We start from the raw sequence: 68447 nt of genomic DNA, 5'->3' as shown, positions 1-68447 counted from the left end.
AAACGCCGTGGCTCTCGATCAGTCCCAGAGTCATCTAGTGACGAGGACTGTGGAGAACCCGTGTCAGTTAAAAAGAAGGCTAAAAAATTAATTGGTAAGGCAGTTCTAAATGACTTTGCTGATTCTAGCAAGCAGCCAAGGGCATCGGCTGGTATCAACATGGCGCCTACTCCTTCTCCCACTCCTTCTCCTTCTTCTTCTTCTCCGTCGGCCATTAACGGAGCAACATCACTTCCACCCACTCCCTCGGTGGGACCGGAAGTCACTGCCCCAGCAGCTGATTTATCTCAGGACCTGTCAGCTTCCATTAAGGTGGCTGTAAATTCGAACACAGCTCCAGTTAAGGTGGCTCCTTTAAAGACTAGAGCTGGAAAGGGCAAAGATGGAGAAGAAGAGGAGGAGACTGATCCTGGTGAGGGGCCCTCTGCTCTAAAAGATCCTGCTCAGGAGGAAGAGAAGGTTTGTTTTAAAGATCTAGCTAACCTAGTGAGATCAAAGCAGGATAGAGATGAAGCTAGGAAAGCAGCTGGCAAAGGTGGTTCTCAGCTTAAAGAGATCCTTAGGAGAATGACAGCAGGATTATACGGGCAAAGAATTCAGGGAGATGAAGATGAAGATGATATTACAGACTGTTCGTCACCACGGGAAGAATTGCGAAATGTCCGTAAAGATTTCACCAGGGCAGATAAGGAGCCAGTTCTAGCTTGGCTTAGTAGGTGTTATGATACAGGTGCTTCAGCTCTAACAGTTGGAGACAAGTCAGCAGCTCAGTTAGGAACTCTCTCAAGGGACAATGGAATAGATAGACATCTAGGCGAAGCTCTCGGTAAGGTTAATCTGTGGATACGCCTTTTAATAGCGGTTGCCCTGAGGTACCCTTCCCGAGATGATCTTCCATGGAATCCTAAACCCTGGACTACCATAGATGAGGGAATTAAGCGCTTGAGAGAATTTGCTGTTAGAGAGCTACTCTATGGTGAACATGAAACTCTGAATCCTGATGACGTTCCTGTGGGTATTGGTCTTGCTAAAAAGATTATCAAGCTTGCTCCTTCTAATTATGCAAACATTCTGGCAAGCAGAATTGTGTCAAGAAGTTATGGTGGAGCTTCTCCTACGGTTGGCCAATTCAGTGATCAAATGAGACAATTGGAGGATAGCATGACACGTGGTTCTTTGGTTTCGGCCATTAAAACGATGTCTGGTGATATACAGAATTGCATAAGAGAGTTAAAAGATGAATTTAGAAACTCCATATCCCAATTGGCACAAAGGGATAATTTCAATTCTTCCTCCAGGTGGGTACAAGTCTCATCTGTGAGGAATACACGTCCTCCAAGGAGGTCATTCCAAAACAGGACATTCCAAAACAGGTCATTCCAAAACAGACCACCAAGGCAATCACGTAGAACTATTTGGATAACTCTGCGTGATCAGTTTGGTGAGAATATGAACCGCTGGGATGGCCAACCAACTTCTAATCTTTTCAGGAGACTGAGGGAATTGCAAAGTGGCAGAACCCGTGGTAGCAATACCAGAAGGGTAGCTGTTACTTCCACAGTTCCCCAGAACAACTCTTATGGCTCCAACAGTGGCTCCAGTTATAACACGCAAAGTTATAACCCTGCACAATATGTGCAATGCACATGTGCGCATGTTCCCCATAAGTAGTGGTGCCCTGCCTCCCGCCAGGGGGAGGAGAGGGATAACTGAGATAACAGAATCTATTGGGATGTGTACATCCAGTGGCCTGGCACTTCACAATTTCGGAAGTACAGGGCCTTGGTTGACACAGGAGCTCAGTGCACCATAATACCATCAAATTATCAGGGATCAGAGTCTATAACTATTCTGGGAGTCACTGGTGGATCTCAAGAGTTAAGTAAGGTAGAGGTTAATATAAGTCTAACTGGTAAACAATGGAGGAAGCATACAGTTGTGACCGGACCTGATGCACCTTGTATTTTGGGAATTGATTTTCTGAGAGAAGGGCGTTTCAAAGACCCTAGAGGTTACAAATGGGCTTTTGGAGTAGCTTCTATAGAAATTGATGGACAAAAATTGAAGCTGTCAGCCAGACCTGAACTTTCTGATGAATCTGCAGTTGTGGGACAACATAAGATACAGGACATTAAATTGCCGGTTGCTTCTCAGACTGTGCATCACAGACAATACAGAACCAACCGTGACTCTTTGTTGCCCATTCAGAATCTGATTCGTCAGTTGGAAAGTCAGAAAGTCATCAGCAAAACTCATTCACCTTTCAACAGTCCAGTGTGGCCTGTGCGGAAGCAGAATGGAGACTGGCGTCTGACAGTAGACTACCGAGCCCTAAATGAAGTGACACCACCTATGAGTGCAGCAGTACCAGACATGATGGAGCTACAGTATGAGCTGGAATCCAAAGAGGCCAAATGGTATGCTACCATAGACATTGCTAATGCATTTTTCTCTATTCCCATAGCAGAGGAATGCAGGCCTCAGTTTGCTTTCACCTGGAGAGGAATCCAGTACACTTTCAACAGATTGCCAATGGGCTGGACCCACAGCTCAAGCATCTGTCATGCAGTGATCCACGATGCTCTGGAGAAAGGCGGTGCTCCAGAACACATCCAGTTCATCGATGACATCATCGTCTGGGGTAAAACTGCTGAGGAAGTCTTCGAGAAAGGTAACAAAATCATTGACATTCTTCTGAATGCAGGTTTTGCCATCAAGCGAGACAAGGTGAAAGGACCTACCACAGAGATTCAATTTCTGGGAGTGCGATGGCAGGATGGACGCCGACACATTCCAGTGGATGTGGTAAATAGAGTCTCTACCATGGCAAGTCCCACAAACAAGCAAGAGACCCTACGTTTCTTGGGGATAGTGGGATTTTGGAGACTGCACATTCCTGGATACAGTCAGATTGTGAAACCTCTGTATGATGTGACTCGAAAGAGAAACCATTTCCACTGGGGACCTGAACAACAAGCAGCCTTTGACCAGATAAAGCAAGAGATAGTTCAAGCAATGGGTCTGGGACCTGTCCGAGATGGTCCAGACATTAAGAACATTTTGTACACGGCTGCAAGTGACAATGGTCCAACCTGGTGCTTGTGGAAAAAAGCTCCAGGTGAGACACGTGGACGACCTCTTGGTTTCTGGAGTCGAGGTTACAGAGGTTCAGAGGCTAATTATACTCCAACAGAGAAAGAAATCTTAGCTGCCTATGAAGGAGTGAAAGCATCTTCTGAAGTAATTGGAACTGAATCACAACTTCTCTTAGCTCCCAGATTACCAGTTTTGAATTGGATGTTCAAAGGCAAGGGATCCACACCACATCATGCCACAGACTCAACCTGGTCTAAGTGGATGGCTCTGATAACACAGAGAGCTCGAATGGGAAATCTTGAAAGACCTGGTCTAGTGGAGGTGATCTCAAGTTGGCCTGAAGGCATCAACTGTGCTAAACCTCCAGAGGAGAAAGTGACTCGTGCTGAGGAAGCTCCTCCTTACAATGACCTTTCTGATGATGAAAAGAAATATGCTTTGTTCACAGACGGTTCCTGTCGTCTTGTTGGAAACAAGCGAAGGTGGAAGTCTGCAGTGTGGAGTCCAACACGCCGAGTTGCAGAAGCAAAAGATGGAGAAGGAGAATCCAGTCAGTTCGCAGAGGTAAAAGCTGTCCAGCTAGCTCTCGACGTAGCTGAACGTGAGAGATGGCCAAAGCTTTATCTCTACACCGACTCATGGATGGTAGCCAATGCTCTGTGGGGTTGGCTAAAGAACTGGAAGAAGAGTGGGTGGCAGAGAAAAGGAAAACCCATTTGGGCAGCCAACCTGTGGCAGGACATTGCTGATCGAATCGAGAGAATTCCAGTGAAAGTGAGACACATCGATGCTCACATTCCTAAGAGCAAAGCTACTGAGGAACAGCAACACAACCATCAGGCAGATCTAGCTGCAAGAGTTTCTCAAGTAGACATGGACTCTAATCTTGATCTCGACTGGAAACACCGAGGTGAGATATTCTTAGCTCGGTGGGCTCACGATTCGTCAGGACATCAAGGCAGAGATGCAACATACCAATGGGCTCGTGACAGATCCATAGACATTTCCATGGATGCTATCACGCAAGTCATCCATGACTGTGACATTTGTGCTGCTATTAAGCAGGCAAAACGACTTAAGCCCTTGTGGTATGGTGACAGATGGTCTAAGTACAAGTATGGTGAAGCTTGGCAGATTGACTACATCACTCTACCACGTTCTCGTTCTGGTAAGCAATACGTGCTTACTATGGTAGAGGCAAACACTGGATGGTTGGAAACTTATCCAGTTCCACATGCAACTGCACGCAACACCATTCTCGGTCTGGAGAGACAAATCCTGTGGAGACACGGAACTCCAGAGAGGATTGAGTCAGACAACGGAACTCATTTCAAGAACAACCTTGTAAAGAACTGGGCAAAAGAGCACGGTATTGAGTGGATATTCCACATTCCCTACTATGCACCAGCTTCAGGGAAGATTGAACGCTACAACGGTTTGTTGAAGACCACTCTCAAAGCCATGGGAGGTGGATCTTTGAAAAACTGGGAAAAACATTTAGCACAAGCAACCTGGCTGGTAAATAGTAGAGGTTCAGTGAACCGAGCTGGACCTGCACATTCAGATTTGCTACGGAAAGTAGAAGGTGATAGAGTTCCTGTTGTTAGAGAAAAGAATCTGTTAGGTAAAACTGTTTGGGTATTTTCACCCTCAGGAGAGGCTAAACCTGTCCGAGGGGTGGTTTCAGCTGAAGGTCCGGGTCACACTTATTGGGTAATGCAAGAGAATGGTGAAATTCAGTGTATTCCACAAAGAAATTTAACTTTAGCTGAAAGAGGTTAATTTCAAACTGTTGTATAGCTACATCGCGTCCAAAGGAAGAATCAACGAGGAATCTACGGTGCACGAACCCTGAGATCCCTGAGAGCCCTGAGTCAACTAAGAGACCCTGAGAATCCCTGTTTCCCTTTTCTTTGCTTCGTCGGCGAAGAAATGAACTGTTTTCCATTTTTCTCATTTTCTGATTTTCTTGGACTTTTGAATCATCTACATCTGAGCATAGCCGGAATGGACTATGAACTTTACTCACGAACTGTAAACATCGTTTTGGATTAGATGGACAGTATGAACAGCCAATGAAATTGTTTAGAAGGGGTGGACTGTGGCCGGTTGACGTTGCCCCCTTAAGAAAGAGAATATGGTGGACGGAAGTTGGTAAACGGAAGGAATAGTCTAAACTAATTTCATTGGTGAAGTGGGAGGAAGCACTTTTCGGAACTGGGAGTGAACTGGACATTTCCACGACTTTTCTATCAGTCTTGCTTCCGTCTTTGCTTCGTGCAGCAGCTTTGCCTGTGCTGGGCTTTCTGCCAAGGCCTCGGCCTTGAAAACCAGATAACAGGCCTGTATACTAACTCCCTTCCAATTAACACGAACTGCTTCTAACTTTTTTTTCCTCTCTTCTCTTTCTCTTTCTATCCCATTCTGGGGAAAGGGGGGGAAGAGAGGGGAGAGCGGAGGTGGGGGACCCCTCTCTGCCGAGGGGGGCACTCTCATTTCTGTGTTACTCTGTTGTATATCTTTGTATATATTGTAGATATTGTAAATTTGTAAATAATCCCCTGCAAACCCTACATCGCTTTGTAAATATAGCTCCACTGCTTTGCTAATTCAGCTTGCGAGTTTTTTTTTCCTTTCCCTTCAATTTTTTTTCCCTTTTACTTTACAAAGGGGGAAGGGAGGAGGCTTCTCAGCCTTATCCTTCCAAACCCACCACAGTGGTGAAGCCCTGGAATGGGTTGTCCAGGGAGGTGGTTGAGGCCCCATCCCTGGAGGTGTTTAAGCCCAGGCTGGATGAGGCTCTGGCCAGGCTGATCTAGTGGCAAGGGGGTTGGAACTAGATGATCCTTGTGCTCCCTTCCAACCCTGACTGATGCTATGATACTAACCCCAGGAAGATGAACTCTGTAACAGCTGTTTTGGTTTTCCACTCTTGCTTGGTCATAACTTTTGTTCTTGTGATAAACCAGGAAATGGTAGCACTGATGAAGACCTTGGTAGGTAAGACTCAGCAAATGCAAGTGTCTTCAGAGGACAGAGTAGGAGAAAGCAAAAGAGCCTTTGCATGGCCAGGCCTGCCCCCTGCTCTCCAGAAAGATTTCTCACAAGCCTAGCGTCACATTCCTTGTACTCCAAGTATTAAGAAGTTCACTTACAGCTCCTGTGAAGAGAGACTGAGAGCTTCTTTGTTGTGAGGGTGCTGGAGGCCTGGAGCAGGCTGCCCAGAGAGGTTGTGGAGTCTCCTTCTCTGGAGACTTTCAGAATCCACCTGGATATGTTCTGTGTGACCTGTCTTGGGTGACCCTGCTCTGGCAGAGGGGTTGGACTGGATGATTCCTGGCCAAGCTATCAGCGCATGGCTTGGATGGGAGCACTCTGAGCTGGGTTAGGAACTGGCTGGAGGCTGAGCCCAGAGAGTGGTGGTGAATGGTGCCACAGCCAGCTGGCAGCCAGGCACCAGTGGTGTGCCCCAGGTATCAGGTGCTGGGCCCTGTGCTCTTTAACATCTTCATTGATGATCTGGATGAGGGGATTGAGTCAGTCATCAGCAAATGTGCAGATGACACCAAGCTGGGAACAGATGTTGGTCAGTTAGAGGGTAGAAAGGCTCTGCAGAGGGACCTTGACTGACTGGACAGATGGGCAGAGTCCAACAGGATGGCATTCAACAAGCCCAAGTGCCAGGGGCTCGAGGTGAGGAGGAAATTCTTCACCGAGCGAGTTGTTCCGTCATTGGAATGGGTTGCCCAGGGAGGTGGTTGAGTCATCGTCCCTGGAGGTGTTCAAGAGGGGATTGGATGTGGCATTTGGTGCCATGGTCTAGTCATGGGGTCTGTGTTGATAGGTTGGACTCGATGATCCTCGAGGTCCTTTCCAACCTAAGTTATACTGTGATACTGTGGCTGCACTTTGGCCACAGCAACCCTGTCGAGGGTTGAAGGGGAAGGCTGCAAAACCTTCTTCAACCCCCTGTAAGTGAAGGGAAGAAAACTGAAAGGAAAAAAAAACCTAACACAGCCAGATTAGCAAGGGAATGTGTGCTATATTTACAAAGCAGTTTAGGAGACGCAGGGAAATATATACAGAATTTACAGTATTTACAATATATATACAGAAATGAGATTCTCTTCCCCCTGTCTGGAGGAAGGGTTTCTCCCTGTACCCCCTTCTCTCCCCTTTTTCCCCAGAGATGGTTAGAAAGAGAGAAAAAGGAATAATTTGTTAATTAAAAGCAGTTATATGGTTAGAGCCAGTGTGTTAGCCGAGGCCTTATCTTTTTCCAAGGTCAGTCTGGCCGAAAGCCCAGAAGCTGTGAGCTGCAGGGGGAAAAAGTGCAAGACTGCCCAGGAGTCTCTGCTGTACTCCCAGTTCAAAGATGCTTTCCACCAATCTACCCATGAAATTAGTTTAGATCTGTCTTTCGTTTATAAACATTCAGACACAATGTCCCCTTTCTTAAAGGGACAGCCTCAAACGGTCACAAACCCCATGCAGAGCTGCAGGCTGGGGTCAGAGTGGCTGAGAGCTGCCAAACAGAGAGGGACCTGGGTGTGCTGATCGACAGCCACCTGAATATGAGCCAGCAGTGTGCCCAGGTGGCCAAGAGGGCCAATAGCATCCTGGCCTGCATCAGGAAGAGTGTGGCCAGCAGGAGCAGGGAAGTCATTGTGCCCTGTGCTCAGCACTGGTTAGGCCACACCTTGAGTCCTGTGTCCAGTTCTGGGCCCCTCAGTTTAGGAAGGACATTGAGAGACTTGAAGGTGTCCAGAGAAGGGCAACAAGGCTGGGGAGAGGCCTTGAGCACAGACCTGTGAGGAGAGGCAGAGGGAGCTGGGGCTGCTTAGCCTGGAGAAGAGGAGGCTCAGGGGAGACCTCATTGCTCTCTACAACTACCTGAAGGGAAGTTGTAGCCATCTGGGAGTTGGTCTCTTCTCCCAGGCAGCCAGCCCCAGAACAAGAGGACACAGTCTCAAGCTGTGCCAGGGGAAGTTTAGGCTGGAGGTCAGGAGAAAGTTCTTCCCTGAGAGAGTTGTTAGCCATTGGGATGTGCTGCCCAGGGAGGTGGTGGAGTCCCCATCCCTGGAGGTGTTCAAGAGGGGATTGGATGTGGCACTTGGTGCCATGGTCCAGTCATGAGGTCTGTGGTGACAGGTTGGACTGGATGATCTCTGAGGTCTCTTCCAACCTTGCTGATACCGTGAGACTGTAATATCCCAGCTCTTCTTTTCCATCCTGTCAGGTGCACTGTTCCTTCCTTCACCTCACTCCTTAAAAACCTTTCCAGAGTTGAGACTTGGGGAATACCCTAGGGGATCAGCAAGTAAACAAAAGCCTTGGTGAGGATGTTGTCATCATGAGGTTGTTCACAGTGAGGGTGGGGAGACACAAGCACAGGTTGCTCAGGAAGGCTGTGGCTGCCTCCTGCCTGGAGGTGTTGAAGGCCAGGTTGGATGAGGCCTTGAGCAACCTGGGCTGGTAGGAGGTGTCCCTGCCCATAGCCAGGGAGCTGGAGTCGATGATCTTTAAGGTCCCTTCCAACCCAACCCATTCCTACAAATTTCCTTTTCTCCTACACTTTGACTGGAATTAGCATAGCATTATCTTAGCCTTGATTGCTTTTGGGCCTGGATGGAATTGAATTTGTAGACAGGATGACAACTGAGTGAAAAATCACTGCAAGGATCTTCACTGCTGTCAAGTCATCACTGGGTTCCACAGATGAGTTGAAGTCTAAGACTGACTAGGGCTTGAGTTCAATGCCAGGCAGCTCCCTGAGTGCCAGCTATTTCAGTCACAGATTACATTGGGTTGGAATGGACCCCAGAAGATCATCTTGTCTACCCACCCCTGCACTCAGCAGGGACACCACCAATTAGCTCAGGCTGCCCAGGGACACATCCAGGCTGCCCTTGAATGTCACACCCACATCCCTGGGCAGCCTGTTTCAGTCTCTCGTCACTCATTCTCCATCTTTTCCTGCAGGGAGTGTTTGTGCCCAGCTCTGGTATCAACAAAGAAGTGAGACATTTGTTCCAGCTCCTGGGTTTTAATCACAGGTTCCTGAGTAGCATTTGAGAAGGCCAAGTGGACTGCAGTTGGTTAGTCAGGGTTCAGGCTGCCTACCTCCAAGTCGAGACAGCAACAGCTTCATGAATAAACATCTTGGCAAAGCACGACTTTGCCTCAGCCTGGCCAGCCTCAGAAAGAGCAGAACTCAACTCACAAGGGCTTGGGGAAGTTCCAAGACCACATGAAAAGCCAAGTGAAAAGCAGGCAGACTGGCAAGCTGGGTTATGCAAATACCATGAGATGGGAGTGCAGGAAAACAAACCTGAGAGCTAGGCTGCTGCAGAGCTGCTCCTGGCTGAGCTGCAGGCGCTGCATGACAGTTGCTGTGAGCTGCAGACACTGCATGTCACCTCCTGTTGAGCTGCAGACACTGCATGTCACCTGTTGAGCTGCAGACACCGCATGTCACCTCCTGTTGAGCTGCAGACACTGCATGTCACCTCCTGTGAGCTGAAGACACTGCATGGCACCTGTTGAGCTGCAGACACTGCATGTCACCTCCTGTTGAGCTGCAGACACTGCATGTCACCTCCTGTGAGCTGAAGACACTGCATGGCACCTGTTGAGCTGCAGACACTGCATGTCACCTCCTGTTGAGCTGCAGACACTGCATGTCACCTCCTGTGAGCTGAAGACACTGCATGGCACCTGTTGAGCTGCAGACACTGCATGTCACCTTGTGACCGGTAGAGGCTGTCCCCTTAAGAAAGGGAATATGGTGGCCGGAAGTTGGTAAACCAAAAAGACGGATCTAAACTAATTTCATTGGTAGATTGGGAGGAAGCACCTTCTGAACTGGGAGTGCAGGAGGGTATCCTGGGCATTCCAGCACTTTTATATCAGTCTTTCTTCCGCTCCTTCAGCAGCAGCAGCTGTTTCTGGGCTTTTGGCCAAGGCTTGACCTTGAAAACTGATAAACTGCAAGGCCTGTATTAACTGCTTTCCAATTAACACATAACTGCTTCTAACTTTTTCCTCTTTTCTCTCTTTTCTAACCCGCTCTGGGGAAAGGGGGAGAGAGGGGAGAGCGGAGGTGGGGAACCCCCCTCAGCAGAGGGGGGAACTCTCATTTCTGTGCTACTTTGTTGTATATTTTTGTATATATTGTAAATATTGTAAATTCTGTAAATTCCCCTGCATATCCTATATTGCTTTGTAAATATACAGCTCCACTGCTTTGCTAATTCAGCTGTGAGTTTTTTTTTTCCCTTTCCCTTCAAATTTTCTTTCCCTTTACTTTACAGGGGGGAGGGAGGAGGCTTTTTGGCCTTACCGTTCCAACCCTACGACACACCTCCTGTGAGCTGCAGACACTGCATGGCACCTGTCGAACTGCAGACACTGCATGTCACCTCCTCTGAGCTGCAGACACTTCATGACACCTCCTGTGAGCTGCAGACACTGCATGTCACCTCCTGTTGAGCTGCAGACACTGCATGTCACCTCCTGTGAGCTGAAGACACTGCATGGCACCTGTTGAGCTGCAGACACTGCATGTCACCTCCTGTTGAGCTGCAGACACCGCATGTCACCTCCTGTTGAGCTGCAGACACTGCATGTCACCTCCTGTGAGCTGAAGACACTGCATGGCACCTGTTGAGCTGCAGACACTGCATGTCACCTCCTGTGAGCTGAAGACACTGCATGGCACCTGTTGAGCTGCAGACACTGCATGTCACCTCCTGTGAGCTGAAGACACTGCATGGCACCTGTTGAGCTGCAGACACTGCATGTCACCTCCTGTGAGCTGAAGACACTGCATGGCACCTGTTGAGCTGCAGACACTGCATGTCACCTCCTGTGAGCTGAAGACACTGCATGTCACCTCCTGTTGAGCTGCAGACACTGCGTGTCACCTCCTGTGAGCTGAAGACACTGCAAGGCACCTGTTGAGCTGCAGACACTGCATGTCACCTTGTGACCGGTTGAGGCTGTCCCCTTAAGAAAGGGAATATGGTGGCCGGAAGTTGGTAAACAAAAAAGACGGATCTAAACTAATTTCATTGGTAGATTGGGAGGAAGCACCTTCTGAACTGGGAGTGCAGGAGGGTATCCTGGGCATTCCAGCACTTTTATATCAGTCTTTCTTCCGCTCCTTCAGCAGCAGCAGCTGTTTCTGGGCTTTTGGCCAAGGCTTGACCTTGAAAACTGATAAACTGCAAGGCCTGTATTAACTGCTTTCCAATTAACACATAACTGCTTCTAACTTTTTCCTCTTTTCTCTCTTTTCTAACCCGCTCTGGGGAAAGGGGGAGAGAGGGGAGAGCGGAGGTGGGGAACCCCCCTCAGCAGAGGGGGGAACTCTCATTTCTGTGCTACTTTGTTGTATATTTTTGTATATATTGTAAATATTGTAAATTCTGTAAATTCCCCTGCATATCCTATATTGCTTTGTAAATATACAGCTCCACTGCTTTGCTAATTCAGCTGTGAGTTTTTTTTTCCCTTTCCCTTCAAATTTTCTTTCCCTTTACTTTACAGGGGGGAGGGAGGAGGCTTTTTGGCCTTACCGTTCCAACCCTACGACACACCTCCTGTGAGCTGCAGACACTGCATGGCACCTGTCGAACTGCAGACACTGCATGTCACCTCCTCTGAGCTGCAGACACTGCATGACACCTCCTGTGAGCTGCAGACACTGCATGTCACCTCCTCTGAGCTGCAGACACTGCATGACACCTCCTGTGAGCTGCAGACACTACATGTCACCTCCTGTTGAGCTGCAGACACTGCATGACACCTCCTGTGAGCTGCAGACACCGCATGCCACCTCCTGTGAGCTGCAGACCCTGCATGTCACCTGTTGAGCTGCAGACACAGCATGTCACCTATTGAGCTGCAGACACTACATGTCAACTCCTGTGAGTTGCAGACATTGCATGTCACCTCCTGTATACTGTTGTAACTCCTGTGTATTCTGTACATATTCATTACACTCCATTGTAGAGTGTAGTTTTTGCTTTGTAAATACAGCTTTCATTTGCTTCCCCCTGAGCTGGTTGTGCTTAGTTAATGTGAATGGGAAACTTGCAGGATCCCTTGGCCTGGCTCCAGACACCCTCAGGAGAAGTCCCTATGCAGCCTTCCTGCAGGATCCCTTCAGGCACTGGCAGGCAGCTCTGAGGTGCCCCTGGAGCCGTCTCCTCTCCAGGCTGATCACCCCCAGCTCCCTCAGCCTGTGCTCACAACAGAGCTGCTCCAGCCCTGGCAGCATCTCTGTGGCCTCCTCTGGACTCTCTCCACAGCTCTGTGTCCTTCTGCTGCTGGGGACAGCAGAGCTGGAGGCAGGATTGGAGGGGAGGTCTGAGCAGAGCAGAGCCAAGGGGCAGGATCCCCTGTGCTGCCCTGCTGCCCACACTCCTCTGGCTGCAGCCCAGCACACAGCTGCCTGCTGGGCTGCATCAGGGCACTGCTGGCTCCTGGGGAGCTGCTCAGCACCTAGCACCCCCAAGGCTCTTTCTTCAGGGCTGCTCTCAGCTCACTCTGCACCCAGCCTGGAGCTGTGCCCGGCCTTGGCCTGAGTCAGCTGCAGGACCTTGCCCTGTGCCTTGTTGAGCCTCCTACAGGTGGCACTGGGCCACTTCTCAATCTTGTCAAGAGCCTTCTGGATGGATCCCTGCCCTCAGGTGACTGCAGTGCACCATACAGCTTGGTGTCATCAGCAAACTTGCTGAGGGTGTCTCAGTGCCACTGCCCATGGCTGTGACCTCTGGAGTAACGAGCTGGGAATTTCAGAGAGCAGTGAAGCTGCAGGTGGTTGGTTCTTGTTTGTACTGCCCACCTGAACACAAAACAAAGATGCTAGACTCATTCCATTGAGTTCTTCTCCCACTTCTGGTAAAGCCTTTAATCTCATATCTCTTCTCCCCAGTCTAATGTGCATAGGAGAGGAACTGGCCTGAAGTTGTGCCAGGGGAGGGTTAGGTTGTAGATGAAGAAAAATTCCTTTGCTGCCAGAGTGGTCAAGGGTTGGCAGAGGCTGCCCAGGGAGGTGGTGGAGTCCCCATGCCTGGAGGTGTTCCAGAAACCTCTGGCTATGGCACCTGGGGCCGTGGTGTGGTGGCCATGGTGGGGTTGGGTTGATGTTGGACTGGGTGATCCTAGAGGGCTTTCCAACTGAAACTGTTCTCCAGAGGAACCTCAGAGAAAGTTCTTCACTGAGAGAGTCATTCGTCACTGGGATGGGCTGCCCAGGGAGGTGGTGGAGTCCCCATCCCTGGAGGTGTTCAAGAGGGGATTGGATGTGGCACTTGGTGCCATGGTCTAGTCATGAGGTCTGTGGTGACAGGTTGGACTCCATGATCCTCGATGTCTCTTCCAACCTTAGTGGAACTGTGGTACTGTGATACTGTGAAGGGATCCTGCAGGAAGGCTGCAGAGGGACTTTTCAAGACACACCACTGAAGATGCTTGACCACAGAGATAAACATTGTTCAGTCTTCTTTCTGTCTGTTAAGCTGATTGGAGAGCACTTGTTTACCTCAGGCTGGCACAGAGCACACAATGCCCTGTTGCATCATCTGCTCATTAAAACTTCTGAAGTCTAGCAAAACTCTCTCTCAAAGACTGTTTCCCTTTTTAGGCACCTGATGAGTGTACAGAGAATTAGTGGCAAGAAACAACTTGTTACACTTTGCTTGGCCTGCCAAGCCCTTGGGTAAAGATTACGCGGTGTGAAGGGCGGTCACAGGAGGAAAAGTTTCTGGAGTTTTAATGGGGCCTGCTGAGGCTGTTAGGGATGGAACTGCTGCACTAAGTGACCCTCTTGGGGAACTGATCAGAGAGTGGTTACAGGAAAATAAAGAGGCAAACAAATGTTTTCACCAAGCAGCCCCTTTGACGTGTCCTGGCAAAGAAGGGGGCTGGGTGCTGAGCTACTGCAGGACCTTTTCAGGCCTTGCCTGCCTGAGGCTGCTTCCTGGTCAGCGTGGGGCCTGCAGAGGAGAAAACATCCAGGCTCCAGAGAGGCTGCAGTGGCCACACAGCAAAGGTGCCCAAGCAAAGGTCTGCCAGTCTGGCCCACACGTAACTGCTGTCCCAGCTCCGGGGCTGGCCTCCTCCTGAGGGCCCCAGGCTTCAGTGCTGCTGTTCGATCCTGAAACACAGCCCTCACCATTTCACTTCTCCTGATGCTTGCCTGCTCAAGCCTGCAGGCCCTCAGCAGCCACTCTGGCAGGGTTGGTACCCAGCTTCTCCACATGGAGTGTCTCTAGCCCCAGACCAGATTCCCAGCCCACTGGCACTACTTCAGTGGTGCCTCCTGGACTACCTCTGCCAGCCCTCAACTTCCACTCTTTGCAGACTGTTTCCTAACCATTCCAGATGTGGATGGGTGCTCTTCAGCTGTGAGAGCATCCTCCCTGGTGGACACAGCTTGCAGGTCCCAGCTGTTCCAGGCCAACCTTCCAGCTCTGTGTCTGAGATGAAGGTGTGAGCTCATCTCTGCAGAAGAGAGTTATTTCAACAGTAGAGAGAGTAGGTTTAGACTGGACATTAAGAAGAAGTTCTTCAGTACAAGGGTGGTGAGACTGGAACAGGCTGCCCGGGGGTGGGACTCTGGCACAGGCTGTGCCCAAGGAGGCTGTGGCTGCCTCCTGCCTGGCGGTATTCAAGGCCAGGCTGGATGAGGCCTTGGGCAGCTGAGTCTAGTTGAGAGATGGTCAGGAGATGGCCCATGGTCAGGAGGTTGGAGTAGATGATCTTTGAGGTCCTTTCTAACCTGACCTATTCTGTAACACTCCTGATGTGGGTCCTCAAAAACTGCAGTTTCTCTGTCACTGTCTGAAAGCAGAGAAAAAAGTTTATCCCCAGTGTCTTTGGGCCTGGTTTCACAAATCATAGGGATGCACATAGGAAATAACCTCTGGGACAGAACCAGGTGAAACCCAGGCTGTTTCACTGTTGTGGATTGAGTTGAACCTGCTGCTGTTATCCATACCATGCTGCAATCTTGCCAGCTTCAAAGGTGAAAGAGCAGAGTAGGAGGGGGCTTGAAGTTCAGACTGCAACACGAAAGGCTTCCTGTGCCACTTGCTGCTTCTGGGTTCTGGATCTTGGAACCAATTTGGTTTGGCTTTCTGGTTTTGCTGTTTTTTTCCCTGTATTTCACTGTGCTGCTTCTGCAAATAGGCTGAGCTAAGGTAACCATGCATTTCACTATTAGATTAATCAGACTATTAGCTAAGGTTGTGGTTATGAAATCTCATGTTATATAAAACTCTTATCTCTATCTCAACCCTGGGTTGTTATGTGTCATTTTCCCCCTCAGTACTGTGTTGGGGGAGCAGGCAGGTTAGCCCTCATGTTAAACTGTCACAGTCACAACCAGGCTCTGGGTCCATTGATTGATGGGGCAGGAGCACAGGTGATGCTCAGTTTCTTCCATGGCAGGGATGAATAATGAAAGGTGCAGGAGGACTCATTGGGAGCGCCTTAAACTAGGTTTGAAAGGGGAAGGGTATGAAACCAGGCTCTCCAGAATGAAGGCTGAGGGTGGGAAGCCAGAATTAGGGGTGAAATCAGCAGCCCAGCTGAAGTGCATGTACACCAATGAGCATGGTCTGGGTAACAAACAAGAGGAGCTGGAAGCCTTGGTACAGCAGGAAAGTTGTGATGCAGTCAGCATCACAGGAATGTGGTGGGATGACTCATGTGGATGGAGCCCTGCAATGGATGTCTGCAAGCTCTTCAGGAGAGGCAGGCAAGGGGAAAGGGGTGGAGGGGTGGCCCTGTACATTAGGGAGGCCCTCGGTGCTGTGGAACTAGAGATGAATGATGACCACACTGGTGCCTATGGGTAAGCACCAGAGGGAAGGCCAGCAAGGCTGACATCCTGGTCAGATTCTGTTATAGACCACTCAACCAAGATGAAGAGGTTGATAAATTATTCTATAGGCAGCAAAAGGCTTTCTCAAGATCACCAGACCTTGTTCTTGTGGGAGACTTTAACCTGCCTGATATCTGCTGGGAACATAACACAACAACGAGGAGGCAGTATGGAAGGTTCTTACAGTGCATGGAGGACAGCTTCTTATCCCAGCTGCTGTGTGAGCTGTATAAGGCTTTGCTTGACCTTCTTTTTACAAACAGAGAAGGGCTGGTGGGAGATGTGATGGTTGGAGGCTGTCTGGGGTGCAGTGACCATGAGATAATTGGGTGTTCAATATGCAGTCAAGCTAAGAGGGGCAGCAACAAAACAAAAAGGAACTAACTCAGAGAGTACTTTGGGAAATGGCCCTTAGAAACTCAGGGGTCCAGGAAGGTTGGACCTACTTCAAGAGAGAAGTCTTGAAGGTGCAGGAACAGGCTGTGCCTGTGTGCTGAGGAGGAGCCAGTGGGGCAGACAGCCTGGGTAGGCAAGGGACTCTTGAAGGAATTAAGGGAAAAAAGAGAGTGCATCACCTTTGGAAAGAGGGAGAAGTAACTCAGGGAATGTTTAAGGATGTTGCTAGATCATGTAGGAAAAAAACAGAGGCAAAAGCCTCAGTAAGAATCCCATTTCAGCTAGGAGCTGCACAACTGAGTCTGCATGTTCCAACAGAGCATGAATATTTGAAACAAAAAAAAATGATTAATTATGTCTTGCTCTTTGATCATGCAAAGTTCCAGTCAGATGATTTAGGGAATACACCTGTGTGGCCAGCCACAAACCCCCCACCCATGCACAGGCAAGTGTGCACTGGACAAGTGTGCTTGAGCAGGCAAGCAGAGGCTAGGAACTGCTGAGGCTCAGCGGAGGAGGATGGAGCAGCTGTTCAGGGTGACTTCAAAAGAAACCAAAGCCAGCTCACTATGAAAGGAAATGTAAGGGCTTTGAGTATGGGTTTTTTGTTTTACAAATCATTAAAACTGCACAAACCAGGGTATGAGGAAATGCAAACCTATGTCAGAATGTCCTGAAAGTCATTGCACAGCCTGTCCCAGCAATGGTGTGGCCAGCAGAAGCAGGGCAGAGATTGTCCCCCTGTGCTAGGCACTGGTGAGGCCACAGCTTGAGTGCTGGGTTCAGTTTTGGGGCCCTCATTGCAAGAAGGACATGGAGGGGCTGGAGTAGGTCCAGAGAAGGGCAACAAGGCTGGGGAAGGGTCTGGAGAAGGGAAACCAGAAAAAGAAGAAGAGAAGATCCTGCTGTTCCTGCTCACAGTTTTGTCACTTACTCATACAACAAGTAGAAGGAAGCTTTGCCTATGCTGTGCTCAGCCAGCATGTCACAAAACATCCTGTGTATTTATGGAGGCCATGGATACAAAAAGATTATGACACAACATCATCATAGCAGAAAGCTGCTGTCTGGAGACCTTATCCCACTGGGAGCCTATGGGAACTCAAATACCTCCACCCATTAGCAGCAGGAGCTTTTGGAATCAGAGAGGAGATGCTGCCCTTTACAGAGGAACAAAAAGGCTTGGTTTTGGTTTGTTTCCTTCCCCCCCCCAACCTCTCTTGATCGTTTATCTTCCTCTCTGGCTTTGGAATTCTTGTCCTTCCTGAACAGAAAGAGAAAACAGAAAGAGAAACCTATTTCAGAAACATCAGGCAATATTTCCATCCCTCATTCTTAGCTGGCTGCTGAGACAAAACCAGAACACAGGCGTGTGTCCATGCTTGATTCTTCTACCTGCAGCCAGCAGCAGCTGTGAGGATGTACAAGAGGAATCCACGTCCATCGCCCCTGCCCCCGGCTCTGGCAGTGCAACATTTTACACCTGAGCTCATCTCAATCCTGGTGATGTAAATGCAGAAGGAAAATGATTCTGTTCTTCTGATGTGTCCTTCAAATGTCAGCCAAGTGCATTGTGACTGGAACAGTCCAGCAAGCTTCCCAGAGAAATGATTCTGCAAGCAGATCTGATGAGCAGAGAAAGGCAGGAGGGTGCAGATGCTGACAACCACTCTGCTGTGGGCAGCTGTGTGTGTGCTGAGCATCTCTTTACTGCCTGGAGCTCAGCTTGAGGCAGCACTCAGAAGATGGGAGTCTTTAATGGTTTGATGAAACAAATGTGGGGGCTGGAACACTTTTGCTAATTGAAAGTGGGTCCAGTTTGGGCTGTCCTTTTGCAGGGCTAGCAGTGAAAATCCTGTAGGTAGGTCACTTGTACTTGAGCCAAAGCAGCTCAGTGATCTCCATACCACCTAGCCTGGGCCTCCAATAATTCAATTAATTTGGGCTAATTCCAGATATCCAAACGTGGACATTTCAGACTCACTCCATCACTAATGGTAGCATCAATCCTGGCATCCTTGGACATCCACCTTGGCAGGTGAAGGATTGGTGCTTCTGCCTCGTGCTGCATTCCTGGTCATTAAGCCTATCGTGATCCTCAGAGGACTGCCTCACCTCTACATGTCTACAGACATTGCTGTGGTGGAGTTCGTGGAGACACATCCAGCTGATGCAAAGGAAAGTTCTCCTGTCTCACCCTAGGTGACCTGCACTTGGGAGGCTTCCATTCCTTCTCTGGACAGCAGACACAGAGTGGTTCATTGACACTTGCATGGCTGTCTGCTGGTCAATAATGCAGAGCAGACGAATCCCAGCCTGTGACTGTTAAAGGGGTCTGGTACAGGTTCCCCAGCTGAGATATTTTACAGTGGCTAACTGCCATTTCCAGCCCAAGTTCCTCCTCATGTTTTAAATTCCTTTTATTTGCATCACTGCCCATTTATGAGACCACAAAGTCTGTCCCAAGCTACTGAATCTTTGGTAGTGTTTGTTTTTTTTCTCTTTTAGAATAGGACCTGAGGAGGAAATGAGGCCAGGGAACCAAACCATCCCTGCTCACTTCTTACTTTTGGGCTTTGCCTTCCAGGGCAAGGTGTGGCTTCTATTTTCCATTCTGATATCCATCATGTTGCTGGCCATCTTGATAGGGAACTCCCTAATTGTTGTGATCACCACTATTGACCCTGTCCTGCACACACCCATGTACTACTTCCTGAAGCATCTTGCCTTGACAGAGATCTGCTACAGCCTGAGCGTTGTCCCCAAGATGCTCACGATCCTCCTGCTGGAGAGAAAAGTTATTTCCTTCACAGCTTGTGCCCTGCAGCTCAGCTGTGTCATTCTCTTTGTGACGTGTGAGTGCTTCCTCCTAGGAGCCATGGCTTATGACCGGCAAGTGGCCATCTGCCACCCACTGCACTACGCCGCCCTGATGAACAGGGACCGCTGCTTCAAGGCGGCTCTTGGCTGCTGGTTGTCTGGTGTCCCCGTGGCTCTGGGCTTCAGCACGTGGTTATTTACCCTGCCCTTCTGTGGGAGAAACACAGTGGATTATTACTTTTGTGATGTTTCTCCTGTGCTGAAGCTGGTGTGTGCAGACACAGCCTTCTTTGAGCTGCTGATTTTTATTGCCATTGTCACAATCGTGCTGATTCCCTTCTCTCTGGTAGTCATCTCTTACCTTCTCATTGTCCATGCTGTTCTTCAGATACCCTCCTCCGAGGGCCAGAGGCGAGCCTTTTCCACCTGTGCAGCTCACCTGGTGGTAGTCACTCTTTTCTACAGCACAGCTGGCATCATTCACCTGCAACCCAAGTCTAGCCTCTCACCTGACATGAAGAAATTGGTGTCCCTGTCTTACACAGTTGTCACACCCATGCTCAACCCCCTCATCTACAGCCTGAGGAATCAGGAAGTCAAGCAAAGCCTGAGGAGGTGCATTGAGAAGTGCTTACTTACTGTGAGAGCAGAAGGCTGTTTCTCCCCCACCCAGGGGAGGGATTCCTTCTAGCTGCACCAAACACAAGTATTTCCCTCATAAAGCAAAATTAAGTGGAGTTGATGGATGAAGTGAAAGCCTCTCAAGAGAGACCTGGACAAGCTGGACAGATGGGCAGAATCCAACAACATGAGATTGAACACATCCAAGTGCCGGGTTCTGCACATTGGCCACAACAACCCCATGCAGTGCTACAGGCTGGGGTCAGAGTGGCTGGAGAGCAGCCAGGCAGACAGGGACCTGGGGGTACTGGTCGATGGCAGGCTGAACATGAGCCTGCAGTGTGCCCAGGCAGCCAAGAGGGCCAATGGCATCCTGGCCTGCATCAGGAACAGTGTGGCCAGCAGGAGCAGGGAGGTCATTCTGCCCATGTATACTGCACTGGTTAGGCCACACCTTGAGTCCTGTGTCCAGTTCTGGGCCCCTCAGTTTAGGAAGAAGGTTGACTTGCTGGAACGAGTCCAGAGAAGGGCAACAAAGTTGGTGAGGGGTTTGGAACACAACCCTGTGAGGAGAGGCTGAGGGAGCTGGGGTTGCTCAGCCTGGAGAAGAGGAGACTCAGGGGTGACCTTATCACTCTCTACAACTACCTGAAGGGAGGTTGTAGACAGGCAGAGGTTGGTCTCTTCTCCCAGGCAGCCAGTACCAGAACAAGAGGACACAGTCTCAGGCTGCACCAGGGGAGGTTCAGGTTGGATATTAGGAAAAAGTTCTATACAGAAAGAGTGATTGCCCATTGGAATGGGCTGCCTGGGGAGGTGGTGGAGTCATCATCACTGGAGGTGTTCAGGAGGAGACTTGATGGGGTGCTTGGTGCCATGGGTTAGCTGTTTGGGTGGGTTGGATTGGTTGATGGGTTGGACACGATGATCTTGAAGGTCTCTTCCAACCTGGTTTGGTTTATTCTAAATAAAGGTTTATTCCTTTCAAAAAGATCTGGGCTCTTGTAGCAGGCATTTGCTGTTCAGTCCATAAAAACCCTGGCCTTAGAAGCTCAAGCATTCATTGTCATTGCACCTCTGGCCTTGCAGACAAGTAAGGAAACCCAGCTTGGTGTCAAGAACATCACAGCAGCAGGCTGTAAAATCCCTTTCTTTGCCCAGCACTGTGCCTTTAGCTCCATCACTGTACAGGTAGTGTGGAGAAAAACAGAGAAGTTTGGTTTGGTCCTACTTCAGAGCAAAAGTGATAGCCTGCAACTTTTTGCTCCCCACCCTACAAAGCTCCTCTGGAACAAGTTCTGAAACATGCCAGTGCCTTAGGATTGGAGGGCAGGAGCTGTGTCTCCTGGTAGTGTCCTCCCTAACCATGGCAGAGACTGGCTTCAAGTCCAGACTTGCTCCATGTCTTTCCCATCTCAGAGTAAAGCTCAGTTTACAAACCAGCCAGGAAGGTCCTGAGCCCCATACAGAAAGGGTGAAGTGAGACATTGCCAGCTCACTGCTGTAGCTTTTTTTCCATCAACTCCCTTCTCACAGAGGCTGACAGAAAGTTGTGGGAGGGGATTTGGTCTGGACTGGTTGAACCTGATCCTTTCTGTCTGATCTTTTTCTGGCTTGCCAGGTGGGGTGGTCATTAAAGCCAAACATGATTTGTCCTGTTCTTTTCTCTCTGCTCATTTTCATCTAACTTCACCCCCTTCTGGTTTTGCTTGCATCCAAGCAGCATTTTCTCTTCCAGTCTGTGTGACTGCATTTACGCCACAGCCTCTGAGCCCAGAAGCACCCAAGGCCATCTGCTGCCCGTACAAAAGGACAATCACTCAGTTCCATGGCTGTTGTGTGCACATGGCAAGGTTTGGTTAGTGGGGACCAGGAGCTCCTGGAAAGCTCCTGCTAGAGCAGGCCTATCCTGAAGGCCTGCAGTCCTCAGGGAGGACCACACTGGAGCAGGAGAAAAGCAGGAGGCGGAAGGAGCAGTCAAGGCAAATTGCTACGAACTGCCCACAACTCCTCATTGCCTAGCTTGGGTCTGGGAAGAGGCAGAGGATTTGGGAACAGAAGAGTGAAGTTGAACCTGGGAAGAATAAGGAGAGCTGGGAGGAAGATGCTTTTGCCTTCTCTTTGTTTCTCACCATCAAATCTGTTTCAGCTGGCAAACAGCTAAATTAATGTTCCCCAAGTCCAGCCTGTTTTGCCCATGCTGATAACCAGGCAATGGTCTCCCTGTTCTTATCTCAAGAGCTTTTCCATTTTACTTTTTTCTCCTGCTCTGACATCTCTTATTGAAGGAGAGGTATGAGAGAGTGCCTGGGTGGGAGACTGGCTGCAGTCCAAGCCAACCCGCCACAAGTTCTGAGTCTGGAAGAGAGAGGCTTTGGGGAATAAGGAACTGACAAAATGAGAAATTAAAAGAGAGCTTTTGGGTCTTTGGGGCTCTTCCTCCTGGATAAGAGAAAACTGAGAGGGGAGCTTACAAATGGTTCTGAATCTGTAAAGTGTGGAGGGCATGAGGATGGGGCAGGGCTCTTTTCAGTGGTGGACAGTGACAGCTGAAGGGATAATGGGTGCAAAGCAGAACAACTTTAGGAGAAGCTTCTTTACTTTGTGGGTGGTGGAGCACTGGAGCAGGCTACCCAGAGAGGGTGGAAGTCTTCTTGTCTGCAGAGATTCCAGACCTGCCTGGACGTGTTCCTGTGCACCCTGATCCAGGCATACATGCGTTAGTGGGGTGGGGGTGGGGGGGTGGAGTAGATGATCTCCAGAGATCCCTTCCAAGCCCTACCATTCTGTGATTCTATGAAAGCAATGCTCAGCTGGAGTTAGAGCTAGCAAGGTGTTGGAAGGCAAGAAGAGGAGTTTCCAGATGTGTCTTGACAGGAAAAGGAAGGCTGAGGATATTTGTAAGTCCAGCAGACACTGTGCAGCAGACATGTAGAGCCAGGAGGTTGCAAAGCCTGGGGCAGGCAGGGCTTGCTTTGCCTCATGTGTGCCTGGTAGCTCTGCCCTGAGGGAGGCAAGCAGCAGGAGCAGAGGGAGACAGAATCAGAGCACTCTGGGCAGTTGTGCACACAAGAGCTGAGGGGATTGGATGGGAAGAAGCCAAGGGTGGTGGTGCTGAAGGAAGTGTTTGATGCCCCCACCAGCTCTCTCTCTTTTGTCTTTGGAAGGTGATGGTGAGCCCAGGAAGTTATGATGCTTGCAAAAAAGGCAAATGGCACAGCACTCTTCAAGAAGGGCAGGAAGGAGGAGCTGAGGAGCCACAGCCTCACAACAGCACCTGAGAAAGTGATGGAAGAAATCCCTCTGGTTGCCTTTTTGAGCTACATAAAGGACAAGAATAGAATAGAACCAGGTTGGAAAAGACCTCAGAGATCATTGAGCCCAACCTATTACCCAACACCATCTGATCAACTCAACCATGGCACCAAGTGACTCATCCAGGCTCTTCTTAAACACCTCCAGGGATGGGGACTCCACCACCTCCCTGGGCAGCACATCCCAATGGCTAACAACTCTCTCTGGGAAGAACGTTCTCCTCACCTCCAGCCTAAACCTCCCCTGGCACAGCTTGAGATTGTGTCCTCTTGTTCTGGTGCTGGCTGCCTGGGAGAAGAGACCAACCCCCACCTGGCTACAACCTCCCTTCAGGCAGTTGTAGACAGCAAGAAGGTCTCTCCTGAGCCTCCTCTTCTCCAGGCTAAGCAACGCCAGCTCCCTCAGCCTCTCCTCACAGGGCTGTGCTCCAGACCCCTCCCCAGCTTTGTTGCCCTTCTCTGGACACCTTCAAGTCTCTCAATGTCCTTCTTAAACTGAGGGGCCCAGAACTGGACACAGGATTCAACGTGTGGCCTAACCAGTGCTGAGCACAGGGCAGAATGACCTCCCTGCTCCTGCTGGCCACACTCTTCCTGATGTAGGCTTGGATGCCCACAGCCCTGAGCTGGACGATAGGGAAGGGGAGCAGAATGAAGCCCCCACAGTCCAGGAGGAGGTGGTTGGTGACCTGCTGCACCACTTAGACACGTGCAAGTCTATGGGGCCGGATGGCAAACACCCAAGGGAGGGAGCCACTTCCCATCATTCACCAGCAGCCCTGGCTCACTGGGGGGGTCCCCAGCGGACTGGAGGCTGGCAAGCATGGCACCCATCACAAGTGGTCTTCCAAGGGCTCAGTTTAGGGCCAGTCCTCTTTAATATTTTTGTCAATGATCTGGATGAGGGCATCTGCACAGGAGGCATCCTTCTTCTCCCTTTGCCACTTCTGGGATCACATCTCTCAGAATGTGTCCAGTGTTGGGCTGCTCATAAGAGAAAGACATTGTCTGGTGGAGGAAGTCCAGTGGAGCAACAGCGGACCAAGAGGGTGATTTGTGGTCTTATACACCTGCAGGCCACCTCGAGGAGGGGCTGGGAGGCTAGGTTTCTCCATCCTTGTCCCTGGCAGAAGGAGATCATCATCTTGCTGTCTACAACTACTTTGTGTGGGGTGGATTCTGTTAGAGGAAACTGGAGCAACCATTTCCCAGAAAAGCACAGTGGGGAAGTGTGAGGTGATGGACACAAGTCAGAGCCTGGGAAATGTGGGTTAGACACCAGGGAATACTTTTTTGCCTGGAGGGTATTCAGGCTTGGAAGTGGCTGCCCAGAGAGTTTGCCTAAATGCTCTTGAGACTGTTGAAAACTTGACCGGACAAGACCCTGTCCAGCTGTGTTCCTTTGGGCAGGGGAAGGATCAGAGCCTGCAGAGGTCTGTGTCCACAGAGCTGGGATTTCAAACCATCAGGCTGGAGCTTTACAGAGGAGCTGTGAAAGCCACCTTCCTGGAAAGAGGCATCAAAAGTGGGACTCAAAAGCTCCTGCAGGATTCCCACACTGACACCAGAAGCCCTTGGGCTGGAACTGAGTGAGTCACTTCTGCAAAGTGTTGTGGAAATGCTTCCATGGGCCTGCAGATGAAGCTTGGGATGCAAATTTGGGAAGTGTGGGGCTACAAAGAGGCTGGAAACTCCTCCTTACCTCAGAAAGGCCTTGGAGCGCTGGTGGGCAGCAAGTTCTGCATGGGACAGCAATGTACCCTGGGGGCCAAGAGAGCCAACAGGGTCCTGGGGTACAGCAGGAAAAGTGTGGCCAGCAGGGCTGGGGAGGTTCTGCTGTCCCTCTGCTCTGCCGTGCTGAGACCACACTGCAGGACTGTGCCCAGCTCTGGGCTCCCAGTGCCAGAGAGACAGAGACCGGCTGGAGACAGTCCAAGGGAGAGCCAGGAGGATGCTTAGGGGACTTGAGCATCTCCCCTGTGAAGAGAGACTGAGAGCCCTGGGGCTGTTTGGTCTGAAGAAGAGAAGGCTGAGAGGGATCTGATCAATGTCTATCAATAGCTGAGGGGTGAGGGGCAAGCGGAGGGGGCCAAGCTCTTTTGGGTGGTGCACAGTAATGAGACAAGGAACAATGGATGCAGACTGGAACAGAGAAGGCTTCACCTCAACATGAGGAGAAACTTCTTTACAGTGAGGGTCACAGAGCCCTGGAACAGGCTGTCCAGAGAGGCTGTGGAATCTCCTTCTCTGGAGATTTTCCAAACCCACCTGGATGTGTTCCTGTGTGACCTGTCCTGGGTGACCCTGCTTTGGTTGGGGAGGGGGTTGGACTGGATGAAGGTCCCATCCCAAACTCTAACAGTCTATGACTCTGTGACATGCCAGTGAAAAGAAACCAGCAGAAGTCCCACACATCAGCATGGATGAACACCAAGCAGCTTTCACGAGTTCTGGCATTTGAGTGAGATTTAGGTCTCGATGCCTGAGCAGTGCTCCAGTGTGGTTGAGGCTGCTCCAGAGTAAGGGAGGTTGCAGCCAGCAGAAACTTCAGCCATAAATTCTGTGCACTGAGCTGAAGATGCTTGTGGTGGGTTCTGTTTGTTCCTGGGGGAGTGGGTGGAGCGGGGCTGGGCTGGGGTTTGGTGAGTTTTGGGTTTGGTTTGGTTTTGCTCTTGGCTGGGCTCTGTGGACTGCTCCCTTTTTTGTCTCTGCTTTGCAGGTGGCTCATCTGTGCCTTACGCACAGGCAGCACTGCTTGCTCCCCTGCAACTCCCCACTGCTTCCCAAAGCTCCTCTCAGGAGACTGAGCAGAGCAGCAGCAAATTGGCTTCCTGTTGTTGGTCTTTCGCACGCTCTGGACGTGATTAAAGAACTTTCTGCCCCCTCTGACTGCGCCATCAGAGACTTCTGGTACTGCTTGCAAAGCTTCCTCCTTGCATCCTACCTGAGCAGCTCCAGGTCCCTGGGGACTCAGGGTGGTCCTTTCCATCACAGCTGCAGCATTAATCCTTCAGCGAGGACAATGCCAGGTAGCTGTGGAAGTTAAAAGGAGATCAGAAACTCTCAGCCTTTTAGCTGCACCAAAGCTGAGTTTGTGGCTTTCTTGTCCTCAGCTTTGCCTTCTGGCTGGCCATCAGAATGTGACCCTGCTACAATGAGAAGGGGCTGCTTGTTAATGAGGTGAGGTTTGTGCAGCGTTGTCCTTTTTGTTTGTTAGGGAATTGATGGAGTTGGGAAAAGAGGCAAATTGAGCAGACAGGGTCTGTTCTGCCTTTCTGTTTCAGCAAGAGTCTGAAAAGGAGACTTTCACCGACCCCTCTCCTGCAGTCAACTGGCCAGGACTTGGAGAAATCTACAATGTCATCAGATCTCATGTTTCCAACAGAGTTTTTCCAGAGAGCAGCCCAGAGAAACACGACAGCCAGGTTTTGAGAGTGGACGTAGGAGTGCATGTGGCAGTGACCTTCAGGCTGGGGTTCTGTGACTATGGAATCAGCTGGGAAGTTTTCTCTTTGTTTGCTGATCTCATGCTGCAATGATACAGCTGAAGCAGTCCGAGGAGAAGAGGGAGTGGCTGGAGATACCTCATCTGGGCTTTCGAAACCCACCCGTGTTCAGTACGAGTGTGCAGCACGCAGTGCAGTGGAACAGACGAGAAAGCCAATCAAATGTATCTCGAGGGGCTGCAAGCTCTCCCCAGGGAGTGCTCTGGAAGCGGTTGTTTTCCCATCAGTTGTGTCTGTCAGTGCTGGAGGCAGGGAAGAGCCTGTCTGGTAGAATTTGCGGTCTTACTGAGAGCAAGTTCTAGCTGTGCCTGCCCGCCCTTGGAGAGCTCTCTCAGGGCTTTGCTCTTCACTGCACAGGGACAGGGCTCACCCAGAGCAATGCCCAAAGATACCCAGAGCGGACAAAAGCGGCTGCTGGCTCCTTGGCACTTGGACAGGCTGTGGGCACAGCCAAACCTGATGGTGCTGTTGCAGTGGGGTGCTGGGAGCAGGTGCAGGGGGATGAGCAAAGTGCTCTGGAGCTGTATCAGTTTGGGCTGGGTGCCCACTGCTGTGTTTACTTCCTGTGTCCAGAAGTCCAGCCCAGTGGGTGGACACAGGAACCTAGGTATTTCATACCATAATTCTCTGTGCCACTATAAGATCCAGTGCGGGGTCTTGCACTTCCTCTTTCTTCCTTCGTCACCACCCAGTAACTGGGGGAGATGTCTCCCGGCCATGGGCCTGGCTAGGCCCAAGGCCATGGGGGGATGGGCAGGCTCAGATCTGGCCAGCTGAGGCTAGCCTAGCAGTGGGAGGGGGAAGAAGGAGCCTTGGGGGTCTTGGGTGTACCCTCAGGTGGGGATGGGATGTTTCTGGGTCTGCTTTGGGATTTCTTTTGTCACTGTGCTTCTGGCCCTCTGTACACACTCGCTGCTTTCCATTTAAACTTTCCATCGCTTTTGCAATCCCTTTGTCTCAGTTGTTGTTTTTATTTGCCCGTGGTGGGGAGGGGGTCTGCCTCAACCCTCCACAGGAGCCTGCAACAACTCCCTTGGGTGCAGTCCTGCCATGTGACAGTGTTGTAGGAGATGAGATGCTTTCTGCTTTCCTGTTCATCTGCTGCTGCTCGGCACAAAGACCTTCAGGCAAAGGATGCAGTCTGAAACAGCAGCAGGTGGGGATCCCATGCCAAGGCAACCTCTGCCTTTGTTCTCAGCAGAACACAGAGGACATGCTGAGGTCCGAGGTGCCTTGGACACCTTGTGGTGGCTGGTGATAGAAACAATTGTAAGGTCAAAGAAGTGTGGAAGAGAGGAGAGACAATCAGAAAGAGGAAAGGTGTAATTGGCTTCTTCAAATGCAGGCACAAGAGCAGAAAGCAAGCCTGAGGAGGGATGAGTCAGGAACTTTATTGCTGAGCTCAAGGATTGCATCAGGAAGCTAGAGCTGAGCAGAGCTGAATGTTGAATGTGTCTGCAGGTGAGGAAGCAGCAGTGCTCTCCATCCTGCACATTCTGCTGCTGTCCAGAGAGGGAAGGTTTGGGTTTCCTGTTTCCCCTCTGTACTCTTGCACTCTGCTCCAGCCAGAAGCAGAAGACACTGTTCAAGTTCCTTCTGGCCACGTTCCTTTCTTGTGTCCCCCTGCAGCATTTCTGTCGGATTCCCTGCACTGTGCTTTGCTCATTTCTGCTCTGTTTGTGTTGCAGCAGCACAAAACCACAGCCCTGTGGCCGCACTGTTCCTGCTCACCACCCTGGAGCCTTGACCTTCTGCCTTTGCCTCTCAGCAATGCTGAACAAGACAAAGGTCTCTGAGTTCATCCTCCTGGGCCTCAGCACTAGCCAGGGACTGCAGCACTCCTTCTTCATCTCCTTTCTCTTGCTCTACTTGGCCACTCTTGTGGGCAATGGAGCCATTGTGACCTTGGTGACGCTCGAGCCACGGCTCCACACCCCCATGTACTTCCTCCTGGGGAACCTGTCCTGCCTGGACATTTTCTACTCCACAGCCACTGTTCCCAAGATGTTGACTGTCTTGCTCTTTGGCCATCAGCCCATCTCTTTTGCTGGCTGCTTGGCCCAGCTCCACTTCTTCCACTTCCTGGGCAGTACTGAAGGTGTGCTCCTGGCCGCCATGGCTTATGACCGCTACGTGGCCATTTGCAGCCCCCTGCGCTATGCCCTCGTCATGAGCCCCCACACCTGCCTGCTGCTGGTCATGGCCAGTTGGTCCTCTGGTTTTGTGCATGCCCTGATGCACTCAGTCATGACCTCTCAGCTGAGTTTCTGTGGTTGCAACCATGTTCAGCACTTCTTCTGTGACATCAAGCCCCTGTTGAATTTGGCTTGCAGTAGCACCAGCCTCAACATGATCCTCCTCAATGTTGTCACCACATCTATTGTTCTGGGCCCCTTCATTCTCATAGTCCTCTCCTACCTCTACATCATCTCCTCCATCTTCCAGAAAGTCCAGAGACAGGAAGGAAGATGGAAGCCCGTCTCCACCTGTGCGTCTCACCTCACTGTTGTTGTGCTGTTCTACACACCAGTGCTCTTCAACTATACTCCACCCTCCTCAGGAAGCTCTCTGGAGAGGGGTGTGCAAGTGTCTCTCATTTACAGTGCTGTCACTCCAGCTCTGAACCCCCTCATCTACACTCTTAGGAACCAGGAGGTGAGATCAGCCATGAAAAAATTGTTAGAGAAAAAAGTATTTCCTGGATGAAAGTGACAAAAAGGAGAAGATGCAGAATGCGGTTTCTCCACTTCTTATGTTGGGAAGGAAAAAGGTCAAAGGAGGTCAAAACTGCAGGACACTGAATAGCTACTGATTATCTCATGTAGTTTAGCACAATGTCCTGATCTGAGCTGGGGCAGAACTAATTTTGTGCAGTGATTTGACTTTTCAGCTCTGTCTCTTCCAAGTCACTGCACTTTCTGAGGCCAATGGCAGTTTCTGCAGAGTATCAGTATTTAGAATAGAATAGAATAGAATAGAACAGAATAGAATAGAATAGAATAGAATAGAATAGAATAGAATAGAATAGAATAGAATAGAATAGAATAGAATAGAATAGAATTAACCAGGTTGGAAAAGACCTCAGAGATCATTGAGCCCAACCTATCACCCAACACCATCTAATCAACTCAACCATGGCACCAAGGGCCTCATCCAGGCTCTTCTTCCAGTGATGAGGACTCCACTACCTCCCTGGGCAGCACGTCCCAGCAGCCAATTACTCTTTCTGAGAAGAACTTTCTCCTCACCTCCAGCCTAAACCTCCCCTGGCACAGCTTGAGACTGTGTCCTCTTGTTCTGGGGCTGCTTGCCTGCCTGGGAGAAGAGACCAACCCCCACCTGGCTACAACCTCCCCTCAGGTAGTTGTAGACATCAAGAAGGTCTCCCCTGAGCCTCCTCTTCTCCAGGCTAAGCAACCCCAGCTCCCTCAGCCTCTCCTCATAGGGCTGTGCTCAAGGCCTCTCCCCAGCTTTGTTGCCCTTCTCTGGACACCTTCAAGTCTCTCAATGTCCTTCTTAAACTGAGGGGCCCAGAACTAGACACAGGACTCAAGGTGTGGCCCAACCAGTGCTGAGCACAGGGCACAATGACTTCCCTGCTCCTGCTGGCCACACTGTTCCTGATGCAGGCCAGGATGCCATTGGCCTTCCTGGCCACCTGGGCACACTGCTGGCTCATGTTCAGCCTACTATCAACCAGTCCCCCCAGGTCCCTGTTTGCCTGCCTGTTCTCCAGTCACCCTGACCCCAGCCTGTAGCACTGCATGGGGTTGTTGTGACCAATGTGTAGAACCTGTTGGTTGGGAACAACCAGCATGAAAGCAACAAGGGCAAATCCCACCTGACCAAAGGGACTGACTTCTCTGAGGCCATAAGTGCATAGGCATGGGAGGGCAGTGGGTGCTGAGTACCTGAATTTGAGAAAGGCCTTCAGTATAGGTTCCTACAGTCCCCTCAGGAAGACATTGAGCATCAGGATGATCTGATGATGGCCATCACAGTGAGAATGCTCAGTGTTTGGCATTGGTACCAGGGGCTGGGGTGGAAAAAGGCTCTTGCTTATGCTTGTTTCTGTGCAGACCAAGGTCACTGCTAAGTCTTCTGTGCCACATTAGGGTGCATTGGGATGCACCTGTGGGGAGGACTAGACAGGACAGGTGACCCTAACGAGTTCAGCCAAGTGTTTGATTCCACAGACATCACATTCAGTGTAAAGCTGAGCCATCACCAGGGATAAGATCTCTATTTCCGTGGCCAGTGTCTGAGGAGGACTTTGTCCCTTCTGCATTCTATCCTAATCTGTCTGTTCCTGAATCCAGCTCCTGAATGCAAGTCCCATCTGCTGCTGAGTCCAGCATGGGACTTCCCCAATGCCTGCCCCCAGCATCAGTGGTGATGGTGATGCCATTGCCCACAGGGGATTTGGTTTGATATTGGTTTGTATCTCTCTCATTTTGTTATTTCCATTACAGCTGGTTCAGCTTTTAGCTTTTCCAACCCATTATTCTCTCTCCCTTGTTCCATTTCTCTTCCCCTTTGGGTTTGTCTGTCATTCTGGGCCAGCCCATCCCTAACCCTTGACAATGGACAATTTCCAATCTGATGAATTTTAAGAGATTGTGTAGTCAAATGTGTTAAGAGTGGCTGAATCCCACCGTACCAAAAGAGCTGGAGAATTCCCACAGTCCTGGGCAGGGGAGTTGAATGATTGCTCATACCCTCATGTTCTGCTGCTGACTGGTTTTTTAAGGTTGGACTGATGCTCCTCACCTCAGCAGAAAATGGTCTCAGGAAGAGGAATTGATGAAGCTAAGCTAATATTGTCTGCCTTAAGAGTGTACTGAGTTAACTGCTCTGTGCTTCTGTACACAGCTGTTCCACCTGAGAGGAAGGTGCAGTGAGATGGGGTTGGTCTCTTCTCCTTAGTCTCAGAAGATAGAAGGAAACAGCCTGAAATTGTGCCAGGGGAGGGTTAGGTTGTAGGTGAAGAAACATTTTTTTGCTGCAAGAGTGGTCAGGGATTGGCAGAAGCTGCCCAGGGAGGTGGTGGAGCCTCCATCTCTGGAGGTGCTCCAGAAACCTGTGGCCATGGCAGCTGGGGCCATGGTTTGGTGGCCATGGTGGAGTTGGGCTGAGGCTTGGACTGGATGAGCCTGGAGGCCTTTTCCAACCAAATAAATTCTATGACTCTGTAATTCTATGGATTGATGAATTTAAGATAATACTGTCCACCTTCAGAGTGTACTGAGATAACTGCTTCCAGGAGAACCTTATCAAGGGTGAAAGGTCAGAGATTCCTGGAATACAGTGACATGCAGTTGCAGGCACCCTGGAAGATTAACATTATTTGGTGAAGTCAGCAAAGTCCCCCAGACTGGTGCCCTGATATGGAACTTACCTCATGATAATGCATTTTATTGGAAGAACCACACCTCCTACTAGAGCAGCCCCTGCCTTGTGAATCCTGCCTGGAGGGGAGAGCTTGGATTTGCCTTTCTGTCTTTTGCTGGCTCACAGTGAACTTGTCTCCCAGAACTCCCAGCTCCTTCTCTGCAGAGCTGCACTCCAGCAGGTCCCCCCTCACCTACCCTGTTGCAGGGGATTGTTCCTCCCCAGGGGCAGGACCGTGCACTAACCCTTGTTGAGCTTCTTGAGGTTCCTCTGCCCAGCTCTCAGCCTGTCCAGCTCTGGCTGCATGGCAGCACAGCCTGACAGGTGCCAGGCACTTTGGTGTCATCAGTAAACTGACTGAGAGTCCACTCTGTCCCTTCATCTAAGTCACTGATGAAGATGGAGAGCAAGACTGGACCCAGCACTGACCCCTGGGGAGCAGCACTGGCCACAGGCCTCCAACCAGACCCTGCCCCACTGCTCACAAGCCTTTGAGCTCTGCCCTGCAGGCAGTTCTCCCCCACCTCACTGTCCACTCTTCTGACCCACACTTCCTGAGCTTAGCTGTGAGGCTGTTATGAGATGCAGTGTCAGAAGCTCTGCGGAAGCCAAGGTGGACACCAGCCACTGCTCTCCCCTTGTCCACCCAGCTGGTCACCCCCTCAGGGAAGGCTATGAGAGTGCTCTAGCATGAGTTCCCCTTGGTGAACCTGTGCTGACTGCTCCTGATACTCTTCTTCTCCTCCCCATGCTGAGAGCTGACCTCCAGAAGGAGCTGCTCCATGCTCTTTGGGGAATGGAGGTGAGGCTGTATTTTCCTGGGCCCTACTCCTCACCCTTCATGAAGGCTGGAGTGACATTGACCATCTCAGTAGGGGATCCAACCATCTCCGAAGTGGGAGGACACAACATGATGCTCTCAGAAGTGGATCCAGAGGGGGAAGAAATCAAACATCAGAGTATCACTTCAAAAGTGATCCACATCCTAGAGTCTGTGGTGAGCTCCTGGTGAGGGTCCAAGGTCTTATAGAAAGTCCATGCAGAGAGCTCAAGTTGTTTGGGAAAAGGAGAAGTCTGTACAGAGCACAAGGGGAGGGAAAAGGGGAAAGCAGGAGCAGAGCCGATGGTGTCAAAGGGGAAGAGGTGCAAACCCTGCTGATGGCAGTGCCAGGAGCACCAGGGTAGGCTGTGGGAACTCACAAAAAATTTTCCAGCAGGAGCAGAGTGGCGCAGCGGAAGCGTGCTGGGCCCATAACCCAGAGGTCGATGGATCGAAACCATCCTCTGCTAGTAGCTTTGGTTTTGCTTGCCTCTGCCGCCTGCTCGCATCTTCCATCAGAGGCGTTCCCAGTCTTAGCCACTGCCACTTTCCTTCCTCTTCGCCCTCCTAGGAGCCAAAACTATCCAAGTGACCCTCAGCAGGGCGGACCGGTCAGTGAGGAACACAATGTGGAGGCCAGCACAAAAGACCTCCCAGCAAGGGCACGGAGGTCCTGGGTTCTCCCTCCTCAGCAGGCACCTCAGGGCCCCCACTTCTCAGCCACAAGTGGTGACCTCCAGGAACCTGTAGATGGAGAGGAGGATGAGGCTGGTGCTGCTTTGGGAAACAGCAGTGTGATTAACTTAACCATCTGGGGATTTCCTCCATCCAAGTCTGTTTGCTGTGATGCCCAGCTGTAGGTCCAGCCTGAAGCAGGGCTGAGCAAGTCTTTCCAAAGGGCATGTGGCTAGGTATTGGTACTGGGGAGGGGGGGGAGGGGGGGGGAGGGGGGTGGGGGTTGGAAGAGAGAGTGTGGTGTGCGGCAGGGAGACCTGAGAGAACAGCTACCCTGTCCCAGACACAATCAGTTCCAGCTCTACAGTGGGTCCCCTGCATGACACAGCTGAGCCATCATCAAAGCCCATCTGCAAAACTGTATTCCAGAAAGGCTAGAAAATGGCAGGTAGAGAGAGGAAGTCAAAAAAGGGTCAGAAAGAGCAGAGGGAAAATACATTCTCCCTGTGCAGCTTGGGTGGGTGGAGGAGTCTGGAGTGAAGCAAGACTGAGCAAGAGGGAGGAGGGGTGGTGGTTTGTGTTTGTCTTTTTGTTTTTCACTATGTGAATATAATTCAATTTGCAATAAATTAATTCTCCCCCCCCCCCCCCCCAGATGATTCTTTTCTGCCTAAAGCAATTTCTGCTGAAGGTGGGGCAAGGGTGGGTGTTTGCCTGAACTCACAGCACCACAGGTCCATGCAGACAGCAGCACATCCACTTGTGTCACTGCCTGTATTGTCCAGTGTGATGCTCAAACCTTGCACAATCCCTCATGCCGATGGCTAGTTGGTGAGTAGTGCACTTGGAGACTTGCTAGCCAAGGTCTCGGGTGTACCCAGCACACACTCACGGTGCTGAGCCCGTGCGTGGAGATAACAGCAGCAGGAGCTAGGCTACACTGTGAGGTAGAAGACCCAGCAGCAGTCGCGTTGGTGGTATAGTGGTGAGCATAGCTGCCTTCCAAGCAGTTGACCCGGGTTCGATTCCCGGCCAACGCAGCCTTCGTTTTCTCACACCGGGATCCACGCTCTTTTATCTCCTGCTCGACTCGCAAGCCCAGTTTCCTTCATCGACTTCAGCCCCACCAGCCAGAATGTCAGCCAACAGCAGCTGCTTGGCAGGCAGGCCGCTCTGCTGCTGGCTGGGAAATCCTTACTCCTGCTCGTGCTAGCAGTGGCCCTGGTTCCACAGAGCTTCTCTGAATACCCCAACTCCATCATCCCTGCATGAAACTGGCTGCAGGTGCTGAGTTCTGCAAGCAGCAGTGCCAGGTCTTGTAACGTCCATTGTACAATCCAGGACAGGTGTGATCAGAGCAGCACAGGGATGAGACATCCTCCCTGGGCGAGAAGCAACAAACTCTGCTCTGCTTTTGCTGGGCAGGTTTTCAAGCCTAGTTCTGCTCATTTTCTCTCTCAGGGATTCCAGATGAGAGTACTGGTGAGTAATGCTGATACATCATCAGCTGCCTGGGGCCCTGGAAACTCCACTAAGACCAGGCAATTCCTCCCACAGAGGTGGCTTCAGGATGGGTTTCTCATATGGTGTACAAGAGGGAGTCTGTTTGCTGAGATGCCCACCTGTAGGTCCAGCTAGGAGTAGGCCAAGCAGGTGTTCCCAATGGGCACTGCATTGGCTCTATGCAACTAGGTGTGGGTATCAGAGGGGAGAGGGGGTGCTGCAGGGGCACCCCCAGTAAAAACAGCTAAGGGGCTGCAGTGATGGCCATCAGCCAATCACGGAGAACTACGAGAACCGACGGAGAATGATGCTGTCAAAAGTTGCCTCTTCCTTGTACTTAGTGAGTGGGGGCGTCCTTACCTGATGCGTTTCTGGGTCTGTGGGTAGGGTTGGTTGCTCCTCAGAGCCAACCACGGGCCGGTCTGAGGGCGGGTGGGTGGTTGTGACACAGTCAAGAAATGGCTGTCAGCCAATCACAGAGCAGTAGGAAAATGTCTGGGTTAGGGTGTTGGATAAGAAAACAGCAGCTGAATGAAAACGGTGCCCCCGTGTATGCAGGGGACGCTATGTCCTGCTCAGATGGACTCCATCATTCAGGGGGTTGGCACGGGCGTTCACCAAAGCAGATGTGCACCACCCCCAACCGGGAGCAGCACAAGGCAGGGTTTAGGCCACGAACAGGAAATGGGAAGAGTCTTGCGGAACAGGCTGCTTACAGGCATGCAGCAGGCAATGTGGGACATGCTCCTGTCCAACCGAGTTAGAGGGAGAAGTATATTTAAGTCTGACCAGAGCTGTAGCTGCTGCTGGTTGCACCCAGCAATGAAAGGCTATGGCAGGGTAAAGCTGAAGATGGAGAATGCCAAGGCATATGCTGTGCTTCACGAGGCCACACGTGCCCTCCGGGGACATTGTGGGAGGAGGCCTGTTCCCTGTATGATGTCTGCAAGTCACACCAGAGTGAATTTGCTCTCTATCCTTCTCCATCTATCCCATCCCTCTGGGGATGGCTGGTCACCGCTGCAGCCCCTTGAGAGGGGATGCTGGGTGTGTATTGCCTGTGCTCAGAGCTCAGTGGCACTGCCTCTGTAGTGCTCTTCCCTGAGAAAAGGCTCGGTACGCACTGGTCTGTGGTGTGAAAGACTCTGTTTAACTATCAGACAGCATCGCTTAGGGACCTTGTGCCCCCAGCCCATGTGCTGAGGAAGAGGGACCATGCACAAGAGCAAAACTGAAGGCCACAGAAGGAAGGTCATACTCTGGGCTAGAAGGAAGCCATTTGCAGGTAGGAGTGAGGAACAGAAGGGCCATCCTCACACTTCTTGGGCTCTGCAACAGCTTGGTTTTTCCAACCTTGAGCCCAGGGAACCAAGGCAGATCCATAATGAGAAAGAGCAGAGCAGCCTTTCAGGCCAGTGTCTTTTAAGTGATCACTCTTTGTGATCTCCAGAATTATGCCCCTGGGCCTTTACGCTTCTTCTAACCAAGAGTTTCTTCTCAGCTTGGCAAGTGGAGAACCTGCTAGGAACCAGCAAATCGGCACGTAGCAGGGCAACCACAGATACGCCCACGTTCTTCCCTGGAAGTATTGCACTGCTGAAATGACCTCTTTTGCTCTGCAAGCTCGCTGCAGATGCCTGCATGGCCTGGCTTTGAGGAGAGGCACAGGGCAGGGAGCCAAAAGCTCACGGCCCTTTTTCCTGGATCAGGCGCGGGGTGGCCCAATCCACGCTCTTGCAGTTTTGGAGGGACATTGGATCAGTCTCCCACAGCCCCTGGGAGTCATCGTGATGTGGGAGAGACTGGAAAACCCCTGGACTCCAGCCAGGCCTCACTCATCCTGCTATGAGCCTCAGTGCACACACTGTGTCCTGGCCTTAGGCATGGCTGGGACACCACAACTCCTAGGCTCATCACTCTAAAAGCGCTGCCTTCCTCTAGGCTGTTTTGGCACGTTAGCAGCGTTCCCCAGGCTGCTGCTGCTGCTGCTGCTGCTGCTGCTCTGCAGTCTCCTGCTCCTCTTGCCTTTGGGTGGGGGCGGCCAAAAGAGAGCTGCCCCCCCCTTCGTAGTTGGCAGGATTCGAACCTGCGCGGGGAAACCCCAATGGATTTCTAGTCCATCGCCTTCACCACTCGGCCACAACTACCTGTGCCAGGCCCCTGCCTGGCGGGCACTGCCCAGGAGATGCCGCCTGGCTCCTGCACTGAGCGTCAGGAGCACCTGGGGTGTCTTCATCACTTCTGCGTCCCATTCGCAGGGCTCAGAGAGCCCCCGGCTGTGCGGAAGAAGGAATCAGACACACAGTGGCTCTGCTGGAGCTCCTTTAAGGCCACCTGGCATGCAGACGTTGGCATCTCTGCCACAATAAGAACCAACAGGCTTTGCACTTGCTGCTGGGAACACACTGGGCCAAGAGAGAAGGCAGAGGCAAGAGCCTTCTCTCTGGGGGAGGTGTGCACCTGCCCCAAAGCTGATGAACCTCAAACAGAAAGGATTGCTGAGAGGTTTTGCTGCTGCAGCACTAAGGAGAGAAAAGCCTCATGGGGGACACTAAGCAGCGACACTGGGTGTTGCTTTGTGTGGAGGAGGCCTTGCTTCACTGCTGAGCAGCTCAGCTGCTCCTTGCCTCCAAAACACCTCTGAGCAGCAAGGTGCATCACCAAAAGGAAAGGAGGCACAAATCTGACGCCCAAATGCCAGGACTCAGGCTGAGATGCAGGCTCACAAAGGCCAGCGGTCCCTGCACAGCGCAGCTCCACACACCTGGCCTTTCCTTCCTGACACCTCAGGATTGTAGTCACCTGGGCCCACTTCAGAAGCCTGCTTCTGTCTTCAGCCAGAGAAGCTGCTCAGGGCAGGCAGTGACAAGGCTCTGCTTCCTCAGCATACAGGGCAGATGTGCTGCACACAGGGGCAGGAAAAATGAGATCGGATCTTGAATGCCTGCAGTGGTGAGCAGCAAGTTCGGTGTGGCGAGACTTTGCAGTGCCATGATCACAGAATGTCAGGGGTTGGAAGGGAGCCAAAGAGATCAGCGAGTCCAACTCCCCTGCCAGAGCAGGACCATACAATCTAGCTCAGGTCACAGGAGAACACATCCAGACAGGCCTTGAAAGTCTCCAGAAGGAGACTCCACAGCCTCTCTGGGCAGCCTCTTCCAGTGCTCTGGGAACCTTACAGTAAAGAAGTTCCCCCTTGTGTTGAGCTGGAAGCTCCTGTGCTGCAGGTTACATCCATTGCTCCTTGGCCTATCCCAGGGAGCAAGTGAGCAGAGCCTGTCTCCTCCCTGCTGACCCCCAGCCCTCAGATGTTTATAACTTTGATTAAAACCCCTTTTAGTCTTCTCTTTTCCGTTCCAAACAGCCCCAGGTCCCTCAGCCTCTCCTCCCCAGGCAGTGCTGCAGGCCCCTGATCATCCTCGTAGCCCTCCGCTGGACCCTCTCCAGCAGATCCCTGTCCCTCCTGAACTGGGGAGCCCACAACTGAATGCAGTGCTCAAGATGGGGTCTCACCAGGGCAGAGTAGAGGGGGAGGACAACCTCCCTGGATCTGTTGGACACACTCCCCCCTTGGTGAATCCATGCTAGACTACTCCTCATCACCACCTTCGCTTCCAAATGCCTTGAGACGCCCTCCAGAAGGAGCTGCTCCAGGGATGGAGGTCAGGCTGACTGGTCTGTAGTTTCCTGGAGGCTCTTTCTTGTGTGTTTTGAAGCCTGGAGTGACATTGTCTCTCCTCCAGTCCTCAGAACCGTTCCTGTCTGCCAGGATTTGTCAGAAATGACGGAGTGTGGTAGAGCGACAAAATCAGGCAGCTCTCCCAGCACTCTTGGTTGCACCTCATCAGGGCCCATGGACTGGTGAGGATTCAGTTTGCCCTGACAGCTCCTCTATAGCTCTCCCAAGTGACAAATCCCTTCTTCCATGAATTGTAAGTTTCCTTCTTCCCTGAGACTTCCTTCAGGGATTGCTACGGTACAGACCAACGCTCCATTCTCCTGAGGCTTTTTGGCCCTTCTCTTGCCTGCTTGCTCATTTCTGCTGCTGTGACATCAGCTCAGGGAGCTCTGTCCACAGCTGGTGGGAAGCTCAGGAGAGAAGGCAGTGCTCTTTCTTACAGAGCGCTTGCCCAAGTGAGGGAGGAGGAGCACAAACCACCAGGAGTCTCCAGCTATGCCGCACAAAGTCTTTAATGGGAGGGAGCAAACACAGAGGCACAGAACAGAAAGCAAGAGAGACTTCTGCAGGCTTCAGGGAGGCACAGAGAACGGCCCATTTCCCAAGGACAGGCTCCACACTAAGAGCTTGCCTTTCCCCATTCTGCTCATCCTGCTGGCAAGCCCAGTCCCCCCCCGGGCAGTGCCTAACTCCAGCAGTCTCCCCGCAGCAGCAGCAGGTTCAGCAAAGCGGAGGAGAAGGAGCCCTTTCTCCAGGAGCTAGGAGCAAAGCAGAGCCAGAGGAGGCACAGCCAGGCTGGCCATGAAGCCAGGGGCAGCAGTGGGCACAGGCCCCTCTACCAGGTGGCATGGGGACACCCAGCCCATCTGCAGGCTGTGGCCATGCCAGGGCTGTGCAGCCCTGCTCTTCCTTCCTCCCTCCTCCAAAGGGCATGAGGAGGCAGCTTCAGCAGTTGAAATTGCAGCGGGGGACAGGCAGGCACAGCCCTGAGCCGCCCAGACCAAAGGAGCTGCCAGAAGAGATGGGAACCCCCCCGGTGCTGAGCGAGCTGCCCACAGCAGCTGACAGAGAGGAGCCCACGGCTGTGTTCTGCGGGAAAGAGGTGAGGATGGGGCCCGGCAGGGTCACCACCACCGGCGAAGCCTCGATGGCCACCGTGGAGTCGGCGCAGCGGGCGATGCAGGGCTCACTGCAGCTGCTTGCCAGCGGGGTTGGGCCACAGGTGCCACAGGAGCGTGGAGGACAGGGTCTGAAGCAAGACATCTCTCGGCGAGGGAGGCAAAGCTGAAACACAGAGCACAGAGGAACCGTGGATCTCAACACCGCCTTGCTGCCATTCCCCTCCATTTCTAGCTCCACGTCCAGGCAGGGCCTGCAGCTGATCTGGTCAGCACACACAACAGGTGCCACATGTGGCCTGCAGGCTGCATCTGAAGCACGAGGAGCAAAGAGGTGCCCAAGTGCCTGCCGATTCCAGCAGGACCTCCTGCTGCATTGCCCAGAGCAACAGCACAGCTGAAGATTGACACAATGCTCCCAGCACACATGGGCTGCTGTCTCGGAAGTCACCATTTGGCCAGGGAACATTCACAGTTTCACAGACTGCATTGGGTTGCAAGGGACCCTCAGAAGTCAGCTTGCCCTGCAGTGAGCAGGGACACCGCCACAGCTCACCCAGCGCCATGCCTCCTGCTTAAAGCACAAATTCTGGTGGGCAGAGTTCCCTGAGCTGAGCACATTGATCCCCTTCTGACCAAAAGGACCCCCCTCTTCCCAGATCTTCCCAGATGCCACCACCAAAAGGGAGAGAGGTGACAGCCCTTCTACACTTGCAGACACGGGCCGAGCTAAGCCGGCCCAGGCATCAGCCTCAGCAGCCACCTTGGCAGCAGCTCATCACACACAGGCAGGCATGGAGCAGGCTCAGGCTTACCTCGTTCCTTGTGGAAAGGGAGGCAAGAGAGGAGGATGCGGAGCCAGGAGCAGCTCAGGCTTTTATGCTATGTCCCTGATGCCTGCAGGGCCACAAACATTCCTTGTGCGTGAAGCATCAGAGCACCTCGGAGCTGCTGCTGGTGGAGGCCCTGCTGCTGATTGAGCCCTTGCCTCTTTCACCTCAAGTGTTCTTCTCCCTTTTCATACCACCAAACCTTGAAACTGGAGAGATATGGATTTGCTGGGTGGACTGTCCAGTGTTTAAGGAATTGGTTGGATGATCTCTTCCAAAGTGTATTGGTCAGTGGCTCAATGTCCCGTTGGAGACAGGTGAGAAGTGGTGTCTCTCAAGGGTCTGTGCTGGCACCAGTGCTGTTCAATCCCTTCACCAATGCTACAGCAAGTCTGCAGATGGCACCAAGCTGAGTGGCATGGTTGATAAGTCCAAAGGACAGGATGTTTGCCATCCAGAGGGCCCTGGACATGCTGGAGAGGTGGGCAGAGGAGAACTTCACGAGGTTCAACAAGGCAAAGTGCAAGGTCCTGCACCTAGATTGGGGCAACTCTCAATTGCCTGGATGGATAATCCAGGCTGGGGGATGATGAGATGGAGAGCAGCCCTGCAGAGAAGGACTTGGGGTGCTCGTGGGGGAGAAGCTGGACAGGAGCCAGCAATGGGCACTGGCAGCCCAAAGCAGCGTGGCCAGAGATGGGGAGAGAGGATCCTGCCCCTCTGCTCTGCTCTGTGAGACCTCACCTGCAGGGCTGTGTCTCCCTCTGGGGCCCTCAACGCAAGAGAGACATGGACCTGATGGAGAAGGTCCAGAGGAGGCCACCAAGATGATCAGAGGGCTGGAGCAGCTCTGCTATGGAGACATGATGAAAGAATTGGGTCTGTTCAGCCTGGAGAAGGCTCCAGAGCAGACCTGTTACCAATAAGGGGGAACAAGGCGAGGAAGTGGTAAGAACATCTTTATGTATTCATAAACTGGCTCCTGTCCCCCGTAATGGGACACAAAGGTTATAAAGGCTCAGCAGTGTGGCAGAGGGCTGTCTTCACAACAGGAATGGTTACAAAGTGTTGGAGAATGGCATTTGGAAAAGATAGATCCAGAAGTCGCAGTAATAGCCCTAGTACGAAAGGGAGGAACTTCCCAGGGACTTAGGAAGAGATCAGATCCTCACAAGGCTGTTTGCTGATTGTGGGAGATCTTCTTTCTGTTCAGGAGAACTCTCCAGAAATGCTACAGCTGCTTAGTCCATGTGTGTGTTGGGGGCAACCCCTGAGAGAAAGAGCTCTCTCGCTCACTCCACAGCTGACCTGTTTACATGCAACCTAGTTCGATTTTTTCACATGTCACCAGGAGAGCATTTCTAAAGCCCAGGCAGTAGAAGTGGGTGCCAGAAGCAGATAAATATCTGTCCTTTGCTCAGATTTGCCCCAGCAAGGGGTCGGTGTCTTACAGTGTCTGGCAGGGCATGTGGCTTGGGGGAAGGGTGTGTATGAGCCACAGCCCTGGGTGGGGGGAGGTGTGTCCCCCTGGCTCCCTCTATCCAAGCTTCTCTGCTTCCCCCCATCTCGGCTTCACAGGTTGGGGAGGGGCTTTGGATTGTACTGCCACAGGACCTCAGAGCTGCATTTCAATACCTGAAGGGGACCTACAGGAAGGCTGTGGAGGGACAGTTCAGAAGGGCCTGTGGTGATAGGATGAGGGGCAATAGTTTGAAACGATCAGGGCACAGTTAGTTTGGACATGAGGAGGGAGTTCTGCACAGTGAGGGTAGGGAGACACTGGCACAAGCTGTTCAAGGATGTGCTTGAGGCCCCATCCCTGGAGACGTTCAAGCTCTGCCTGGATGTGTCCCTGAGCATCCTGCTTCAGTTGGATGAGTCCCTGCTGAGTGCAGGGGGTTGGACACCATGACCTTTGAGGGTCCCTTCCCACCTGATGCAATCTGTGCCCTGCCTTCCACAGGACAGTTAATGGTATGTGAGCAGAGATTCTCAGGGGGGGTTGGCATCACGTTGGTTGCCTTTGTCACAAACTCAGGTAAAGAGCAGACTCCTGTGTTGTGAACATTCACATCTGGGCTGCTATGACCAAGACAAGAGGCAGAGCCACCGAGCAGAGAATGACCAAATGAAACATGTCCCACACGTGCACGAGCCTTACCAGCCACAGCAGAGGCATGTTGAGTGGAGGTGTACATGAGGTCCTCAGACCCTTCAAATGTCCACACACAATGGGACTGGAGTGACCACTACTAAGCTGCACCAAGGCCAATGCCAGGTGTGTCAGCAAGCAAAAAAGCAGAGTGGCACAGTGCAGCCCTGGCAGGGCCGCCCAAGAGGCAGTGACCTCTCGAGCAGTGGCAGCACTCATAACCAGACATGGCAAGGCCCAGGGCTTCCTGAGGTACATAGGAAGTTTGGTCTGCTCAGAGCTGGAAGTTGTCCTAAAGGATTTGCAGAATCCCTTCTAATCTTCATTCTTCAGGAGGCCGCTGAGGCACCCACAGGAGGGCAGTGCCATGGCAGGACAGTAGCAGCATAAGGTGGCAGAGCAGCCCCAGGTGCTTCAGGAAGGGGGCTGACACGTGTGGAAATGCCCTGGACTAAAGCAGCATTTTGGCAGGAATGAGGCTGTGAGCTCTGGCATCCCTGGCACGCTTGAGGCCAGGCCACCATGACCATTGAAGTGCACAGCAGCTGTGACACTCAGTGTTTGCCTGCAGCTCAGGGTTTTTCCCAACTCTTCCACATCACGATGACTCCCAGGTGCTCTGGGAGATGGATTCGATGTCCCTTTGAAATGGGAACTTCCATAATGAAGCTCATCCTTGACCCAGCCAAAGAGAGCCAGGAGCTTTTGGCTGTGTGCCCTCTGCCTCTGGCCTTTGGGCTGACCTTGCTGATCCAAACAGGGTAGTTTGGGGGTGGGTCTCTGCTAGGGAAGGACACAGGCAGCTCTTTGATCATCCTCCCACACACTGCTTTGCTCTTTTCTCTGTGGTTCTCCACTTCCCAAGCTGAGCCCACACATCTGGTTGGAAGAAGTGAAAGAGCCTGAAGAGGTCATCAAGGAACTTGGCAATGGAGATGCCATGGAGAGGGCACTTGAAGGTAACCTGCCTGAGCCTCTGATCTGCTCTTTGTTGTTTTGAAGCTGCCCTTGTCCGCTGGACTTGTGGGCTTGTAGAAGAGCCTGGGGAGTGCAGGGCCCTCGTGCACCTGACTCCTGCCCAGAAGGGGCCTCCCACCAGCCCACAATGACCCTTACTTGCCATTGAGCTTTGGCACAAGTCTCGAGCTGTCAGTCTCTTATCTCCTTTATGCTTACAGTGACCACAGGGAGAGATGAGTTTCACTGTTAGCCTGCATCCCTGGACTCAAAGCAGCTGACAACTGGCTTGAGGTGTCTGTCCTGATGCCTACACATAGGGAAATAGTCAAAGTGGGAGAAAATCACCAAGCTCAGAATGAGAGAAAGAAATGGTGGTTCTTGATGTGGCAGTGTATGGGCCTTAGGAAATCTCTCTTTTCTACCTAGCTTCCAAAATCCCTTTGCTGCTCACAGGCCTTTCCCCAGGAGAGAGATGTTCCAGCCCCCTACAAGAACCATCATGGCAACAGGATCAGCCTTTCTGCACTAGCTGAATGAAGGCAGGAGCCCTGTACTTGGAGTGATCCACTACAGCTGCTGAACCGCCAAGCAGAGCTTGGGTTACAAAAGAATTCAACACCTCCACAGAGATCTTGCTCTCAGGATGTTGGATGTTTGGACCTCTCAGGATGTTGGATGTTGTGGTGGACCTTTGAAAACTCAATAAAACTATTCACTGAATCCCCAAATGTTAAGGGTTAGAAGGGACCTCTGGAGATCATTGAGTCCAACCTCCCTGCCAGAGCAGGGTCACCCAAGGCAGGCCCCACAGGAACACATCCAGGTGCGTTTTGAAAGTCCCCAGAGAAGGAGATCCCACAACCGCTCTGGGCAGCCTGCTCCAGGGCTCCAGCACCCTCAGCCCAAAGAAATTTCTCCTCATGTTGAGATCCCTTGTCCTATCACTGGGCATCACTGAAAAGAGCCTGGCACCATGTTACTGAAAGGCCCCATACTACCTTCAGCTGCCAGTTATGCAGAACATCCTGGATGGTTTCAGTCAAAGTTGAAGTCAGTGTCTTGATGTCCATGTAGAGCCCAACAATGAGCAGAGTCCCTCAGGGGTCTGCGTAAGGGTCAGCATGATTTAGCATCTTTGGACATGGGATTGAGGGCACAACCAGCAACTTTGTGGATGACAGCACTGGAGTGGTGTGGCTGACACTCCAGAGGGAAGGGAAGCCAAGCAGAGGCACCTCGACAGGCTAGAGAGGTGCCCATCAGAAAACATCATGAAGTGAAGAGGGTCCAAGGTCCTGCATCTGGATGAGGGCAATCCCAAAGACAAATTCAGGCTGAGCCATAAGTGGATTGAGGCTAGTTCAGAACAGAAAGACTTGGAAACAAAAGCTCCAGGTGGTATGAAGTAGCAAAACATTGCAGATGAAAGAGGCAAGGGCTCAATCAGCAGCAGGGCCTCCACCAGCAGCAGCTCCGAGGTGTTCTGATGCTTCATGCACAAGGAATGTTTGTGGCCCTGCAGGCATCAGGGACACAGCATAAAAGCCTGAGCTGCTCCTGGCTCTGCATCCTCCTCTCTTGCCTCCCTTTCCACAAGGAACGAGGTAAGCCTGAGCCTGCTCCATCCCTCCCTGTGTGTGATGAGCTGCTGCCAAGGTGGATGCTGAGGCTGATGCCTGGGCGGGCTTAGCTCGGCCCGTGTCTGCAAGTGTAGAAGGGCTGTCACCTCTCTCCCTTTTGGTGGTGGTGTCTGGGAAGATCTGGGAAGAGGGGGGTCCTTTTGGTCAGAAGGGGATCAATGTGCTCAGCTCAGGGAACTCTGCCCACCAGAATTTGTGCTTTAAGCAGGAGGCATGGCGCTGGGTGAGCTGTGGCGGTGTCCCTGCTCACTGCAGGGCCAGCTGATTTTTGAGGGTCCCTTGCAACCCAATGCAGTCTGTGGAACTGGGAATGTTCCCTGGCCAAATGGTGACTTCCGAGACAGCAGCCCATATGTGCTGGGAGCATTGTGTCCATCTTCAGCTGTGCTGTTGCTCTGGGCAATGCAGCAGGAGGTTCTGCTGGAATCGGCAGGCACTTGGGCACCTCTTTGCTCCTCGTGCTTCAGATGCAGCCTGCAGGCCACATGTGGCACCTGTTGTGTGTGCTGACCAGATCAGCTGCAGGCCCTGCCTGGACGTGGAGCTAGAAATGGAGGGGAATGGCAGCAAGGCGGTGTTGAGATCCACGGTTCCTCTGTGCTCTGTGTTTCAGCTTTGCCTCCCTCGCCGAGAGATGTCTTGCTTCAGACCCTGTCCTCCACGCTCCTGTGGCACCTGTGGCCCAACCCCGCTGGCAAGCAGCTGCAGTGAGCCCTGCATCGCCCGCTGCGCCGACTCCACGGTGGCCATCGAGGCTTCGCCGGTGGTGGTGACCCTGCCGGGCCCCATCCTCACCTCTTTCCCGCAGAACACAGCCGTGGGCTCCTCTCTGTCAGCTGCTGTGGGCAGCTCGCTCAGCACCGGGGGGGTTCCCATCTCTTCTGGCAGCTCCTTTGGTCTGGGCGGCTCAGGGCTGTGCCTGCCTGTCCCCCGCTGCAATCTCAACTGCTGAAGCTGCCTCCTCATGCCCTTTGGAGGAGGGAGGAAGGAAGAGCAGGGCTGCACAGCCTCGGCATGGCCACAGCCTGCAGATGGGCTGGGTGTCCCCATGCCACCTGGCAGCAGGGGCCTGTGCCTACTCCTGTTCCTGGCTGTATGGTCAGCCTGGCTGTGTCTCCTCTGGCTCTGCTTTGCTCTGTGCTCCTGGAGAAAGTGCTCCTTCTCCTCTGCTTTGCTGAACCTGCTGCTGCTGCGGGGAGACTGCTGGAGTTAGGGACTGCTCGGGGGGGGCTGGGCTTGCCAGCAGGATGAGCAGAATGGGGAAAGGCAAGCTCTTAGTGTGGAGCCTGTCCTTGGGAAATGGGCCGTTCTCTGTGCCTCCCTGAAGCCTGCAGAAGTCTCTCTTGCTTTCTGTTCTGTGCCTCTGTGTTTGCTCCCTCCCATTAAAGACTTTGTGCGGCATAGCTGGAGACTCCTGGTGGTTTGTGCTCCTCCTCCCTCACTTGGGCAAGCTCTCTGTAAGAAAGAGCACTGCCTTCTCTCCTGAGCTTCCCACCAGCTGTGGACAGAGCTCCCTGAGCCGATGTCACAGCAGCAGAAATGAGCAAGCGGGCAAGAGAAGGGCCAAAAAGCCTCAGGAGAATGGAGCGTCGGTCCCTACTGCAGCGATCCCTGAAGGAAGTCTCAGGGAAGAAGGAAACTTACAGTTCATGGAAGAAGGGATTTGTCACTTGGGAGAGCTATAGAGGAGCTATCAGGGCATGTAGGAAGGCCACAAGGAAGGCCAAAGCCGTCTTGGCACAGAATCTGGCAAAGGAAATAAAAGAGAAGAAGAAGAGCTCTTCAAATCTATCTGTAGGCAAAGGAAGAACAGGGAAGGTGTGGGCCCAGTGCTGAGTGAGGAGGCAGCCCTGAGAGCTGAGCATACAGAGAAGGCAGAGCTGCTGAGTGCCTTCTTTGCTTCAGTCTGTACACCTAAGGCTGAACTGCCCTATGCACTCCAGACCCTGGATGAAGGAGAGGAAGCCTGGAGGAGGGAATGCTCTCCACTGGTCAGTGAAGCCTGGGTTAAGGATCAGTTACACAAATTGAATCCTCACCAGTCCATGGGCCCTGATGAGGTGCACCCAAGAGTGCTGGGAGAGCTGCCTGATGTTGTCGCTCTACCACTCTTCGTCATTTCTGACAAATCCTGGCAGACAGGAACGGTGCTGAGGACTGGAGGAGAGACAATGTCACTCCAGGCTTCAAAACACACAAGAAAGAGCTTCCTGGAAACTACAGACCAGTCAGCCTGACCTCCATCCCTGGAGCAGCTCCTTCTGGAGGGCGTCTCAAGGCATTTGGAAGAGAAGGTGGTGATGAGGAGTAGTCAGCATGGATTCCCCAAGGGGAAATCCTGCTTGACTAACCTGATAGCATTCTGCGCTGCCATAACTGAGTGGGGAGATGCAGGGAGAGTTGTGGATGTGGTCTACCTTGACCTTAGCCAGGCCTTTGACACCGTCTCCCATGACATCCCAGTGAGCAAGCTCAGGAAGCGTGGGATGGAAGAGCAGACAGTGAGGTGGACTAGGAAGTGGTTCCAAAATAGAGGTCAAAAAGTGTTGATCAATGGTGCCAGGTCCAGCTGGAGAGCTGTGACCAGTGGAGTCCCCCAGGGATCAGGGCTGGGACCAGTGCTGTGCAACATCTTCACTGATGTGCCACTACACTGATGAGGGAACAGAGAGGCAGGCAGACAGACAGAGTCTGCTCAGCAAGGTTGCAGATGACACCAAACTGGGAGGCTCTGAGCTTCTGCAGTGAAATCTTCAGGGGTGTCTGATGCTTCCACCCAGGCAGAGCTGGTATGGAGAGGGGCTTCAGTACCCAACATGTGCCCTGAGCCTTCTCTCAGCAATAAGGAAGGGTCCTGCAGAAGTTGTACCTGGATTGATGATCTTTTGCATCAGGAGGCTGAGCTGCAGGAAACAGGTAAAGGGGTTCCAAGGATTAGTTAATAAGAAACAGTTAAAAATATGGGAAGAGCCGAGCCTGGGACAGGCAGATTGCACCAGAGTCACATCCGTAGTTACAGACAACACAGGGAATGAGATGCCTTGGACCCTGGTAAGCCACAAACCCAGGGCTCAGCCAGAGTCTCCACCCTCCAGCCTTACAGGCTGTGACAGAGCAGAAGCAATAGAATAGAATAGAATAGAATGGAATAGAATAGAATAGAATAGAATAGAATAGAGAAGAGTAGAATAGAATTGAATCAATTAGAATAGACCAGGTTGGAAGAGACCTTCAAGATCATCACGTCCAACCCATCAACCAATCCAACCCACCTAAACCATGGCATCAAGCACCCCATCAAGTCTCCTCCTAAACACCTCCAATGATGGTGACTCCACCACCTCCCCACCCAGCCCATTCCAATGGGCAATCACTCTCTCTGTATAGAACTTCTTCCTAATATCCACCCTAAACCTCCCCTGGCACAGCCTGAGACTGTGTCCTCTTGTTCTGGTGCTGGCTGCCTGGGAGAACAGACCAACATCTGCCTGTCTACAACCTCCCTTCAGGTAGTTATAGAGAGCAATAAGGTCTCCCCCGAGTCTCCTCCTCTCCAGGCTAAGCAACCCCAGCTCCCTCAGTCTTTCCTCACAGGGCTGTGTTCCAAACCCCTCACCAACTTTGTTGCCCTTCTCTGGACTCGTTCCAGCAAGTCAACCTCCTTCCTAAACTGAGGGGCCCAGAACTGGACACAGGACTCAAGGTGTGGCCTCACCAGTGCAGTGTACAGGGGCAGAATGAGCTCCCTGCTCCTGCTGGCCACACTGTTCCTGATGCAGGCCAGGATGCCATTGGCCCTCTTGGCTGCCTGGGCACACTGCAGGCTCATGTTCAACCTTGCCCCTATGGGCTCTCTGCTCTCTATCCTTTCCTGGAGATCTTGCTGCAGGGCAAACACACCACCATCATCAGGGGGTGCTGACAAGAGGAAAGGTGGGTGGAGATTCTCTGGGAAGTTCCCCTTGCCCACTCACCCCTGCACCTGGTGGATGTAGGGCAGACTGTGGATGTAGTCTACCTGGACCTAGGCAAGGCCTTTGACACTGTCCCCCACAGCAAACTCCTGGCCAAGCTATCAGCCCATGGCTTGGACAGCAGCACTCTGAGCTGGGTTAGGAACTGGCCCAGAGAGTGATGGTGAATGGTGCCACATCCAGCTGGCAGCCAGGCACTAGTGGTGTGCCCCAGGGATCAGTGCTGGGCCCCATGCTCTTTAATATCTTCATCGATTATCTGGATGAGGGGACTGAGTCCATTATCAGTAAATTTGTAGATGACACCAAGCTAGGGGCAGGAGTCGATCTGTTAGAGGGTCGCAGAGCTCTGCAGAGGGACCTTGGCATGCTGGAGAGATGGGCAGAGTCCAAGGGCATAAGATTGAACACATCTAAGTGCCAGGTTCTACACATTGGCCACAGCAGCCCCATGCAGAGCTACAGGCTGGGATCAGAGTGAATGGAGAGCAGCCAGGCAGAGAGGGACCTGGGGGCGTACTGCTTGACAGTAGGCTGAGCATGAGCCTGCAGTGAGCCCAGGCAGCCAAGAAGGCCAAGGGTATCCTGGCCTGCATCAGGCCAGAAGGAGCAGGGAGCTCATTCTGCCCCTGTACTCAGCACTGGTTAGGCCACACCTTGAGTCCTGTGTCCAGTTCTGGGCCCCTCAGTTTAGGAAGAAGGTTGACTTGCTGCAACGAGTCCAGAGAAGTGCAACAAAGTTGGTGAGGAGTTTGGAACACAAGCCACAGGGCCTGTTCAATTATTGGCCATGGCTCTCACCCTCCAGCTGCCGCAGTAACCTCCTGGGAGGCACTGGGAGGCTCCTATCAGATCTCTGCTAAGCTTTCCCCACCTCCTCCCCTCCTATCCCCATCTGGTCTCAGCAAGCCTTGAGTCCTCAGGCTCTGCTGACAAGGCCAGAGCCTGTGATGACTGAGAGAGATCATGAAGGAGCTAGGTTTGTTCAGCCTGGAGAAAGGAAGGTGAGGGGGCTTCTGCTGTGTGAAGGTGGCTCTCTAGCTGTCCAAGAGCTGTCCTCAGCCAGAAAGAGTTCAGGAATGTGGGACCTAGGAGAGGCCTGGCATCCTGTGTGAGCCAGCCTGGTGTGAGCAGCAGCTGCCCGATGCCAGGGAGCTCTGGGTGATCTCTGTCTGCCCACTGCAGCTGGTAAAGTGTCCCAAAGTGCAGGAGTGCAACCAGAAGTAAGGCTGGAGACTAGTGGCTGCTTCGACTGAGCTAGAAGGTGAGAGAGAGGAGAGGCAATGCTTTAGCCAGGCAGAAGGAGGTTGTCCATTGTGGGGGTGAAGGGGGCCAGCAGCAGAAAGGAAGACAACTGTAAATATGAAGCCAGCAATCTGTGTGCCATGACTGCTCTGTGAGGTGCAATGCTGAAAGGACTGCCCCAGCAGGTCCCATGGTGTAATGGTGAGCACTCTGGACTCTGAATCCAGCAATCTGAGTTCAAATCTCAGTGGGACCTGATGCTTTTGACTCTTCTTGGGCAGGGGTCAGCAGGCTTCACTTTAACACCCTTGCTGGTGGCTCAATCCTTCAATGCACTCCAGTCTTACCTCCCTGTGTTCCCTCCCACAGGAATGGTGTCAGCGACCCCTCTTATGCCCTGTGACCCACAAACGCCTGCAGCTTTCCTGAGCACCGATCCCTGCTCCATTTTGCTTGAGGGCTGCTCGAGGCTCAGGAGACCTGGCAGTGCCTCAGACAATTACGCAACAGCAGACCTGAGATCACCCACCCACCCCTGCCTCAAAGCAGGATCCTTAGGAGAGGAGGTTGTTCAGGGCCTTCTCTGGTCAGATGTCAGGTATCTCCAAGGATGGAGATTCTACAGTGCTTGCTGGACAAATGCTTCCTAGAGTTGAATGTCCACACAGTAAAGAGGGTTCCAGTGTGTGGCATTACTTGTGCTGTGACCTGTCTGAAAAGGTGATTTAGGCCTTTTGCCCATCCTGGACCCCCTTCCCCAAGCAGGAAATATGCCTCCCTGGAAAGCTGGCACTGTGCCTTCTGTGGGAAGACCAAGAGCCTTGCTTTCCCCTTCTGCTGCCCAGAACCCCGCATGGGAACTTTCTCACTGACTGCTCCAGCTGTTGTCTGCAGGTGATGGAGGACACCCCAGAGTGGGGGGCATTTTGTTGCTTAAGTATTACCATTTTGGCTCCCAACCTACCAGTTCTTCAATTTAAAGTCTGTTTAACTAAGGCTTCCTCTCCTTCATCCAGGGGTCTGGAGTGCATAGGGCAGTTCAGCCTTAGGTGTACAGACTGAAGCAAAGAAGGCACTCAGCAGCTCTGCCTTCTCTGCATGCTCAGCTCTCAGGGCTGCCTCCTCACTCAGCACTGGGCCCACACCTTCCATGTTCTTCCTTAGCCTACAGATAGATTTGAAGGAGCTCTTCTTCTTCTCTTTTACTTCCTTTGCCAGATTCTGTGCCAAGACGGCTTTAGCTTTCCTTGTGGCCTTCCTACATGCCCTGACCGCTCCTCTATAGCTCTCCCAAGTGACAAATCCCTTCTTCCATGAATTGTAAGTTTCCTTCTTCCCTGAGACTTCCTTCAGGTATCTCTATGGTATGGACCGACGCTCCATTCTCCTGAGGCTTTTTGGCCCTTCTCTTGCCTGCTTGCTCATTTCTGCTGCTGTGACATCAGCTCAGGGAGCTCTGTCCACAGCTGGTGGGAAGATCAGGAGAGAAGGCAGTGCTCTTTCTTACAGAGCGCTTGCCCAAGTGAGGGAGGAGGAGCACAAACCACCAGGAGTCTCCAGCTATGCCGCACAAACTCTTTAATGGGAGGGAGCAAACACAGAGGCACAGAACAGAAAGCAAGAGAGACTTCTGCAGGCTTCAGGGAGGCACAGAGAACGGCCCATTTCCCAAGGACAGGCTCCACACTAAGAGCTTGCCTTTCCCCATTCTGCTCATCCTGCTGGCAAGCCCAGTCCCCCCCCGGGCAGTGCCTAACTCCAGCAGTCTCCCCGCAGCAGCAGGTTCAGCAAAGCAGAGGAGAAGGAGCTCTTTCTCCAGGAGCTCAGAGCAAAGCAGAGCCAGAGGAGGCACAGACAGGCTGGCCATGAAGCCAGGAACAGGAGTAGGCACAGGCCCCTGCTGCCAGGTGGCATGGGGACACCCAGCCCATCTGCAGGCTGTGGCCACGCCGAGGCTGTGCAGCCCTGCTCTTCCTTCCTCCCTCCTCCAAAGGGCATGAGGAGGCAGCTTCAGCAGTTGAGATTGCAGCGGGGGACAGGCAGGCACAGCCCTGAGCCGCCCAGACCAAAGGAGCTGCCAGAAGAGATGGGAACCCCCCCGGTGCTGAGCGAGCTGCCCACAGCAGCTGACAGAGAGGAGCCCACGGCTGTGTTCTGTGGGAAAGAGGTGAGGATGGGGCCCGGCAGGGTCACCACCACCGGCGAAGCCTCGATGGCCACCGTGGAGTCGGCGCAGCGGGCGAAGCAGGGCTCACTGCAGCTGCTTGCCAGTGGGGTTGGGCCACAGCTGCCACAGGAGCGTGGAGGACAGGGTCTGAAGCAAGACATCTCTCGGCGAGGGAGGCAAAGCTGAAACACAGAGCACAGAGGAACCGTGGATCTCAACACCGCCTTGCTGCCATTCCCCTCCATTTCTAGCTCCACGTCCAGGCAGGGCCTGCAGCTGATCTGGTAAGCACACGCAACAGGTGCCACATGTGGCCTGCAGGCTGCATCTGAAGCACGAGGAGCAAAGAGGTGCCCAAGTGCCTGCCGATTCCAGCAGGACCTCCTGCTGCATTGCCCAGAGCAACAGCACAGCTGAAGATGGACACAATGCTCCCAGCACACAGGGGCTGCTGTCTCGGAAGTCACCATTTGGCCAGGGAACATTCCCAGTTCCACAGACTGCATTGGGTTGCAAGGGACCCTCAAAAGTCAGCTTGCCCTGCAGTGAGCAGGGACACTGCCACAGCTCACCCAGCGCCATGCCTCCTGCTTAAAGCACAAATTCTGGTGGGCAGAGCTCCCTGAGCTGAGCACATTGATCCCCTTCTGACCAAAAGGATCCCCCTCTTCCCAGATCTTCCCAGACACCACCATCAAAAGGGAGAGAGGTGACAGCCCTTCTACACTTGCAGACACGGGCCGAGCTAAGCTGGCCCAGGCATCAGCCTCAGCAGCCACCTTGGCAGCAGCTCACCACACACAGGCAGGGATGGAGCAGGCTCAGGCTTCCCTCGTTCCTCGTGGAAAGGGAGGCAAGAGAGGAGGATGCAGAGCCAGGAGCAGCTCAGGCTTTTATGCTGTGTCCCTGATGCCTGCAGGGCCACAAACATTCCTTGTGCATGAAGCATCAGAACACCTCGGAGCTGCTGCTGGTGGAGGCCCTGCTGATGATTGAGCCCTTGCCTCTTTCATCTGCAATGTTTTGCTACTTCATACCACCTGGAGCTTTTGTTTCCAAGTCTTTCTGCTCTGAACTAGCCTCAATCCACTTATGGCTCAGCCTGAATTTGTCTTTGGGATTGCCCTCATCCAGATGCAGGACCTTGGACCCTCTTCACTTCATGATGTTTTCTCACAGCCACCTCTCTAGCCTGTCCAGGTGCCTCTGCTTGGCATCCCTTCCCTCTGGAGTATCAGCCACACCACTCCAGTGCTGTCATCCACAAAGTTGCTGGTTGTGCCCTCAATCCCATGTCCAAAGATGCTGACCCTTACGCAGACCCCTGAGGGACTCTGCTCATTGTTGGGCTCTACATGGACATCAAGACACTGACTTCAACTTTGACTGAAACCATCCAGGCTGTTCTGCATAACTGGCAGCTGAAGGTAGTATGGGGCCTTTCAGTAACATGGTGCCAGGCTCTTTTCAGTGATGCCCAGTGATAGGACAAGGGATCTCAACATGAGGAGAAATTTCTTTGGGCTGAGGGTGCTGGAGCCCTGGAGCAGGCTGCCCAGACCAGTTGTGGGATCTCCTTCTCTGGGGACTTTCAAAACGCACCTGGATGTGTTCCTGTGGGGCCTGCCCTGGGTGGCCCTGCTCTGGCAGGGAGGTTGGACTCAATGATCTCCAGAGGTCCCTTCTAACCCTTAACATTTGGGGATTCAGTGAATAGTTTTATTGAGTTTTCAAAGGTCCACCACAACATCCAACATCCTGAGAGGTCCAAACATCCAACATCCTGAGAGCAAGATCTCTGTGGAGGTGTTGAATTCTTTTGTAACCCAAGCTCTGCTTGGAGGTTCAGCAGCTGTAGTGGATCACTCCAAGTACAGGGCTCCTGCCTTCATTCAGCTAGTGCAGAAAGGCTGACCCTGTTGCCATGATGGTTCTTGTACGGGGCTGGAACATCTCTCTCCTGGGGAAAGGCGTGTGAGCAGCAAAGGGATTTTGGAAGCTCCTTTATTCAGGGCTTGCTTCTTAACTGGGTAGAAAAGAGAGATTTCCTAAGGCCCATACACTGCCACATCAAGAACCACCATTTCTTTCTCTCATTCTGAGCTTGGTGGGAAGCCCCTTCTGGGCAGGAGTCAGGTGTACGACGGCCCTGCACTCCCCAGGCTCTTCTACAAGCCATCAAATCCAGCGGACAAGGGCAGCTTCAGAACAACAAAGAGCAGAACAGAGGCTCAGGCAGGTGTCCTTCACGTGCCCTCTCCATGGCATCTCCATTGCCAAGTTCCTTGATGACCTCTTCAGGCTCTTTCACTTCTTCCAACCAGATGTGTGGGCTCAGCTTGGGAAGTGGAGAACCACAGAGAAAAGAGCAAAGCAGTGTGTGGGAGGATGATCAAAGAGCTGCCTGTGTCCTTCCCTGGCACAGACCCACCCCCAAACTACCCTGTTTGGATCAGCAAGGTCAGCCCAGAGGCCAGAGGCAGAGGGCACACAGCCAAAAGCTCCTGGCTCTCTTTGGCTGGGTCAAGGATGAGCTTCATTATGGAAGTTCCCATTTCAAAGGGACATCGAATCCATCTCCCAGAGCACCTGGGAGTCATCGTGATGTGGAAGAGTTGGGAAAAACCCTGGGCTGCAGGCAAACACTGAGTGTCACAGCTGCTGTGCACTTCAATGGCCATGGTGGTCTGGCCTCAAGCGTGCCAGGGATGCCAGAGCTCACAGCCTCATTCCTGCCAAAATGTTGCTTTCGTTCAGGGCATTTCCACACGTGTCAACCCCCTTCCTGAAGCACCTGGGGCTGCTCTGCCACCTTATGCTGCTACTGTCCTGCCATGGCATTGTCTTCCTTTATCCCTGGTGTCAGTTTCAAGTAGATCCCACACAAAGTTTTGCCTTTTAGACATTTTGGGTCCAGCCCTTCTTTTACCCATCCTGTATCCATCAAGATTCAAAATTTCCCAAGGCCATGACTGCTGCTCCAAGGCTGCCTTCACTCTTAACCTCTCTGATAAGTTTTTCTGCACTAGTCAAGAAAAGGTCCAGCAGTGCCTCTCCTCTGCTTGAGTCATTCCTCTTCCTTGCAGGAAGTTGTGCTCATGGCACTCCACCGCTTCCCTGGACTCCTTGCCCTTTGCTGTACCCTTTTCCCAAGCAGATGTTCCAGGCCTTCCTGTCAGGTCCAGAATGCAACAAATGTCCTGCTCCAGAACACCAGTTCCCTCTGGGGTCTCAGGTGAGTGTGCACCACAGTTTTAAGTGGGTTTGGGTCACAAGGATTGCCTTGGTGTGGTGGGTTATCGCCTTTTTCTGAAAACAAAAGAAGAAAGCAGGGTGGAGGGCTTACGGATACTTCACACTCCCTGAAGGGCTTTTCCCCCCTGGGAAAGCTGAGTCTGTTCCACTCCCCCCTGTGTGCCCAGCTAGGGTATAAACGTGGTCACATTGCCCTCTTCGTGGACAGCAGCCACAGTGAAACTGAGCCAGGAAGGGCCTCCCAAGCCAGCTCTCAAGTGCTCCGCACCCCGGCACTCAGGCAGACACTGAGAGACCTCTCTGCCCATGGGTCATTGTAGGCACACAAGGCACAGTGAGTAAGTTCAGGCAGAAGGACAAGACTGCACCACCTCCTGATGCAGAACAATGCAGCCCTCTGTGCATGTGCTCAGCACAAGGAGTCTCTTCTTTTCCCAAAGTGAGAGCTGGTGCTGGCTTGCTGCAACTTTGAGTGGCTCCTCTTGCTCCTTTCGCAGTGCTCCTCTCAGGAGAGTGACTCCATTCTTTCCATAACCTCCTGCAGCTGGTGGGAGACACCAGTGCCCTGCAGTCCTCCTCACCTCACACGTCTATATACTAGGCTCCACAAACCTTGACCTCCTTCCCTATGCCCTGTGCTCCAGCCTTCCCTTCTGCCTGCTCCTCTGCCACTTTCTCTGCATGAGAAATCATCACCAGCTCTCTTGTCCCTGGGACACAAAATGGGGCACACTGATCCAGATGTCTCCTCTGTGGTGCCAAGGGCAGGGCAATGACCCTTCCCCTCCCCCTTCATCAAAGGACCTTTCAGGATGTCCCATCCCAACCATGTATTCACCTGAACAGTGGCTTGAGGTCTGGGCCCCACTCTACCAGCTGAGCCTCCTAGGCCCACAAGTGGGTCACCAGAAGGTGAGTGGGATGTTGTCAGCACTGGTGAGCAGATCCCGGTGCTATGGAGGGAGGGATGTTGGCAGCACTGGTGAGCAGATCCCAGTGCTATGGAGGGAGGGATGTTGGCAGCACTGGTGAGCAGATCCCAGTGCTATCCCAGGGAGTGAAGTCTGGAGATGGATGTGAAGGATTTGGATTTGTGATCAAAGAGCTGTCTGTATCCTTCCCTGGCAGAGACCCACGCCCAGACTGCTCTGTTTGGATTGGCAAGTCCAGTCCAGGAGCCCGAGGCCTGCGTGGCCTTGTTTGGAGGAGCGGCACAGGGCAGGCAGCCAAAAGCTCCTGGCTGTTTTTGTGGGGTCAGGCTTGGAGGGACCCATTCCATGCATTTCAAAGGGAGATTGGATCAATCTCTCAGAGCACCTGGGAGTCATCATGCTGTGGAAGAGTCAGGGAAACCCCTGAGCTGCAGGGAAATATGAGTGGAATTCAATGGACACAATGACCCAGCCTCATGTGCGCCAGGGATACCAAAGCTCATAACCTCGTGAGACCCAAATGCTGCTTTATCAAAGGCCATTGCCACGCATTTTAGTACCACTTGTGAAGCCACTGGGGACTCAATGCAAACTTGTGCTGCCGCTTTCCACCCAAGACATTGCCTGCCTTTCCCTCTGACAGCAGTCTCACTATTCCTGGATCAGCTGGGCCTTCTGTGTGGTCTTACACTGCTGCCATGTTCCACAGCATCTGCTTTCTGTGGCTGCCCAGCAGACTCAATGCGCCTGAGCACAATCAAGGTTGGAAGGGACCTCTGAGGGTTTTCTTGACCAAGTAGCCTCTAGATCTTGTCACATCCAGTTCTGAATACTGTCACCATCTGACCAGGGTGTGCCTTCCCCTACAGACATGGGGGCAACATTGTCTCTTGTTAAACATCACAGCTAAGATCTTTGTGGGTGCCATGGACAGTGGCATTGAGTGCACCCTCAGCAAGTTTGCTGATGACACCAAGCTGTGTGGTGCAGCAGACAGCTGGAGGGAAGGGAGGACATCCAGAGGGACCTGGACAGGCTGGAGAGGTGGGCACAAGCCAACCTCATGAAGTTCAACAAGAGCAAGGGCAGGGTCCTGCATCTGGGTCGAGGCAATCCCAGGCACAAATGCAGGCTGGGCAGTGACTGGCTGGAAAGCAGCCCTGAGGAGAGAGACTTGGGGGTGCTGGTGGAGGAGAAGCTCACCAGGAGCTCTCAGTGTGCACTTGCAGCCCGCAAAGCCAATCAGAGCCTGGGCTGCATCAAGAGAAGTGTGGCCAGCAGGGCAAGGGAGGTGATCCTCCCCCTCTGCTCAGCTCTGGTGAGACCCCACCTGGAATACTGTGTCCAGTTCTGGAGCCCCTGTGACAAGAGGGATGTGGAGGTGCTGGAAGGTGTCCAGAGAAGGGCCAGGAGGATGAGCAGAGGGCTGGAGCACCTCTCCTGTGAGGACAGACTGAAGGAGTTGGGGCTGTTCAGTCTGGAGAAGAGAAGGCTCTGAGGTGACCTCATTGTGGCCTTCCAGTATCTGAAGGGGGCTACAGGAAGGCTGGCGAGGGACTGCTCAGGATCTCAGGTAGTGATAGGACTAGGGGGAATGGAATGCAGCTGGAGGTGGGGAGATTCAGGCTGGAAGTGAGGAGGAAGTTCTTCCCCATGAGAGTGGTGAAGCCCTGGAATGGGTTGTCCAGGGAGGTGGTTGAGGCCCTGTCCCTGGAGGTGTTTAAGCCCAGGCTGGCTGAGGTTCTGGCCAGGATGATCTAGTGTGTGGTGTCCCTGCCCATGGCAGGGGGTTTGGAACTAGATGATCCTTGTGGTCCCTTCCAACCCTGACTGATACTGTGATACTATAATACTACTATGATCTTGTGGTGCTGCTCTGTGACTGGCTGATGGCCATTTCTGGAGTGCTCCATCCCCACCTGCTCTCAGGAGCAGCCAACCCTACCTGCAGACCCAGAAGCACATCAGTCAAGGAAGCCTCCACTCACTGAAGAGCAGGGTCCTCATTGCTGTAAAGCAGTGTCCCATGCAGCTGGGGGGTGTGTGTTTATGGAGTTCTCAGTGAGTGAGAGCGAGTTCAAGGTAGGTCTTCAAATCTCTGTGACCCTGAGGTGACATCTCCTGGCCAAGGCAGCCCGGGTTCCTCTCATCAGGCAGAGCCTTGCCCTGCCCATGCTGGGCCGTGCTTCCCCACAGCTCCTGGCCCATCTTTGTCCTTCCTCCTGCTGCAGCCCTGCTGCTCCCTGCCTGCAGAGGGCTGCCCCTACCACCATGCAGGGTGCCAAAGAGCCAGAGAAACCCCAGCCCCTCTTCTCTGTGGCTTAAGCAGTGTCTGTCCTGCCCAGCACTGCTGGGAATGGAGGTGGCTCCCAGTCACTCCAGGGCAGGGCTGGGTCGGCCAGGACTCATCAGCCTTAGATTTTGTGAGATATCCCAGGCAGGTTCCTAGCAGGCTGAGCTGACAGAGCCTGTTGGTGAGGTTGAAGGAAAAGCAAGGAACTTTTCATAACTGGACTCACTCCCTCAAGGACTCAAAGCATTTGTTGCTGACTTTTTTTCTTCCAGTATGGAAGCCAGGGGTCCTCAGCCTCTTCTCAGGGCAGAACCTCCATCCCATGACTAACCTAAGAATCCTCTGCTGAACTTTCTCCAGTTTATCATCACTTCTCCCTGGGTCCCCAGAAAATCTCCTTTACCCTTTTTGCAATCCCCAACAACTCTTTTCTCATTAATCATCATGGATCGCCCTTGACCTCTGATCCCTGAACTGGGAGCCTCTGAGGTGCATCCTTCCCTCTTTTGGGCCCCACAGCCATATCCAGATTGTGGTGTTGACCAGCAGGGTTTAAGCCAGAAAGTTTCCCTCAACTTGTAGTTTGCAGGTGACCTCAAATTGGCAAGCGTGACAGCCATCTACAAGAAGGGCTGGGAGGAGAATGTGGGGAACTACAGAGCTGTCAGTCCCACCTTGGTGCCAGGGAAGGTCGTGGAGCAGATCCCCTTGAGGGCCATTAAGCAGTGTGTGCAGGGCAACCAGGGATCAGACACAGCCAGCATGGGTTCCTGAAGGGCAGAACCTGCTTGACAAACCTGATGCCCTTCTACAATGAGGTGACCTGCTCAGCAGATGAGGGAAAGGCTGTGGGTGTTGTTTACCTGGGCTTCAGTAAAGCCTTTGACACGATTTCCCACAGCATCCTTCTGCAGAAACTGCTCATGGCTTGGATGGGTGGAGGCTTCCCTGGGTAAAACAGTGGCTGGATGGCCAGGCCCAAGAAGTGGCGGTGAACGGAGTTAAACCCAGTTGGCGGCTGCTCACAAGTGGTGCTCCCCAGGGTTCAGTAGTGGGGACAGTTCTCTCACTGTGGAGAAAAAGAGGCTGAGGGGAGACCTTAGTGCTCTCTACAGCTCCCTGAAAGGAAGCTGGAGTGAGGTGGATGTTGGTCTCTTCTCCCTAAAACCAAGTGATACGACAAGAGGAAATGGCCTCAAGTTGCAAGGATGAGGTGGCAGTGCTGTGCCCTGTGTGTGTTTGTTTCAATCAGATCCTGGGCTGCATCAGGAGAAGTGTGGCCAGCAGGTCAAGGGAGGTGATTCTCCCCCTCTACTCAGCTCTGGTGAGACCCCACCTGAAGTAGTGCCTCCAGTTTTGGAGCCCCTATTACAACAGGGAACTGGAGGTGGAGAATCAGGCTGGAGGTGAGGAGGAAGTTCTTCCCCATGAGAGTGGTGAAGCCCTGGAATGGGTTGTCCAGGGAAGTGGTTGAGGCCCTGTCACTGGAGGTGTTTAAGGCCAGGCTGGATGAGGCTCTGGACAGGCTGATCTAGTGTGGGGTGTCCCTGCCCATGGCAGGGGTGTTGGAACTAGCTGATCCTTGTGGTCCCTTCCAACCCCTGACTGATACTATGATATCATCAGCAAACAGGCTGCAGGTGGACTCCACCCCCTCATCCAGGTCACTGAAGAAGATGTTGAACAAGACTGGATCCCTGGTGGTGTTCCCTGGGGAACACCACTGGCCACAGGCCTCCAGCTGGACTCTGCACCACTGATTACAGCCTTCTGAGCTCTCTTGAATTGACAGTTCTCAATCCATCTCGCCATCCACTCATCTATCCCACACTTCCTGAGCTTGCCTATGAGGGTGGTATGGCACCCTTCAGCCTTGCTGAAGTCAAGGTACGCAGCACCCACTGCTCTTCCTTCATCTGCCCAGCTGGTCACCCCATCATAGAAAGATACCAGATCAGTCAAGGGTGATTTCCTCTGGGTGAATCCATGCTGACCACTCCTGATAACCTTCCTTTCTTCCATGTGCTTAGAGATGACCTCCAGAATGAGCTGCTCCATGCCCTTTGGAGGGATGGAGGTGAGGCTGCCTGGCTGGGTTTTCCTGGGTCCTCCTTCTTGCCCTTTTTGAAGACTGCAGGACATTTGCTTTCTTCCAATCCACAGGCACCTCTCCCACCCTCCTTGATCACTCAAGAATGATGGAGAGTGGTACAGCAACACCATCAGGCAGCTCCCTCAGCACTCACAGGTGCACCCCATCATGGCCCCTGGATTTGTGAGTGTTCAGTTTGCCCAGATGATCTCTGACCCAGTCCTCATCAACCAAGAGAGAGTCTTCCATCCTCCATCCTGCTGCCTAGGATGTGTGTTGAGGTCAAGCTGTTAAGTTCCGATCAATGACCAACAAAAGTGGACTTCTTCCTGGCTCTTTCTCTTTGCCCAACTCACCAAGCAGATAAACTGGGAGAAGGATTTCCCGGGGGAGGTAAGAGAAGCAGGGCAGGCCAGGAGGTTTTGCTGGCACCCTGGGTGCCCTGTGCAGCTGGAGGGAGTTTGGAGCTGAGTGGCAGAGCTGCAGCAGGGCGGCCAAAAGAGAGCTGCCCCCTGTAGTTGGCAGAGACTCGAACCTGCACAGGGAAGTCCCAGTGGATTTCTAGTCCAGCACTTTCACCCCTCGGCCACAACTACCTGTGCCAGGTCCCAGCCAGGCCGGCACTGCTTAGGAGATGCCCCCCTGGCTCCCAAGCACTTCCAGGGGCCATGGACATGTGAGTGTTCAGTTTGCCTGGATGATCTCTGACCCAGTCCTCATCAACCAAGAGATCAAGACTGTACCACCTCCTGATGCAGAGCAATGCAGCCCTCTGTGCATGTGCCTGGGACAAGGAGTCTGTTGTACACTGGAGGGAAGGCCTTTGCAGGTAGCAGTGGTGGCCATAAAGACCTTGCCTATGTTCACCAGGCTCTACCACAGATAGTGTTTTGTGATCAGAGGTGCCCCTGCTCTTCCTGAAAGAGACCCTCACCCAGGTTGACCTGGTTTGCTCAGAAAGTTGAACCCAGGGGCCTGGATGGCCTGGTTTGGGGGAGAGGCACAGCCAAAACCTGACGGCCCGTTTTTCCTGGGGCAGGGATGGGATGGCCCAGTCCATGCACTTCCAATTACAGAGGGACATCAGATCAGTCTCCCAGAGCATGGGGGAGTCATTGTGGCGTGGAAGAGTTGGGGAAACCCTGAAGGCCAGGCAAACATGCTCTGGTAGGGAAGGGAGAAGATGATGGAAAAGAGTAAGTCAGCCTGTGGGAAGGTGATCAAAGAGCTGCCTGTGTCCTTCCCTGGCACAGACCCACCCCCAAACTACCCTGTTTGGATCAGGAAGGTCAGCCCAGAGGCCAGAGGCAGAGGGCACACAGCCAAAAGCTCCTGGCTCTCTTTGGCTGGGTCAAGGATGAGCTTCATTATGGAAGTTCCCATTTCAAAGGGACATCGAATCCATCTCCCAGAGCACCTGGGAGTCATCGTGATGTGGAAGAGTTGGGAAAAACCCTGAGCTGCAGGCAAACACTGAGTGTCACAGCTGCTGTGCACTTCAATGGCCATGGTGGCCTGGCCTCAAGCGTGCCAGGGATGCCAGAGCTCACAGCCTCATTCCTGCCAAAATGCTGCTTTAGTCCAGGGCATTTCCACACGTGTCAGCCCCCTTCCTGAAGCACCTGGGGCTGCTCTGCCACCTTATGCTGCTGCTGTCCTGCCATGGCACTGCCCTCCCGTGGGTGCCTCAGTGGCGTCCTGAAGAATGAAGATTAGAAGGGATTCTGCAAATCCTTTAGGACAACTTCCAGCTCTGAGCAGACCAAACTTCCTATGTACCTCAGGAAGCCCTGGGCCTTGCCATGTCTGGTTATGAGCGCTGCCACTGCTCGAGAGGTCACTGCCTCTTGGGCGGCCCTGCCAGGGCTGCACTGTGCCACTCTCCTTTTTTGCCTGCTGACACACCTGGCATTGGCCTTGGTGCAGCTTAGTACATGGTAGTGGTCACTCCAGTCCCATTGTGTGTGGACATTTGAAGGGTCTGAGGACCTCATGTACACCTCCACTCAACATGCCTCTGCTGTGGCTGGTAAGGCTCGTGCACGTGTGGGACATGTTTCATTTGGTCATTCTCTGCTTGGTGGCTCTGCCACTCGTGTTGGTCATAGCAGCCCAGATGTGAATGTTCACGACACAGGAGTCTGCTCTTTACCTGAGTTTGTGACAAAGGCAGCCAACGTGATGCCACCCCCCCGAGAATCTCTGCTCACATACCATTAACTGTCCTGAGGAAGGCAGGGCACAGATTGCATCAGGTGGGAAGGGACCCTCAAAGGTCATGCTGTCCAACCCCCTGCACTCATCAGGGACTCATCCAACTGAAGCAGGCTGCCCAGGGACGCATCCAGGCTGAGCTTGAACGTCTCCAGGGATGGGGTCTCAAGCACATCCTGTCCCTCCACAGGTATTGAAATGCATCTCTGAGGTCCTGTGGCAGTACAATCCAAAGCCCCTCCACCACCTATGAAGCCGAGATGGGGGGAAGCAGAGAACTTGGATAGAGGGAGCCAGGGGGACACACCTCCCCCCACCCAGGGCTGTGGCTCATACACACCCTTCCCCCAAGGCACATGCCCTGCCAGGCACTGTAAGACACAGACCCCTTGCTGGGCCAAGTCTGAGCAAAGGACAGATATTTATCTGCTTCTGGCACCCACTTCTACTGCCTGGGCTTTGGAAATGCTTTCCTGGTGACATGTGAAAAAATCGAACTGGGTTGCATGTAAACAGGTCAGCTGTGGAGTGAGCGAGAGAGAGAGCTCTTTCTCTCGGGGGTTGCCCCCACCACACACGTGGACTAAGCAGCTGTAGCAGTTCAGGAGAGTACTCTGATAAAAAGGGATGGAAAGAGGAGCTCCCACAATCAGCAAACAGCCTTGTGACGATCTGATCTCTTCATTGAGGGCCCCAGAGGGAGACACAGCCCTGCAGGTGAGGTCTCACAGAGCAGAGCAGAGGGGCAGGATCCTCTCTCCCCATCTCTGGCCACGCGGCTTTGGGCTGCCAGTGCCCATTGCTGGCTCCTGTCCAGCTTCTCCCCCACGAGCACCCCAAGTCCTTCTCTGCAGGGCTGCTCTCCATCTCATCATCCCCCAGCCTGGATTATCCGTCCAGGCAATTGAGAGTTGCCCCAACCTAGGTGCAGGACCTTGCACTTTGCCTTGTTGAACCTCATGAAGTTCTCCTCTGCCCACCTCTCCAGCATGTCCAGGGCTCTCTGGATGGCAACCATCCTGTCCTTTGGGCTTATCAACCACGCCACTCAGCTTGGTGCCATCTGCAGACTTGCTGTAGCATTGGTGAAGGGATTGAACAGCACTGGTGCCAGCACAGACCCTTGAGAGACACCACTTCTCACCTGTCTCCATCGGGACATCGAGCCGCTGACCAATACACTTTGGAAGAGATCGTCCAACCAATTCCTTAAATACTGGACAGTCCACCCAGCAAATCCATATCTCTCCAGTTTCAAGGTTTGGTGGTATGAAAAGGGAGAAGAACACTTGAGGTGAAAGAGGCAAGGGCTCAATCAGCAGCAGGGCCTCCACCAGCAGCAGCTCCGAGGTGTTCTGATGCTTCACGCACAAGGAATGTTTGTGGCCCTGCAGGCATCAGGGACACAGCATAAAAGCCTGAGCTGCTCCTGGCTCCGCATCCTCCTCTCTTGCCTCCCTTTCCACAAGGAACGAGGTAAGCCTGAGCCTGCTCCATGCCTGCCTGTGTGTGATGAGCTGCTGCCAAGGTGGCTGCTGAGGCTGATGCCTGGGCCAGCTTAGCTCGGCCCGTGTCTGCAAGTGTAGAAGGGCTGTCACCTCTCTCCCTTTTGGTGGTGGTGTCTGGGAAGATCTGGGAAGAGGGGGGTCCTTTTGGTCAGAAGGGGATCAATGTGCTCAGCTCAGGGAGCTCTGCCCACCAGAATCTATGCTTTAAGCAGGAAGCATGGCCTTGTGTGAGCTGTGGCGGTGTCCCTGCTCACTGCAGGGCAAGCTGACTTCTGAGGGTCCCTTGCAACCCAATGCAGTCTGTGGAACTGGGAATGTTCCCTGGCCAAATGGTGACTTCTGAGACAGCAGCCCCTGTGTGCTGGGAGCATTGTGTCAATCTTCAGCTGTGCTGTTGCTCTGGGCAATGCAGCAGGAGGTCCTGGTGGAATCGGCTGGCACTTGGGCACCTCTTTGCTCCTCGTGCTTCAGATGCAGCCTGCAGGCCAGGTGTGGCACCTGTTGCGTGTGCTGACAAGATCAGCTGCAGGCCCTGCCTGGATGTGGAGCTAGAAATGGAGGGGAATGGCAGCAAGGCGGTGTTGAGATCCACGGTTCCTCTGTGCTCTGTGTTTCAGCTTTGCCTCCCTCGCCGAGAGATGTCTTGCTTCAGACCCTGTCCTCCACACTCCTGTGGCAGCTGTGGCCCAACCCCGCTGGCAAGCAGCTGCAGTGAGCCCTGCATCGCCCGCTGTGCCGACTCCACGGTGGCCATCGAGGCTTCGCCGGTGGTGGTGACCCTGCCGGGCCCCATCCTCACCTCTTTCCCACAGAACACAGCCGTGGGCTCCTCTCTGTCAGCTGCTGTGGGCAGCTCGCTCAGCACCGGGGGGGTTCCCATCTCTTCTGGCAGCTCCTTTGGTCTGGGCGGCTCAGGGCTGTGCCTGCCTGTCCCCCGCTGCAATCTCAACTGCTGAAGCTGCCTCCTCATGCCCTTTGGAGGAGGGAGGAAGGAAGAGCAGGGCTGCACAGCCCCGGCATGGCCACAGCCTGCAGATGGGCTGGGTGTCCCCATGCCACCTGGAAGCAGGGGCCTGTGCTTATTCCTGTTCCTGGCTGCATGGCCAGCCTGGCTGTGCCTCCTCTGGCTCTGCTTTGCTCTGAGCTCCTGGAGAAAGGGCTCCTTCTCCTCTGCTTTGCTGAACCTGCTGCTGCTGCGGGGAGGCTGCTGGAGTTAGGGACTGCTCGGGGTGGGGCTGGGCTTGCCAGCAGGATGAGCAGAATGGAGAAAGGCAAGCTCTTAGTGTGGAGCCTGTCCTTGGGAAATGGGCCGTTCTCTGTGCCTCCCTGAAGCCTGCAGAAGTCTCTCTTGCTTTCTGTTCTGTGCCTCTGTGTTTGCTCCCTCCCATTAAAGACTTTGTGCGGCATAGCTGGAGACTCCTGGTGGTTTGTGTTCCTCCCCCCTCACTTGGGCAAGCCAGGAATGGCTTTATAAAGCATCACCCTCTGGGTACATGGCCAGCACTGTTGTGGGGGGCTTGGGCTTTACAACAATGGGACATTCTTTGCTGGCCATAACCCATTAGACAGGGATGGGATCCATCTGCCTAGCAGGGGCAAGAGGATCTTTGGCAAGCTGGTCAAATCACCTATTCAGACAGGTCACAGCACAAGTAATGCCACACACTGGAACCCTCTTTACTGTGTGGGCTTTGAAATCTAGGAAGCATTTATCCAGCAAGCGCAGTAGAATCTCCATCATTGGAGTTATCCAACATCTGACCAGAGAAGGCCCTGAACAACCTCCTCTCCTAAGGATCCTGCTTTGAGGCAGCGGTGGGTGTGTGATCTCAGGTCTGCTGTTGTGTAATTGTCTGAGGCACTGCCAGGTCTGCTCAGCCTCGAGTAGCCCTCAAGCAAAATGGAGCAGGGATCAGTGTTCAGGAAAGCTGCAGGGGTTTGGTGGTCACAAGGCATAGAAATAGTCTCTGTAGATAGTTTGTTGCTGCCCGAGGACCCATCTAGTGGCCAAGCAGTGGAACTGCACCCATTGTTATATAAATAGAAAATGATTCCGTAAATATTCCAGTTGAGTTCTCATTACATTCCTCAAACACTTATGGACTGTATTTCATGATCGTGCACTAGAACATGTATATAAAAGACTGATTCATTGGTTATTAATATTTTTGATAATTAATAAAAATAAAAATTTCATAAGTATTCTTTCCCATTCATAGATTAATGACTTCTTCATCACACCAAGGCAGCACTCAGCTAGAGCACAGAAAGCAACAAGGTGCCCAAGCCAGCCCTCATTTAGAGCACAGCAACGCAACAAGGTGCCCAAGGCAGGCCTCAGCTAGGGCACAAAAGGAAACAAGGTTCCCAAGGCAGCCCTCAACTAGAGCACAGAAACCAACAAGGTGCCAAGGGACCCCTCAGCTAGAGCACAGAAACCAACAAGGTGCCCAAAGCAACCCTCAGCTAGAGCAAAGCAAAGCAACAAGGTACCCAAAGGAGCCCTCAGTTAGAGCACAGAAAACAACAAGGAGCCCAAAGGAACTCTCAGCTAAAGCACAGCAAAGCAACAAGGTACCCAAAGGAGCCCTCAGCTAGAGCACAGAAAACAACAAGGAGCCCAAAGGAACTCTCAGCTAAAGCACAGCAAAGCAACAAGGTACCCAAAGGAGCCCTCAGCTAGAGCACAGGAAGCAACAAGGTGCTCCTCTGTCCGGGGTTTCCTCCACCATCTAGACAAGAGAGTCCCCACCCAGGGTTATGGATGAGGAAAGTGGGGAGAAGGGCAAAACAAGGCCCTTGCAGGTGCACCATCCGTGAGGTTTACAGAGAGGCATTTTTGAAGCCTGTGCCAAGACAGAGGAAGGGAAGGATGCTGAGCCCTGGCAGTGCCAGGTAGCATCAGGCATGGTAGGAGGTTTTCCAGATGAGATGTAGATGGACAAGAGAGGTGAAGTGGCAACATGCTGGGCTCATAACCAGGAGGTCATAGATGAAAACCATCCTCGGCAACTTGCCATTTGTCTCTGCTCCTCACAGCTGCTGCCTCTCCCAGCAATTTTTAACCTGCCCTGCTCCTGCTCTCGGGGCACTCATGGCTGCAGCCATCCTCTTCCCTTAGCACCTTCTCTCTGTCACTGACACCTTCTCTCCCTTTTCCTTTCTTAGGAGCCAGCACTCCAAAAATGACCCTCCATAAGGCAGATGTGTGGCTATGGATCAGCAGGCATAAGAAGTGGCCAAGGAAAATAGGTATTTCTTCCTTCCCATCAGGCAGCTCAATCCCAAGTTTCCCAGCTGCAGGCCAGGTGCAGAGGAGGACAAGGCTGGTGCTATTTTGGGAACCACCAG

At 52.7% G+C, this 68447-nt stretch overlaps 2 protein-coding genes, 3 long non-coding RNA genes, 4 other non-coding genes and 1 pseudogene across 10 annotated transcripts; 7 read left to right on the top strand and 3 right to left on the bottom strand.

Annotated features, from left to right (window-relative positions):
• LOC137459017 (olfactory receptor 5AP2-like) overlaps window positions 1-6040 on the bottom strand; it is an 8024-nt pseudogene extending 1984 nt beyond the window's left edge.
• A 12874-nt stretch (window positions 6041-18914) lies between these two features.
• LOC137459016 (olfactory receptor 10A7-like) lies at window positions 18915-28395 on the top strand. Its single transcript, XM_068170280.1, has 5 exons — window positions 18915-19847; window positions 20918-21019; window positions 26427-26582; window positions 26687-26759; window positions 28337-28395. Exons 1-5 carry the CDS (start codon window positions 18915-18917, stop codon window positions 28393-28395), a joined length of 1323 nt encoding a protein of 440 aa, XP_068026381.1.
• Window positions 28396-28418: 23 nt separating this feature from the next.
• On the top strand, window positions 28419-29354 carry LOC137459008 (olfactory receptor 12D1-like). Its single transcript, XM_068170274.1, has one exon. It carries the CDS (start codon window positions 28419-28421, stop codon window positions 29352-29354), a length of 936 nt encoding a protein of 311 aa, XP_068026375.1.
• Window positions 29355-33257: 3903 nt separating this feature from the next.
• On the top strand, window positions 33258-33329 carry TRNAM-CAU (transfer RNA methionine (anticodon CAU)). Its single transcript has one exon. It is a non-coding gene; the product is annotated as a tRNA-Met (tRNA).
• Window positions 33330-34502: 1173 nt separating this feature from the next.
• On the top strand, window positions 34503-34574 carry TRNAG-UCC (transfer RNA glycine (anticodon UCC)). The gene has a single exon. It is a non-coding gene; the product is annotated as a tRNA-Gly (tRNA).
• A 2528-nt stretch (window positions 34575-37102) lies between these two features.
• Window positions 37103-37184, bottom strand: TRNAS-AGA (transfer RNA serine (anticodon AGA)). Its single transcript has one exon. It is a non-coding gene; the product is annotated as a tRNA-Ser (tRNA).
• An 8163-nt stretch (window positions 37185-45347) lies between these two features.
• On the top strand, window positions 45348-46819 carry LOC137459012 (uncharacterized). Its single transcript, XR_010992054.1, has 2 exons — window positions 45348-45380; window positions 46030-46819. It is a non-coding gene; the product is annotated as an uncharacterized lncRNA (long non-coding RNA).
• A 4000-nt stretch (window positions 46820-50819) lies between these two features.
• On the top strand, window positions 50820-50891 carry TRNAQ-CUG (transfer RNA glutamine (anticodon CUG)). Its single transcript has one exon. It is a non-coding gene; the product is annotated as a tRNA-Gln (tRNA).
• A 1305-nt stretch (window positions 50892-52196) lies between these two features.
• LOC137459011 (uncharacterized) lies at window positions 52197-53664 on the bottom strand. 2 transcript variants are annotated; one of them, XR_010992052.1, is made up of 2 exons: window positions 53598-53664; window positions 52197-52984 (listed from the first exon to the last, which is right to left on the bottom strand). It is a non-coding gene; the product is annotated as an uncharacterized lncRNA (long non-coding RNA). The 2 variants fall into 2 exon arrangements; XR_010992053.1 differs by having other exon boundaries at window positions 53582-53658.
• Window positions 53665-65031: 11367 nt separating this feature from the next.
• On the top strand, window positions 65032-66504 carry LOC137459010 (uncharacterized). The gene is made up of 2 exons (XR_010992051.1): window positions 65032-65064; window positions 65714-66504. It is a non-coding gene; the product is annotated as an uncharacterized lncRNA (long non-coding RNA).
• Window positions 66505-68447: the final 1943 nt, after the last annotated feature.

Source organism: Melanerpes formicivorus, unplaced genomic scaffold (genome assembly GCF_026170545.1).
Source record: "Melanerpes formicivorus ecotype bairdi unplaced genomic scaffold, bMelFor1.0.p_v2 SCAF_309, whole genome shotgun sequence".
Lineage (NCBI taxonomy): Eukaryota > Metazoa > Chordata > Aves > Piciformes > Picidae > Melanerpes > Melanerpes formicivorus.
The sequence above is the reverse complement of the archived record's forward strand: the minus strand, read 5'-3'. Positions and strand labels throughout refer to the sequence as shown.

Excerpts from the sequence above, each read along its gene's own strand:
- LOC137459016 (XM_068170280.1), top strand. The coding sequence starts at position 18,915 with ATGAGGCCAGGGAACCAAACCATCCCTGCTCACTTCTTACTTTTGGGC. Across the intron at positions 26,583-26,686 it reads GCCAGGTTTTGAGAGTGGAC|CTGAAGCAGTCCGAGGAGAA; the intron begins GTAGGAGTGCAT and ends GCAATGATACAG. Across the intron at positions 26,760-28,336 it reads TCGAAACCCACCCGTGTTCA|CAGCACAAAACCACAGCCCT; the intron begins GTACGAGTGTGC and ends TTTGTGTTGCAG.
- LOC137459008 (XM_068170274.1), top strand. The coding sequence starts at position 28,419 with ATGCTGAACAAGACAAAGGTCTCTGAGTTCATCCTCCTGGGCCTCAGC.